This window comes from Lactuca virosa, chromosome 2, assembly GCF_052849685.1.
Source record: "Lactuca virosa cultivar CGN04683 chromosome 2, Lactuca_virosa_CGN04683_v6, whole genome shotgun sequence".
Classification (NCBI taxonomy): domain Eukaryota; kingdom Viridiplantae; phylum Streptophyta; class Magnoliopsida; order Asterales; family Asteraceae; genus Lactuca; species Lactuca virosa.
The window spans coordinates 46700183-46772271 of record NC_136427.1 but is presented as its reverse complement, the minus strand read 5'-3'; the positions used below and the strand labels follow the sequence as shown (position 1 = coordinate 46772271).

At 37.2% G+C, this 72089-nt stretch overlaps 3 protein-coding genes across 3 annotated transcripts; all 3 read right to left on the bottom strand.

Moving 5' to 3' along the window:
* Positions 1-33172: 33172 nt before the first annotated feature.
* Positions 33173-35403, bottom strand: LOC145159094 (putative pentatricopeptide repeat-containing protein At3g15130). The gene has a single exon (XM_079077991.1). It carries the CDS (start codon positions 35316-35318, stop codon positions 33489-33491), a length of 1830 nt encoding a protein of 609 aa, XP_078934117.1. The 5' UTR covers positions 35319-35403; the 3' UTR covers positions 33173-33488.
* Positions 35404-38797: 3394 nt separating this feature from the next.
* LOC145159093 (tRNA dimethylallyltransferase) lies at positions 38798-40433 on the bottom strand. The gene is made up of 7 exons (XM_079077990.1): positions 40250-40433; positions 40034-40154; positions 39884-39927; positions 39705-39815; positions 39486-39578; positions 39202-39308; positions 38798-39108 (listed from the first exon to the last, which is right to left on the bottom strand). Exons 1-7 carry the CDS (start codon positions 40327-40329, stop codon positions 38978-38980), a joined length of 687 nt encoding a protein of 228 aa, XP_078934116.1. The 5' UTR covers positions 40330-40433; the 3' UTR covers positions 38798-38977.
* Positions 40434-55143: 14710 nt separating this feature from the next.
* Positions 55144-59466, bottom strand: LOC145159092 (ubiquitin thioesterase otubain-like protein). Its single transcript, XM_079077989.1, has 10 exons — positions 59253-59466; positions 58119-58332; positions 57650-57715; positions 57484-57567; positions 57059-57181; positions 56752-56804; positions 56603-56652; positions 55960-56060; positions 55546-55871; positions 55144-55342 (listed from the first exon to the last, which is right to left on the bottom strand). Exons 2-9 carry the CDS (start codon positions 58284-58286, stop codon positions 55563-55565), a joined length of 954 nt encoding a protein of 317 aa, XP_078934115.1. The 5' UTR covers positions 58287-58332; positions 59253-59466; the 3' UTR covers positions 55144-55342; positions 55546-55562.
* Between the last annotated feature and the right edge of the window lie 12623 nt (positions 59467-72089).

The following is a 72089-nucleotide window of genomic DNA, read 5'->3' as shown; positions in this document are numbered from 1 at the left end:
AATCGAGAACTGGACAACTCCAAGGACTCCAACGGAAATCCGACAATTCTTGGGCCTCGTCGGGTATTACCGAAGGTTCATACAAAACTTCTCAAAGATTGCTAAAACACTTACCACCCTGACTTAGAAGGGTGTAACCTTCAGCTGGGGAGAGAAACAAGACGTTGCATTCCAAACATTAAAGCGAGCCCTATGTAGTGCACCTATATTATCTTTGCCAGAAGGAACAGAAGACTTCGTGGTCTACTGTGATGCGTCAAACCAGGGACTTGGATGTGTCCTGATGCAATGAGGGAAGGTCATCGCATACGCCTCGAGACAACTCAAGATGCACGAAGTCAATTATACCACGCACGATCTCGAACTAGGAGCAGTCATCTTCGCCCTAAAGATTTGGAGGCACTACCTCTACGGCACGAAATGTACAATCTTCACCGATCATAAAAGCCTTCAACACATCCTCAGTCAAAAGGAACTCAACATGAAACAAAGACGGTGGGTAGAACTATTAAACGATTACGAATGCGAAATTCGTTATCATCCCGGGAAAGCTAATGTAGTAGCCGATGCACTCAGCCGAAAGGAATACTCGGGCCGCCGAGTGAAATCCTTAACAATGACCATCCACTCACACCTGTCCGCAAAAATCAAAGAAGCACACGAAGAAGCCTTGAGGCCAAAGAACGTAACAGGAGAAGCATTGAGAGGAATGGAAAAAAAACCTTGAAGTCAGGGATGACGGAGTTCGTTGTCTCATGAACCGGATCTGGACACCAAAATTCGGTGGATTCAGGGATGTTGTCATGAACGAAGCTCATAAAACTCGCTACTCCGTACATCCCGGCTCAGACAAGATGTACTTAGACCTCAAGAAACTGTACGGGTGGCCGAACATGAAAGCCGAAATTGCTACCTACGTAGGCAAATGTTTGACTTGTGCCAAAGTCAAGGTGGAATACCAAAAGCCCTCGGGATTGTTGCAACAACCGGAAATACCCGAATGGAAGTGGGAGCGGATAACCATAGACTTCATAACCAAGTTACCCAAGACGGCAAGCGGACTCGACACCATCTGGGTGATCGTCGACAGGTTAACCAAATCCGCGCACTTCCTACCAATCAAGGAAACGGATAAACTGGAGAAACTAACTAGAACATACATCAGGGAGATTGTACGACTGCATGGTGTTCCAATATCCATTATCTCGGACCGAGATAGTAGATTCACCTCGAGGTTCTGGCAGTCACTACAGAAATCTTTAGGAACGAGGCTAGACATGAGTACCGCCTACCACCCACAGACTGACGGCCAGAGTGAGAGAACCATTCAAACCTTGGAAGATATGCTAAGAGCTTGTGTGATCGATTTTGGTAAGGCATGGGACACCCATTTACCATTGGTCGAGTTCTCGTACAACAATAGTTATCACACTAGCATCCAAGTTGCCCCATTCGAAGCCCTCTACGGCCGTAAGTGCAGATCACCTCTGTGCTGGGCTGAAGTGGGTGACACCCAACTAGCAAGAGGACAAGCTACTGACAGCACTCTCACTGGACCAGAAATCATAAGGGAAACTACGTAAAAGATTGTTCAAATCCGGGAGCGACTGAAGGCTTCCAGAGACAGACAAAAGAGTTATGCGGACAAAAGAAGGAAACCTTTAGAATTTCAGGTTGGAGACCGAGTTCTATTGAAGGTCTCGCCCTGGAAGGCGTTAATACGTTTCGGAAAACGTGGGAAACTAAACCCAAGATATATCGGACCATTCGAGATCCTTGCCAGGATCGGACCAGTGGTGTACAAACTTCGATTACCGCAGGAACTAAATAACGTGCACCCTACCTTTCACATATCGAACCTAAAGAAGTGCTTATCCGATGAGACCCTCGTTATCCCTCTAGACGAAATTGAAATCAACGAAAGTCTCCAATTCGTGGAAGAGCCAGTAGAGATCATGGATCGGGAAATTAAAAGAACTAAACAAAGCCGCATACCCATTGTGAAGGTCCGTTGGAACGCCAAGCGAGGACCTGAATACACCTGGGAACGCGAGGATCAGATGAAACAAAAGTACCCACATCTTTTTCCTAATCCATAAAATCTGTCTTAGATTAAATTTCGGGACGAAATTCCCTCTAACAGGGGGATGATGTAACAACCCGATATTTTTAAATTAATGTAACATTCAAAAAGTCAAATGTAATGAACTATTTGGAATCAACGAAATTAGCGTCAAAAATGAAGTGTTCTAAAACCTAAATTGGGATGCATAAAGCATTAGATATCGTGCCAAGGTTTCCAAAAACATAAAGAACACCCAAATCCGAGTTATAACGAAGGAGTTATGACCAATCGAAAATCCAAGACACACCCGGTAAAACACTACTAAACGTAAAAAGTGAAACTTCAATAAAATGATTTTTAACCTTAGGTATCTAAACGAAAGTCATAGATTACGTTAAACCATGAACATACATAAAAAGAACGCCCAAATCTGACTTCGTATGAGGAAGTTATGATTTTTCTAAATTTCGGAACAGCGGTAGACAGCTAAAAACTCGAAATAAAGATGGAGCGATTTTTAGCCAACGCAACCTAAACAAGAGTTCAAGGTCTCTACAATAGTAGTACAATGGTAAAAAGACAGACAAAAACGGACGTCGGATAAAGAAGTTGTGGATTTTTAACGGAATTATCGTGTCCCGGCCTATTAAATAAAATATAATTAAAAATAAAGTCAAAATTAGCCAACGAAGTCTAAATGAAAGTTGTAGAGTATTTTCTCACCTTCGTGTGCATATAAAGAACGTAAAAATCGGAGTTCATATGCGAAAGTTACGGATTTTACAAGTTCGAAGTGCACAAACCGAGGCGATTTACGCCCAGCGTACTCGGATGCTAGGCTCCGGATCGTCCACGTCGCCCTTCTACGCCTCTATGCCCGTCCCGACCGAAGTACGGCAGTCGATTATGCGGTAAGCAATGACGCACGAGTACGCCCCGCGTAACCTCGTACGCCCAGCGTACCGAGGGTCTTCAGCCCCTATAAAAGGGATGCGAGGGTTCCGGGCATTTGTGCTCATTTTCTCCCCTTTTCTTGCGTTTTTACTCCGTCTTGCGTGCAAGAAATATCCCGAAGCCCCGGTCTTCACACCCAAGTTCCGAAGGAAGGATTTACACCCCCGAGATTCCCGATAACCCCGAGAAATCCGCTTTCTCCTGTCAAAGTTCTGCTCGGTTTTCGTCTCACTTTCTTCAATCTATCAAGCGAGTTCATACCCCTACTTTTTACATCTTTTCATATTTTAGGGGGGGGGGAATACAAGTGCAATACGGGAAAAACTTATCATTTTATACGGATTCAAATACACCATCTACATTTTATAAATGTTAGAATAACTTTTATATCAACGTTATACTTTACATGCAAAGTTAATATTACATCGAGTTTTTATCACCAAACGGAACACACTTTCGGAAAAACTATAATGGGTATAGTTTTCGGGTTATTCATTACATCTTTACGTAAACATTCTGAAAATGAAATACTTTCATCTACATGAGTTATAGACTTTCTTTTCGTAAATCTATTAATACTAAGTGTTGTGAGACATTCAACTTCAACGTACTCACAAGTACGCATTTCAAGTCCTGTATTATAAACCATAATCTCTTGGAGGGAGAGCGTGATACTTGTGTATAGATCTATACGGGATTGACAATCCCACACCTAAATTGTTAGCTACAGTTAGACCGGCAGGTCTGGGGTGACAAACGTCATAACACTACAACGCCTGAAGAATGTTGTTACAGGCAGTCAGGGTCAATAGCATGGTTATAAAACTCACACGGAAGTATTAAAATAAGTTTGATTTACGTGACTTTCGATGCATACTTTAAATACATTATTTGGGTATAAACGCACATTCACCATTTGAGCACAAAAGATACTATTGCAAAACCAGTCGTTGGATCTTTTCAGACTATATATAGAAAATATTGGATTTTCTGGAAAACACGTTCAGTTATTTTTACCAAAAGGGCATACAATTTTTCAGTACAGAACTCTTGTGAACTCACCAACTTAATTGTTGACACTAACTACTTGTATTTCTCAGGGAATCAGTAATACAGGTAACCATCAGCTTTTGGAGAAGGAACGCTAAGGCGTCTATTAGCGAAACATTTTAAATCATCATATTTGTAATATTCTTTTGAAACATGTAATACAAGCAACAATGTAAGTTTTTATTATATTTATGATGGTTGTGTTTACTTTCTTTACAATATTCAACTGTTATGATACTATGTAAAGTCACCCACCCTCGAATGTTTCCGCCATCCTGCTTTGGGGGTGTGACAAAACCCGGGTTGGGGAGCAGGTTTCAGTTTCAGAGGTCCCAGTTTTCAGGGAGTTTGTTGATGTATTTCTGTAGGAGTTACCCGGCATGCCTCCCGAGAGACAGGTTGAGTTTAGGATTTACCTTGTGCTAGGTGCGGCCCCGATTTCCAAGGCGCCGTACTGCTTGGCACCGCCTGAGATGCAGGAGTTGTCATCTTAGTTGCAAGAGCTGCTAGGCAAGCAGTTCATCAGACTGAGCAGTTCTCCGTGGGGAGCGCCGATACTATTCTTCATGAAGAATGATGGTTCTCATCGGATGTGCTTTCATTACCGGGATTTGAACAAGTTAACGGTGAAGAACCGTTATCCCCTTCCGTGGATTGATGACCTTTTTGATCAGTTGCAGGGTACATCTTGGATCTCCAAGATAGATCTGAGGTATGGGTATCATCAGGTGAGAGTGAGATAGGAGGACGTGGAGAAGACCGCGTTCCAAACTCGTTATGGGAATTACGAGTTCGTGGTGATGCCATTTGGGCTCACCAATGCGCCTGTTGTGTTTATGGATTTGATGAATCAGGTATGCAGGCCGATGCTCGATTGTTCCATCATTGTGTTTATTGATGATATCTTGGTGTATTCCAAGACCAAAGAGCAGCATGAGGAGCACCTTCGAGAGCTTTTGGTGGTTTTGAGGCGAGAACGACTTCATGCCAAGTTCTCGAAGTGCGAGTTTTGGTTACGAGCGGTCTAGTTCCTAGAGCACCTCGTTAACTAGCATGGAATTTTGGTCGATCCGGCCAAGATCGATGATGTAATGCAGTGGGAGGTTTCAAAATCTCCTTAAGAGATCAGGAGTTTCTTGGGTTTGGAAGGGTGCTATCGGAGATTTATTCACCAATTCTCCATGATTGTGGTACCCTCACTCGTTTGACGAGGAAGGGGGTGGATTTCCGATGGGTCCCTGAGCTGCAGTTGGCAATCCAGACTCTTCGACAGAGGTTATGTGAGGCCCTGGTACGGACCCTCCCGGAGGGAGTTGAGGATTTGTGGTATCTTGTGATGCATCGATCACCGGTTTAGGGGCGGTCCTCATTCAGAGAGGACGAGTGATTGCTTATGCTTCGCGACAGCTGAAGACGCATGAGTCGCGATATCCCACTCATGACCTAGAGTTGGGGGCAATGGTTTTTTCCCTCAATATTTGGAGACATTATCTATATGGGGTCTGTTGTATGGTTTACACGGATCACAAGAGTCTAAGGCATCTTAAGGATCAGCCGAACCTGAACATGAGGCAGCGCAGGTGGCTGGCCGTGGTCAAGGATTATAACTGTGAGATCCTTTGCCATCCGAGTAAAGTGAATATGGTAGCGGATGCTTTGAGTCGCAAGTCGGTTGGGTCATCGATTAAGGAGATGTGTATGAGGTTATCCGTGGATTCTCCACTTTTTGGATTGATCAGAGAGGCCCGGGCCGAGGGAGTTCGGAAAGAGAACTGGATTCTCCTCTTTTGGGGTTGATCAGAGAGGCCTAACGCTTTACTTCCCTTTAGGTATCTGAAGATTTGCCTGACTGCGTTCAAGTGTGATACTTTGGGATCCTCTTGGTACCTAGCACATAAGCCTGTTTCAAAGACAATATCTGGTCTACTTGCGGTGAGGTACATCAATGATCCAATCATTCCACGATAGATTTTGTGATCAACAGATTCTCCGGTAGGATCAGCTGAAATCTTGTATCCGAAGGCCATTGGGACCTTGGCTGAGGAACAATTGTCCATTGAGAATTTCTTTAGCAGCTCAGAGATATAATTCTCTTGATGAATGAATATCCCTTTAGGGACTTGTTTCACTCGAAGTCCGAGAAAGAAATTGATCTCTCTATTCATGCTCATTTAGAATTTACTTTTCATGAGCTTAGCAAAATCATTCACCATATTCTGATCTGTCGAACCAAAAATGATATCATCCACATATATTTGGACGAGCATCAAGTGATTACCATTTGCCATTCTAAACAACGTGGGATCAATCATACCACTTTTGTATCCAGACGTGACAAGAAACTCAGAAAGAGCTTCATACCATTCCCTTGGAGCTTGTTTAAGACAGTATGCTGCTTTTTCTAGCTTGTAGCAATGATTTGGTAATTCTTGACTCTCAAAGCCTGGGGGTTGTTGAAAGAACCCCTTTCTATACTTTCATATTTCTGAAAGACCCAAACTTTCATACTTGACAATATAGTTAATCCAAAACATGCTACATGCATATTCATAAAACAATATTTTTACATTGATAAAGTCATTACAAAAGATTGGATATAAACCGACTATGTTTTAAGATTTTACATTACTACCCAGGATTTTGTAATTTTATACATACATGAACTGAAGTACAAAAGTATTATTACAAACTATTCTAAGTCTTCCAACTATGCTGGGTGCTTATTGCCTGCATTATGTTAAAACATTTGGAGGGGTAAGCGATAACGCTTAGTGAGTTCAATAATAGATACAATATAACGTTATGCCATACATATATACCAATATGGCAGAAGCAATTAGAAGCAAGGAACAACAAAGACATAATGTGATAATCTTTCCCTAACAATTATTGATTTGATTCAAATATATACCATCATTTAGACATAACAATTTCCATACTTGATAAACATCAATAACGCTTCGGCCCAAATGGCACTGAAGACAAACAATTTCTGATTAACATTAATGTAGATTTCAGGTTTTCACGCCCTGTCTAACCATATGTCAATGCCATAGAATAGAGTCATTCACTTACTGGGGGACATGCTCTACCTGGCCAGAGGCTACATACCAGTGCCACTGTGAATCTGAGTTCGTAAACTGATCACATGGTCAAAGGTATAGCTTTGCTATCATAAATAGCAGAAATAAAAATAACACGGGAAAATACTCAGGAATAACATTCTACCGAAGCCAAAGTGATGCCTATGTCATACACTTCATGGTCAACGGTTCATACCAATACCCAAGTGATGTCTATGTCATACACTTCAAGTCAGAGGTACAGTCTTGCTATAAAAATAGCGGATACAACAACTCGAGATGATAACATGGAAAAGCACATAGCACATATAACACATAACATACAATTTTTTCCACATATTAAACTCACCTTGAATTAACCGGGGGTCAAAATAATAATTTGGGCAGCATTTCGGCTCTAAATATGCCTTTCGTCGTTGAAAACCAGGAGTTTTCTTGAAAACCGGGCCCTGCGAAGGTAGAGCTTCGAAACCGAAAAGATAAATTTTTCGTGCTTCTCGGGAATCTCGGGGTGCGTTTCGGGCTTTGGAATAAGTATCGGGGCTTCGGGGGAAGTCGGAATGCAAGAAAATGTTGGAAAGGGGTGAAAAAGACCAAAATTCAAACATGTAACCGGGAGGTCTCGCACCCTTTATATAGGTGCGAGCCTCGGATCCGAAGCAAGGAGAGGAGGGCATGTGTGCGAGGCTCGGAACACACGGCAGCAGGGCGAAGCTTCGGCCGGAGAGCTGGCTGCTTCGGATTGGGTCGGCTGCTTCGGTCCAATGGGAGGAGGACACGAGGGTCGGATCACGTGTTGCATGCGAGGATCACGTGTGGCATGCGAGGATCACGTGCTTCTTCGGACACCTGTGCGACACGCGTCGCTTCTCAGACATGCCATGCAGCAGCTTCGGACACGTGGCCAACTCCGAGCGAGGGTGACGTGGCAATCACTATTCATGCGAAATTTTTCGAAAAATGTGTCCAATCTTGTAAAATCCATAACTTTCTCATACGGACTCCGTTTTTGACGTTCTTTATATGCACGCGTAGAGAAAATTATGTTCTACAACTTTTGTTTAGACTTCGTCGGAAAATTTTGACTTTATTTTTATATTATTATTTTTAACAAACCGGGACTGGTAAATCCGTTAAAAATTCATAACTTCTTCATCCGACGTCCGTTTTCGTAAGAATTTTTACCGTTGTACTACTAATGACGAGACCTTCGATTCTCGTTTAGGTTGTGTCGGCTAAAAATCACTCGATCGAAAATTCGAGTTTTTAGCTGTCTACTGCTAAGCTGAAACTTGTAAAAATCATAACTTCCTCATACGAAGTCAGATTTTGGCGTTCTTTTTATCGAACTTCTCGGTTTAACGAATACTACGACTTTCATTTAGATAACTAAGGCTAAAAAGTAGCTTATCAAAAACTCACTTTTTACGTCATTCAGCACCGTGCCAGTTTTATCGCGGATCTTTGATTGGTCATAACTTCTTCGTTATAACTCGGATTTCGACGAGGTTTACGCCTGCGTGTTTCTAACGAGATTATCTACAACTTTCAACAATAAAATTTTACTTATTTCAATTTTTATATTTTCGCTAAATTTCACTATTTAGCTTTTAATTGGAATCTCATAAGACTTCCAATAATTTATGAGTGATTCTAAACATAGTTTTACTTTATTTCTAGTAAAAACTATCTGATAGAACTCAGTAATCAATATTACATAATATTTCATAATATTATTTATATAAAACACGATCTCAAAACGTGTATGTTACAAATACCTCCTCCTTTTGAGAATTTCATCCCCGAAATTACATCGATTAAAATAAATGGGGATATTTTGCTCTTATCTCATTCTTATTCTCCCAAGTATAGTTCGGGCCTCGATGGTGTTTCCACTTGACAAGCACCAACTTTACTTCTTTATTACGTAGCTTAGTCGTTCTTTCGTTTACGATCTCTTCAGGCTCTTCTACATAAGTTAACTTATTATCCAGTTTCACCTCGGATAATGGAACTGCTTCATCATAGATGCTCAAGCATTTACGCAGATAACTCACATGGAAGACATCATGAATACCTGCCAAATCTTCAGGCAATTCCAAGCGGTATGCTTGTTTACCAATCCTCTGGAGGATTTTGAAAGGACCAACAAATCTAGGACTTAGTTTTCCTTTCTTTCCAAATCGCATAAGACCTTTCCATGGGGATACCTTCAACATTACGAAATCCCCCACCTGGAATTCTATTGGTCGCCTCCTCTTTTCCGTATAGGACTTTTGTCGATCCTGGGCGGCTTTCATTCTTTCTCGTACAATTTGAATCTTGTCGGTGGTGTCTTGAATCATTTCAGGGCCTCCAAGGATTTTCTGTCCTATGTCACGCCAACATAATGGAGTACGACACTTGCGACCATATAATGCCTCATATGGTGGCATTTTAATTGAAGCGTGGTAATTGTTATTATACGAGAATTCGACAAGAGGTAAGTATTTATCCCAGTTACCACTGAACTCCAAGACACATGCACGAAGCATATCTTCTACAGTTTGGATTGTTCTCTCCGTCTGACCATCTGTCTAGGGATGATAGGCTGTGCTGAGAGCAACTCAAGATCCCAATTCACGTTGCATACTCACCCAAAAGTGAGAAGTGAAGCGAGTATCACGATCGGAAACGATCTTTAGTGGCACACCATGTCTCGCCATAATTTCGTCTAAGTAAACTTGTGCATATTTCTTCATTAGAACCGTTATACGTATGGCGAGAAAATATGCACTCTTAATCAGCTGGTCGATAATTATCCAAAGGCTATCATTCACAGTTTTCTTCTCCTCTTTCAAGGTATTAACTGTATAAGCCAGATAAGTAAAATATCCCTTCGATATAAATTTACGAGTTTTTAAGAAAGAAATTTATTATTTTCACCGTAGACATAAATAGAATCTTCCCTTTCGATAGGGATGCATATCATCTCTTCGTAGCACAAGAGATCTGTGTAGTTCTTTAACAACCAATCCATGTCGAGAATAATATCAAAGTTGGGAAGAAGATAGGAATTAGGTTAGCAGGAAGATTATAACTTTCAATTCCTATGGCACTATCTCTATAGACTTTATTAGTAAGTAATGATATATTTCCTATGTTATCTATATGAAATGATTGGACAATTGCGTAACAAAGAATGTTCGAATTTGTAAGGTACGAAAGAATCTGAGGCATCACAATCAAATAAGATGTGAGTAGATCTAAAGTTTACGAGAAAATTACTAGTCACAACATTCGAGTCCTAACTTACTTCCTCTGTGGTAATCTATGATGTACGATATTTAACTTTTGGTTAGCCAAACGATTTTCAAACTCTTCAAACTTCTTTATTACTAGCGGTGCTCAAACCTACACCGCTCATCATTCTCTATTGGGCTTTTGATCCTAATCTTTGAGTTGAAACTCAATTCTCATTGCAGACTCCTGCTCCTTCTTGGTTTATAGACTAAACCCAAGATAAGGTCTTTACTTTTGCTATAACAGCAACTCGAATGGTCTTATTCTAATGACCTTTGATTTTATAACGCACAAGACACGTAACGAACCAAACTCTTGTATTAGAATCAGATCGAATAAATCAAGCTGATGCAATAAAGAAAACAAAAAGAGTTTGAACAACACGTGGATGCTTCGGAATAGAAAGAATAGCACCACGTATCTCTAATTCGTGCTTTCGGACATATACATCTTTTAGCTTTTGGCACCTCCTCCTTTTTAGTTGGAGTACTCTTTGATTGTTGAACGAAAACTTGACTCCCTGCCATTTGACTAGTAAGAGTAGGGCGGAAACATTTCTTGTGGCCAGTAACACCACATAACCAGTCACATCTCTGGCTAATGATTGCTCAATCCTTTAATAAAGATCGTTATATTTCTATCGACTACCTCGACCATTTACTTCTTCAGTATTCCTACTGAAGTTTCGTCACTATACAAGACATGGTTCTCTGAACCAATCGACTCCTTTCACGGATTTATACTAATCGGACTCGATTCTTTATGACATTAAGATTTGAACGATAATTATCTTCTTAGTCATTACCGAATCGAAGGTAACGACAGACATGAATAAAACGGAATCATTTACTAGCTTCTTGGTAACCTTGTGACCATTCCTGATCCAAGCGTGAGTCATGTGCTTCCAGTAGTATAGGCCTCTACTACTATTCACACCTACTCATACTCGTCCCAAGTATTGTCTCGCAGTTCCCAAGTCACCATTCAAAAGTTTTCACAAAGCAAATTTTCACACCTAAGTGCGTTCAAACAAGTACATACAACAATTTCTCCTAGACTCAACTACGGTTTTCGCGTTTCTATCAAACATATATTGGATTACCTATACTCGCCTTCTAGGATTCTTCTCATGCATATACTCGATCTAGAATATTCTAATATTTTTCCATAGGTCGATAGAAATTTTACTTCCATTTCTTTATATAAATTTTTTCTCGGGTAGTGTCTACTCTGCAAGACATACTACACCCAAAATTTCCTCTAGCAGTGTAATGACAAATAGTTTCCAACTACTTACATCATCTTCTAACTCATGCAAATCATCATACATATTTGTTGGTTTTATTATCCTTTCATGACATCGTCATTCCTGTATCTGAGTAAGTTTTCTTCTCATGGTTGTATCTTTTAAGTCTACTTCATAGGAGTCTATCCTAAGAAGTCTGCATTATAGCTGCATCTCAGCAAGCTCTACTAGCTTCAACTTGGTTCTCTGTCATTCTTAACTACAACATTTCTTCTCATACAATAATATGAGTGTATAACTTCTTCAACTAAGTACTCTACCTTACTCTAACAAGTAAGCCACTCAGCCTTTTCACAACCGAATAACCTATTTCACTATCCCAATCTTGTATGTTAAAGTCGGCTTAACAAACAATGGAACTTCCATAAGGATGTGATAGAAGTCAATCATCACTCAGTATTATTAAATACTAAGTCTGAGCATCCTGTATAGGGTTACTACTCGAACTACATACTTCATCACAAATTCTTGGCCTAATAAGTCTAAAAACTTCATTAGCCTTTTCCTTGATCTTCATTTAATTCTTCTAAATCTTCTACTACATTAATTTCAATACTGTTGAAGTATTTATCACCACCCTCGGTTCTTCCGACTCTATAAACTATCACTGCTTTAATCTGGACAGTGGTTGAACAACTTCATCAGTTATGCCAAAACATTTATCTCATCCAAATGTATTTCAAACGCACATCTTTCTTCCAAAGATGTTATTATATTATCTTACATATTTTAAATGTATAATACCACTTTATAGGTATTAATACACTATTTACGATAACATTCCATATTTATTATTTCACGATATCCTTCGATCGTTTATCAATAAACTTGTCAATATCAATTATCATAAGTATCTTTATTACTTCGAAAAATTTCATGTAAATTCTATTACGAAAATTCTTAGAATTCTAAACATAAAATTTTCTAAACCAAGGTCGGCAACAGACCTTAAACTTTCTCAAATAATAGCAATATAGGTATGAAACCTAAAGCATGCTATATTTACTTATCCTTTAGCACATATTAGAATATAAGGCATATCTCCTCTTAATATTCTAGTGCTTACCCCATTATGTATTTAACCTAAAATATATCAGATACATATTGTATCATCTTCACTTAACAATTCATGTTTAAATCTTGAAATTCTCAAAATTCCTAGTTCATATATACTAATTCTCTAAAATTTTTGAAGTAAGTTAATGTCTTAGAATACTAGGGTTTATCACTACCCAATACCCCACTTAACTGTTTCCTATGGTTTGTATCCATATATTTACAATGATTCCAGTTCATATATTGAACTTCCAATAGTTTAAGTCTAAATACCAATCCATGGGATTTAGTTCACTTAAACCACTGCTCTGATACCATGATTGAAAGAACCCCTTTCTATACTTTCATATTTCTGAAAGACCCAAACTTTCATACTTGACAATATACTTACTCCAAAACATGCTACATGCATATTCATAAAACAATATTTTTACATTGATAAAGTCATTACAAAAGATTGGATACAAACCGACTATGTTTTAAGATTTTACATTACTACCCAGGATTTTGTAATTTTATACATACATGAACTGAAGTACAAAAGTATTATTACAAACTATTCTAAGTCTTCCAACTATACTGGGTGCTTATTGCCTGCATTATGTTAAAACATTGGGAGGGGTAAGCGATAACGCTTAGTGAGTTCAATAATAGATACAATATAACGTTATGCCATACATATATACCAATATGGCAGAAGCAATTAGAAGCAAGGAACAACAAAGACATAATGTGATAATCTTTCCCTAACAATTATTGATTTGATTCAAATATATACCATCATTTAGACATAACAATTTCCATACTTGATAAACATCAATAACGCTTCGGCCCAAATGGCACTGAAGCAAACAATTTCTGATTAACATTAATGTAGATTTCAGGTTTTCACGCCCTGTCTAACCATATGCCAATGCCATAGAATAGAGTCATTCACTTACTGGGGGACATGCTCTACTTGGCCAGAGGCTACATACCAGTGCCACTGTGAATCTGAGTTCGTAAACTGATCACATGGTCAAAGGTATAGCTTTGCTATCATAAATAGCAGAAATAAAAATAACACGGGAAAATACTCAGGAATAACATTCTACCGAAGCCAAAGTGATGCCTATGTCATACACTTCATGGTCAACGGTTCATACCAATACCCAAGTGATGCCTATGTCACACACTTCAAGTCAGAGGTACAGCCTTGCTATAAAAATAGCGGATACAACAACTCGAGATGATAACATGGAAAAGCACATAGCACATATAACACATAACATACAATTGTTTCTACATATTAAACTCACCTTGAATTAATCGGGGGTCAAAATAATAATTTGGGCAGCATTTCGGCTCTAAATATGGCTTTCGTCGTTGAAAACCGGGAGTTTTCTTGAAAACCGGGCCCTACGAAGGTAGAGCTTCGAAACCGAAAAGATAAATTTTTCGTGCTTCTCGGGAATCTCGGGGCGCGTTTCGGGCTTTGGAATAAGTACCGGGGCTTCGGGGGAAGTCGGAATGCAAGAAAATGTTGGAAAGGGGTGAAAAAGACCAAAATTCAAACATGTAACCGGGAGGTCTCACACCCTTTATATAGGTGCGAGCCTCGGATCCGAATAGAGGAGAGGAGGGCATGCGTGCGAGGCTCGGAACACGCTGCAGCAGGGCGAAGCTTCGGCCGGAGAGCTGGCTGCTTCGGATTGGGTCGGCTGCTTCGGTCCAATGGGAGGAGGACACGAGGGTCGGATCAAGTGTTGCATGCGAGGATCACGTGTGGCATGCGAGGATCACGTGCTTCTTCGGACACCTGTACGACACGCGTCGCTTCTCAGACATGCCACGCAGCAGCTTCGGACACGTGGCCAACTCCGAGCGAGGGTGACGTGGCAATCACTATTCATGCGAAATTTTTCGAAAAATGTGCCCAATCTTGTAAAATCCATAACTTTCTCATACGGACTCCGTTTTTGACGTTCTTTATATGCACGCGTAGAGAAAATTATGCTCTACAACTTTCGTTTAGACTTCGTCGGAAAATTTTGACTTTATTTTTATATTATTATTTTTAACAGACCGGGACTGGTAAATCCGTTAAAAATTCATAACTTCTTCATCCGACATCCGTTTTCGTCAGACTTTTTACCGTTGTACTACTAATGACGAGACCTTCGATTCTCGTTTAGGTTGTGTCGGCTAAAAATCACTCGATCGAAAATTCGAGTTTTTAGCTGTCTACTGCTAAGCTGAAACTTGTAAAAATCATAACTTCCTCATACGAAGTCAGATTTTGGCGTTCTTTTTATCGAACTTCTCGGTTTAACGAATACTACGACTTTCATTTAGATAGCTAAGGCTAAAAAGTAGCTTATCAAAAACTCACTTTTTACGTCATTCGGCACCGTGCCGGTTTTATCGCGGATCTTTGATTGGTCATAACTTCTTCGTTATAACTCGGATTTCGACGAGGTTTTCGCCTGAGTGTTTCTAACGAGATTATCTACAACTTTCAACAATAAAATTTTACTTATTTCAATTTTTATATTTTCGCTAAATTTCACTATTTAGCTTTTAATTGGAATCTCATAAGACTTCCAATAATTTATGAGTGATTCTAAACATAGTTTTACTTTATTTCTAGTAAAAACTATCTGTTAGAACTCAGTACTCAATATCACATAATATTTCATAATATTATTTATATAAAACACGATCTCAAAACGTGTATGTTACAGTTGTTGCAAGTAAACCCCTTCCTTCAGTTCTCCATTTAGAAAGGCACTTTTGACATCCATTTGATGTACTTTGATATTCTTGTGTGCCGCATACGCTAAGAAGATACGTATTGCTTCCATTACGGCTAAGGAGGCATAGGTTTCATCATAGTCAATGCCTTCAAGTTGACTGTACCCCTTAGCCACTAGTCTTGCTTTGTTTCTTACTACCGCACCGGACTCATCAAGTTTGTTTTTGTATACCCATCTAGTGCCAACAATTGTATGACCTTTTGGCTTCAGTACTAGTTTCCACACTTTGTTTCTTTCAAACTCAGCTAACTCCTCTAGCATTGTGGTGATCCAGTCGGGCTCCATGAGTGCTTCTTTTATGGTTCGAGGCTCGACTGAGGACATGAAAGCTGCATAGTGGCAGTGGTCCGTTAAATCACTAGAGCATCGAGTTTGTATACCTACGGATAGGTTTCCTATGATTTGACCCGGTGGGTGATCCTTCGTCCAGATGTGAAGACGAGTTTGTTGGTGATCAGCAGTTGTGGTAGAGGGAATATCTTCAACGCCATATGACTCTGCGGTAGGATAAGGTAGTTCCCCCTCGACTTAGGAGCAGCCTGAAGAAGTATCTTGGACTGTAGGAATTTGAACAGCAGAGAGAGTATCGTAATACTTCAGGGAGCCGTAGCATTCACTAGTCAATAAGAGAGAGTATCGTAATACTTTGGGGAGCCATAGCATTCACAAGACAGTGAGAGAGAGTATCGTAATACTACGGGGAGCCGTAGCATTCACGAGTCAGTAAGAGATAGTATTGTAATACTGCGGGGAGTCGTAGCATTCACGAGTCAGTAAGAGAGAGTATCGTAATACTGTGGGGAGCCGTAGCATTCACGAGTCAGTGAGAGAGAGAGAGAGAGAGAGAGAGTATCGTAATACTGTGGGGAGCCGTAGCATTCACGAGTCAGTAAGATAGAGTATTGTAATACTACGGGGAGCTGTAGCATCCATGAGTCGGTGAGAGAGAGTATCGTAAGACTGCGAGGAGCCGTAGCATTCATGAGTCGGTAAGAGAGAGTATCGTAAGACTACGGGGAGCTGTAGCCCACAATAGTCAGTGAGAGAATATTATAAGACTGCGGGGAGCCGTAGCATCCATGAGTCAGTGAGAGAGTGTTGTAAGACTGCGGGGAGTCGTAGCATTCACTAGTCAGAGTGTGACGCAGAAGGGTTTTTTTAGGCCTGGGTAGCCTTGCCAATTGAGTCTGTGGGAACCTGGTGGCCGAACCAGGGGCGAAACTAGGGTCTCAGCGATGGTCAGGAACCGTTATGTTTTGAGTTAGAGAGGGGTTGTCGCAAATCGGAAGGATCGAGGTGTAATGCATGCGTAGATTCGTGGAACATGTGTCATGAGTTGAGTATCAGATTTGGACGAGTGGTTCCAATTCCGTTTCGGACCAGACTCTTATGTTTGAGTTTGGCTCTATCTATGTGGAGGATGAGCAGGTTGGGATTTCGGATTTTTCAGATGGATTTCATTCTGAGTGGGACGTGTTTCCCATCTGTTGTTTTAGACCTGGGTGAATCGGTTCATTGGTTTGAGGAGGACCACGACACGCATGAATTAGCAAGTAGTAGACAACAGAGGTCGGAGGTGAGGTGCGACTTCAAATCGGTTGTAGAAATCGCTTGGGGTAAAGCGAACTTTATGATTGTGAGTCCAGTGTGATTGGTTGAGATAGCTCGGTTGGATAAAACGACTGTGAAGTCGTATTTCCGGGTGTGCTAGGGTAGCCTTGGAGGTTCAACTTTTGGGTCGGTAGTTGACCTGGTACTCAGTGTTGGAAGGAACATTTGAAAGGAAGTTGGGGCTTATAGTGACGGAAATCAGAGGATATTTCCGACCGGGCATGGTCATTATTCTAGTGTCTGAGAGCTGAGTATTGAGATTCGTTCTTTAGATTGGTTCTGATAGCAGTACCAGTGGTTGGTCCTTGGTGAGATGTGACCCCTCCGTTCCTCTTGAGTTACGATCTGGGTCGACTAGTGTGTCTGACATGAGTGATCAGCAGCCAATTATGGTCGACGACTTGTTCCCACCAGTCACAACAAGATAATCAAAGTTGGAAGTGTTTTATCGGTTAGTTATTCGATGAGCGATTAACATGGTGATATTCTGCATGGGCGGTCTTTCGGTGAGATAGACCACTACAGTTTACGAGTTTTGGAGAGTCAGAGCTGATACTGCGATGGAAAAAGGGGTATGTCCTTTTCGGGTTGGGAGTTCTGTTTTAGTTTCAGATGTCTTGGAAAGGAGACCGTTGTATGTTATGAGATCTTCCGGTGGTGCTTCTCGGAGTGTTGTTTCAATCTATGTGTCGATAAAGAGAGATTTCGAGGGCGAAATCTAATTCAAGTGGGGGAGAATTGTAACACCCCAATTTCCTGGATGTGGAACTTGAGAATTTTATCCACATGAGAGGACCTACTCGACGAGTTGGTTGGTCCCAACTCGTTGTGTAGGAGCTGATCAGGACGTGCGGAGTACGAAGTCTACTCGTCGAGTCGGAGGACTGGACTCGACGAGTTGAGTCTGTTTGATGAAACCCTAATTATTCGGGCTTACACCCTATTTAAAGAACCTTAAGCCCTTCATTCCACCTCCCTGGTTACTTTAGTACCCTGAGAGAAACCCTAAATGAGCCGGTATCATTTGTGAGAGAGAGAGAGAGAGAGTCTAAAAGGGTGTGATGTGGTGCATTCTTTGAAGGAGTTGGAGGATCAAAAGGCTTGGAACGAGAAGGAGCCCTTGGATCCAGTATTCCTTCAGTGTTAGCTGCTATTTGGAGGTAAAAAGCTATCACCTATATCATTGTTTGGTTAGATCTCTTCATTAGGGAATTTGTGGCCATTTCCATCTCCTCTTTGAGTCCTTAAGTTGTTTGAGCATGCCATGAAGTTGAGACTTCAGATATGGTCAGTATGAGGTCCCTTGGGACTAAAGATTCAAGCTTTATCAAGCTTTGACCCGTCTTCATGTCCCAAACCCCTTCTTGAGCTTAGTTTTGGGTGTTTTAGCCTTGTGAGGCCTTGCATGATTGTAAAGTTAGCAACTTTACGTGGTAACTTCATCCTAGGAGGTTGGATCTAGAGTTTGGAGCATTGGAATCGACTGAAATGAGTTTAATGAGAAAGGACTGAAGAACTCGACAAGTTGGGCATCCAACTCGACGACTTGAGTTGGGTTTTCCCGTTTTTGGATTCAGAGTGAACTCGTCGAGTTGGGTTTTTCCCCGATCTTCTGGACTCTGCATGGACTCGACGAGTTGGCTAGCAACTCGGCGAGTTGACTCGGGTTTTCGTGATTACTGAGTAATGAGGAACTCGACGAGTTCATGAGTTGTACTCGACGAGTTGGTTTAGCTTTGACTGTTGACTTCCGATGACTTTAGGGTTTTGGTCAAGCTGTGGATTTTGGAGGCTATGGAGGGGCGGAGTCTAGACCAACAGTTCGATTGTGTGATATACTGCTTTACTATGCGAGGTGAGTCTTCTCACTATACATACCTGAGTGGTAATATTGTGTGACTGGAGGGTCTTATTTGAGTTATTAACCGGAGGGTCTTATATGAGTTACTGACCAGAGGGTCTTATGTGCTTATACTGAGTTACTTGATATCATGCATTTTTTTCTTTGTGATTTATGCTATATATTATTATGTGCCTTATTGAGTTAGGACCGGAGGGTCCAAACCGAGTTGTGAGACCGGAGGGTCTTCACTAAGATACCAGACTGGAGGGTCCGACCCGAGCTGTGACACTGGAGGGTCTTCACTGAGATACCGGACTGGAGGGTCCGACCCGAGCTGTGAGACCGGAGGGTCTTCACTGAGACACATGACCGGAGGGCCCTTATTGAGATATAGACATGAGAGGCTAATTATTTGTGTGAGGTATTTTGGGGAACTCACTAAGCTTCGTGCTTACAGTGTTTGTGTAAATGTGTTTTAGGTACTTATCAGGATCGCAGGAAGGCGTCGGCATGATTGTACACACCAGCTTGAGATTATGTTTTGGGGATTCTAGGATATTGTCAAACAATTTGTTGTCTTGTGTTTTGAACAACTTACACATTTAGGTTTTGAGAAATATGAGATTGTGTTTTATGAGGTTTTAAAAATGAAAATTTTGTTTGAAAAATTTAGAGTGTTACAAAAACCATATGTGCTCACCAGGCTCCCAAGCCTGACCCACTCAGTTTCTTATATCACAGGTAGTGGCACGAGAGCACAGGTGTGATGATTGATGAGAGATTTATGGATTTTAGGTCAGTAGAATAAAATATGTGTGTAAGGCCTGTATTATTTCCGTTTATGATTATGTATTGTATTGACGATGACATCCCAAAGTTTTTAATAAATAAAATACATTTCTTTGGAAATTTTTTGATAATATCATTGTCATGTTTTTGGTAACAAATTCTGCAATATTATTCCTAAAAAAGGATACTCTGGTTTTTTAATAAGCATAAATAAATTACTCTTTTCTGGCCATGAAATTGGGGATATCACACACTCGAGGATCTCCTTGCTTGAGTGTTGAACCGAACTGAAATTCACCATGCGTTGTATCTCTTGAACACAAGCATCACCGGGTTTTGCATTTCCAGTTGCATCTTCATTAAACAACCCTTTCTTGCTTATATGTTCCAACTTATGATGCCACAAATTTCTTTCACCATCATCCTGATCCAAGGATTGGGATACAGTCACTATCCCCAAACCGTAGAGCCTTCCAAGATATAAATCCCATGAGGATTCATCTTTCCCTTCATAACTACAACATCACCCTCAAAGACTCTTACCCAGTCACCCTCTCCAGAATACTTCAGTCCATCCTTTGCTAAAGTGCCAAGATAAATTAGATTCTTCTGAAGCTCCGCGATGAACGAACAATCTAGTTTCCTAACCATACCATCATGCATATTGATGTGTATTGTGCCACTGCCCTTGATATTGCCCACCCAATCATCACCCATATTGACTGTGTCATTCCACTCTTTGAAGGATTTAGACCAGTCACGATTGCATGTAATATGATAGGATGCTCCAGAGTCCAAGACCCAAGCATTAGTAGAACTAAACGTACATACAATCAAAACCTCTTCATCATCCCGTTCATCAGAATTTCCTTGAACCATAGTAGCATTGTTGTGGCTTTATTCAACACCACTATTCCCTTTCTTCAGAAATGGATAATCTCTTCTGAAGTTCCCATTTTCCTTGCACTTATAACATTTGATGTTGGCTTTAGATTCGGAACTTGACTTCCCTTTGTTACATCCACCTATATTTGATGTTCTTCCTCTGCCAGCGAACAAACTAGAACTGGAAACTTCTTCACCAACTGAAACTTTTCTTTTTAGTTCCTTGGACATCAAAGAATCTTTCACGTCATTCACAGTGATCGTTGTCCTACCATACAACATGGTATCAATGAAATTCTCATAAGAATTCGACAGTGAACGTAAGAGGATAAAAACTTGATATTCATCTTCAATCTTTACATTCACACCATGTAAATCCAAGATGATCCTATTGAAGTTATCTAGATGATCCTTCATTTGGGTGATTTCCGACATCCTAAGAGTATACAAACGTTGATTCTGATACAACCTGTTTGTCAGAGAATTTTTCTGATACTTGTCACATAATTTCTCCCAAAGCCCAAATGCACTCATTTGACCCACGACATCACTCAGCACTTCGTTTTCCAAACTCAACAGAATAGCGTTATGCGCTCTTGCCAGAATATCCACCTTCTTTTCAGTTTCCATGTCCTTTAGCAATTTTGTTTCTCCTTCCAGTTCCACTGTACATCCTTGTTGAACTAGAAGAGACTTCATCTTCACCTTCCATAAAGTGATATCATTTGAACCATTGAACTTATCCAAATAAAATGTGTGAGATTCCATCTTTAATCAACATAACACCAACCGCAACTCTGATACCACTTGTTAGGGAAAATATATGATACTTTTCAAGAATCAGAAGAAATTTGATGCCTCTTGCCAAGCTATGATACCACTTGTTAGGAAATCAGACGATACATGTCAAGAATCAGAATAGATATGATGTCACTTGCCAAGCTCTGATACCACTTGTTAGGAAATTAGACGATACTTGTCAAGAATCAGAACATATATGATGCCAATTGCCAAGCTCTGAGACCACTTGTTAGGAAGTAAAGCGGAAAACAAGCAAAACTAAAAGCATACAAGACACAATATTTACCTTGTTCATTCAAGGTGACCTACGTCCACAAGCAGGAGGGGATTATTATTTATTTATGAGCTCTCAAACAGAGGTTACAAGTACAATTCAACAGAGGTCCCCCTATCATTCTATAATACAATACACTTTCAAATGACTAGTAGGCATCCCTATTTATAGTGAAAGGATCATATCTAAAACCCTAATGGGCCAAGCACATTGGCCTATAGGCCCATGAATGGTGTCAACCAATCACAATCCACCATGCAACAGCTTCTAGAACATTCATCCTTGAGATGTATTATATGAGCATCAACAATACATATGATGGAGCATCACGATCCATAGTGGCTCATCATGATGCAAGACTGCCACATCAAGATCACAATGGTTCATCAACCATCATGGTGGCGCATCAAGCAATAATCCCTGAACATCTTCAACTCCTGAGCAACCTTGAACAATCTTGAGCACCATAGGGAACTTCACATCATAAGTAGCTCGTCATTGATACCATGGCTCTCTACGAAACACATGCGGCGCATCCTCCTCCATGGCTCTCCAAGTAATGTATATGGCTCTCCAAGGATCACATGGCTCTCCAAGAATGTTGTTTATGTTGGGTTTTGTGCACTATAACACTCCTATGGTGCACATGCAATCCTAAATGCTTTGGATCTATGTTTTTTCTAATTATACATGCATTTTCTTTTTCCAAAGCATTCTCCTTAACTAGCATACAATTGAAGCTATATAATATAAAACATAGTTTGGATGCTTACCTCTTGAGTAGGGTAGAGTTCTTGACCTTTGAAAGCTTGAGCACCTAAAGTGTGATGCCTCTATTGGTTCACAAACACCAAAATGCAAGAGGAGGTTTTAGGAGAATAAGATGCTTGACTCCAAAGAGGGTGTAGCCGATTTTGGCTTATGGGGTCACTATTTATAATGTGGAAAACACTAGGGTTACACTTGGTAAACCCTAATGCTCCATGACTTTTCACATTCTTATGCTCCATGGGTTAACCTCCATGGATTATCTTATTGGTTTAACCCAACCATATAGTCATGGATCATTAGCCCACATTACAAGAATCATTAATTTACATAATCAATCCCCATATATTTAATTAGTCTTTTTTTATCACAAAATTAATTCCAAATTAATTCTTGATCAATACTAATTAAATAATATTAATATATTATACTTGTAATATATTAATAACCTTATTCTCAAAAATCCTTCCTATCAAATTGCACTGGTGAAGGCAACCCAAAAAGGGACCATGCTACAATCAGGTCAAGTACATACCAGTAATAGTTATGGGCTTAGACACCAAATCCAACAGTTTCCTCCTTCATGGCTCTCCAAGGAACACATTTGGTTCTCTAAGAATCAAATGGACCTCCAAGGATGGTTCATCCTCCTTCATGGCTCTCCAAGGAACACATGTGGCTTTCCAAGGAATGACACATCTTGATTATAGATGGAGTATATTTGACCAGGATGCTCCATTCCACTTCCAGGTGCTCCATACCCCCCTTTTATAAGTTTTGTTCCCTTTTCACTTGATCTATTCCTTTGTCATGAGATCATTTCCCTTCTCATATGATTCATTCCTTTGTCACATGCTCTATGAATCCCAAGTGCTCCATTAAGTTCTAAGTGCTCCATTAAGCTCAAATGCTCCATGAGAATGCTCCAAATGCTTAAGTCATATTTAAGAATAAAACAATTAAAGAAGATATTATGTTGAATCCTAACTAAGCTTGCTAGCAAGCTTTAAGTTAGAAAGTGATGAACAACAAGGGTATGAATGGATGAAAGAGACTTGTATTTCAGATAATACTTTGATTACAATACATCAGTAATTTTTTGACACACCTTTGAACATAAAACACTACCCTTTATTTATAGATAACCTAATACACTCTATTGACCAGTCACAACTAAGGTATGCGGTACAGACGGCCACGCCTCCCACGTCAGGTCTGACAAAATCTTCCAAAAGATATTTGTTGATAAAGTAGTGTACTTTCTTCTCCGATTCTAATCAAGACAAAAAGGGGCTTCATTCTTCGCATAGTCTCTTCATCCAAATCTCCGTGTAACATCTGGTTCCTGGTATGTATCTAATTAATAATTATTCACTTTTATATAGAAACTCGACGAGTTGGAGGCCCCAAACTCGTCGAGTAGAGATGAATTGGACTACGGGTTTTGAAAACCTACTCGACGAGTTGGGGAGCCTCAACTCGACGAGTAGGATGGCAAAAATGAAACCCTAATTCTTGGGTTTTGCACCCTATTTAAACACCTTAACTCCAAGGTGTTGGCCTCATCTCCAGTCTCCACTGTCCAAAACCCTAATCTTGAAATCGTAAGCCATTTTTGGTGATTGTGAGCTAATCTTGTGCATTCTTGGTGAGTTGAAGAGGATGAAGCTTGAAGGAGGAGCAAGAACGTGTGGAAGGAGAGTAGATCCTGAAGTTGGGCTTCATTTCTGATTCATCTGAGGTATAAAGCTTCAACCTTGTCCACATGCTTAGATCTAGTCTTAGGATGTTTTACTTCATGTTTTGGTCCAAGTATGTTGATGGTTGGGATTTGGACGTCCCATTTGGGCAAACCCTTCAAATCTAGGGTCTGAAGGGGACTTCATGGCATAAAGGTGCCAACTTTATGGCCATGGAAGTCACATGCAACTTTTAGACCATCCTTTTGGTCTTCTAAGCCCTATTAGGTCATGCATGCAAGAAAAGATAGGAGCTTTACGTGACCAAATTGTCCCTTGAGTCTAGATCTATGACATCATGGTCTATCTTGAAGTTTCAATGGATTTTTGAGTTGGATCTAAGCCATTTTGGGTTAGGGTTTAAGTTTTATGCGTTGAGGGAAGTACTAAATGGGTAAAGTTAGAAATTTTACCCTTCTAAATGTATTTCCAGCTTGGATCCAGAAGATAGGGCCTTGATTTGAAGAATAGGGACTTAATGCATTAAGAAGTGTTAACAGACTAAAGAACTCGACGAGTTTAGGGAAGGACTCGACGAGTTGTATTGAGGAATCCTGATTCTGTTGAAAAGGAAGAACTTAACGAGTTCATGGAAGAACTCAACGAGTTGGATCGCGACTTCATGATTTTGTGATTTTTGGGAACTCGACAAATTGAAGGGCAAACTCGACGAGTTGAGTCAACTCGGAGCGTTGAATTTGACCTTGACCAAAGTTGACCCTTAAGAGGTTATGAGTATGAAAGGGTAATTAAGGAAATCTTTTATGTTTAGGGGTTTGAGTTGGGTTGATATCCGGAGCTGGGGATTGTTCAGCTACTTCCAATTTTCGAGGTGAGTTACCTTCCCAGTAGCAGTGGGTCTAAGGCACCAAGGTCGGCCCACTAGTAATTGTTTATAGTAGAGATGATTTTCTTTGTGATAATTGTCTGGTATGCCACTATCTGTAGAGATTTATGTGCTTGTATGTTATGTATTATGTGGTAGTGGTAGGAGGGGTGGAATAGACCTCGTAGTCGGTTGAGATAAACCAGAGGGTAGGTCGGGTACCCAGATATGCCTGACAGTATGTTTATGATATGATATTATGTGATAGTGGTAGGGGTGAGATAGACCCCGTAAACCGGTTGAAATAAACTGGAGGGTAGGTTGGGCACCCAGATATGCCTGACAGGGTAGGTCGAGCAACCAGATATGCTTGACATGGGTAGGTTAAGCACCCAGGTATGCTCAGCAGGGTAGGTCGGGCACCCAGATATGCCTGACAGGGTAGGCAGGGCACCCAGATATGCCTGGCAGTATGTGATTATGTGGTATGATGGGGGAACTCGCTAAGCTTCGTGCTTATGGTTTACAGTTTTGTTTTCAAGTACTTCTTCTTCGAAAGGAAAGGAGCCGGCATGATCGCAGTGCATCAAACCATGTTTTCCGTACATGAGATCTTTGGGAGTTGTACTCTGATGATGTTTTCTTATGACATGTTTTGGTATTGGTTTTGATTATGATATGAGATGATACTATGGATGTTTTGATGGGTTTTGAGCATTACATCAATCCTATGGTGCACATGCAACCCTAATGCTTTGGATCTAGGTTTTTCTCAAGTTATCATGCAATATTAAATCATCCAAAGCATGAATCCTAACTAGCATACAATTTCGATATTTACAACATAAAAACAAGTTAGAAGAATACCTCTTTGTTGAAGCTTGTAGATCTTTACCTTCAAGAGCTTAGTACCTCAAGTGTGGTACCTCTAATAAGTCACAAACACCAAAAGCGATGGAGTATTATGAGAGAGAGGTTAGGAGGCACCAAAATCAGCTAGGGTATTCTCTTAGAAGCATGGGGCTGATTTTGGGAGTGCTAGGGGGTCCTTATATAGCTGAACTGCTAGGGTTTCAATCAAAACCCTAATCTGATTACGTAAGCCTTAAGCAGTCCAGTGGATCCTTCCAGAAGGCCCCTATGGACGAATTCTTTTATGGGCTTCCATAGAATTCGTCCATCCCTTTTATTAGGAGTCCATATCCCATCTTGAAATTAACAATTAATTACAATATCAGTCCCCGTAATTTAATCAGTCTCTTTTGATCACTAAATTAATTCCAAATTAATTCTTGATCGATACTAATTAAATAATACGATTTCTCAATTAATATATTATTCTTACAATATATTAATAAATCACAAATAACCTCTTTTGGTGGGATGTCAAGTCCACCAAGCAAATTACACCCTTTGTTTGCAAATAAAACGTAATATAATGATAAAAAAGGGGTATCGATCCTCGGGGAAATGGTTGTATTCAATCACCAATGCAATCCAATAGAACTAGTGAAAATAAACTAACTAACTGCAATTAAACTAAAAGGGGGGTGGTGTTATGATTACTTGAAAACTAAAAGACTTGAATAACTAAATACTTGCAATTAAGCAAGAGAGTGAGATGCTCAAATATTAGAAAGAATTGGTAAACCAAGGCAATTCAACATAATGAACATTTGTGTGTTTATCATTAGGATTTAACATGAAGCTTATCATTCATCCCAAATTGGTTATAGCAATCATGAAGCATGATATGCCAAGATTTCTCATAGGTAGTATGGAGGTTGGGGAAGCCCACAACACACCTTCTTAATCAAGATCAAGGGTCAATTGAAGCAATTAAACCCAAGAAGTTGATTAGCCTTAAGAATGAAAAAATCCCCAATTCCTAGAGGATGTCAATGCTTACACATCCATAAAGGAGTTATGATTCATAAGCTAGAGATGATTTCTACCATCATAAAGCATTTGTTCTAAGTAAATTCAATGATTCAATGCTAAACCAAAGAAATAAACCAACAATTGCTTATTAAAGTACCAAGCTCATGATCAAAGCACTAAACAAGCATAGGAAATATGAACTAGAATCATAGACATAAGATAAATGATAAATAAGCATAAATCCTTCAAAACCCCACAAACATTCAGAGGCTTTAGTCAAGGTCTACCAAAATAGAGAGTTTAGCCACTCATGGCAATAGAACAACATTTACAAAAGTCTAATTGCATAAAGAAACTACCAAAAATCTTGGAAAGATGAAGAGAAATGAGTCTTGAGCTTCAAAAATCGCCTCCTACAGGTCTCCAATGGTGTCAAATCGAAGTTATGGCTGATAGATCTGATCCCCCAGGGTTATGGCAAGCCAAATGACCAAAATGCCCAAACTGGGCAGTTGCGCGGGTACCCGCGCGACGAAAATTCTACCCGCGCAAATGTTGTTGTAATGCTATTGGTCCTTCATTCCACCACTCCACCCTTCCACTACCAAAGATTCCTTTGGTCCCCTCCATATCCATGTGATTCAAATCAACCAATCATCTTTTAGCTTCAAATGTGGATGCTCCAAACCCAAATTAATTATCCATGATCCATCTTCACAAGCCCACTTCATCCAAGCCTTTATCTTTTTAAGCCCAAATCTCCTTTGGTGGATCCGCCAAGCCCAATAGCGCCTCGAGAGCCCACAAGTCCGTCTTCGCTTTAATCCATAATCGCGATAAGCTCCAAAACCCTGTAAAATACCTCATGCAACATAAAAAGCACCCAGTACGATCCATACTAAAGAAAATAAATAAAATACAATGCAATAATGATAAAAAGATCTAAAAATCTAAAATAAACTAATAAAAATAAGGAAATAAAATAAGCTATCATCTTTTCTCCATTATTCATCCTATCAAACTGCTATGGTGAAGGTGTCACACCCCCAAACCAGAACGGCGGAAACGTCTGAGGGCGGATGGAGTGACTTCATGTACAGTATCATAACAATTGAATAGTAATGAAACATAGCAACACAAACATTCATACATTTAGATTTCGAGTATTACATTGATTACAAACGCGATTGTTCAAAAGTGGATTACAAATAACTGAAAGGTAAGAAAAAACATAAAATGATGATCCCGGCCCCCAAGAAGGGTTGAGTACCTGCCTGCTAGATCCCTGAGAATACAAGTCGTTTTGAAAAGCGTCAACTAAAAAGTTGGTGAGTTCATAAGCATTTTTGTACGAAATAGTTTTACACTTGTTTAAAATAGTTCTCATAGTACTTTCAGAAAATCCGATATTTGCTATAAAAAAAAAAGGTTTGCAGTCTCGTTCTAAAACCGTGAATAAATGCATGCATATCCTTTGTTTCTTTTGTTATACTTGTAAAGAGTGTGTTCCCAGAAAATCCAATATTTTCATAAATATGAGCTGAAAGTGAAAGTAGTTTCTTGGTATCCTTTCCTTGTAAGGTAATAACATATAGTTCCAGAAAAATGCAGTATTTTCCTTAAAGATAAACTGTGGTCTTAAACCCTAAGACCACGATGGAGGTGAATGTCATAGAAAAATCGCTTATAGTTTCATTTCTTTCAATAAAACTAATGAAGTAAGCTTCTCGTAAACCCCAAAAAAATCTTTTTGTTTATCCCTATGTGAGTCGTTACAACCATACTAATGACCTAAACGCCTGGATTGACGTTTTTCAGGCGTCGGTTTCTATAAGATATTTGTCACCCTAGATTGGCCTAGTCTACTATAGCGAACAGCTCAGGTGTGGGGGTGTCAACCTCGCATAGATCTATACACAATTACCTCGCTCTCCCTCCAGGAGACTCTGGTTATAACTAACAGGACTTACCGTGTACGTTAGGTAGGTACGACTAAAGGTGTCTCACAAGAGTATTAACAGATTTACGTGAACTATGACTCCTTTTCTTGTAAAAGCAGGATAGTTATACCTTTAAATGATTAAACATGTCTTTTGAAAAGTGTGGGTCGTGACTTCCAAACTATACCGATTATAGTTTATCTTGTTGGTTTGAAATTATTTATGTACTCTTTTATATAAATATAAAGGTGTGTTCCAACATGAAAAATATGAATTCAAAACATAGTATTTAGGTATTAAAACCCACTAGATTAGTAAATGACTATACCGTACCAAAGTTTACTAGTAAAGCTATCTTTTAATAAAGGTTCCCAAAAAGTCATGTAGTTTATAGATCTTAACTTTTCTTACGATTTTATAACATTGATCATGTTAGTTTTGCTGATATATATATATATATATACATATCACAATATTTATACCAAAACTAGAGTATACCATAACTTGTACAAATAATAATTTATCCTTAACATAAAGATGAAAAACTTGTAGTTATTTGTGGAATAATCAAAGTTTGACTTGTATTTCCCCCCCTAAAACATAGAAAAAGCTTGAAAATATGGGGGTATGAAGCTCACCTTGGTTTAGTTTAGTGGATGGTTGGAAATGATGTTGAGAAATTTTCAAGCCTAAGAACTTGAAGAGTTTGATAAACTCTTTGAAACTTAGTATATCCTAAGAATATTAACACATAATATTATATGTAAATAAGATGAAATAAACAAAATCTTGTGTGAAACCACTAGCTAAACTCGAAATACTTACAAGGATCTAGGGATGATACTTGGAAGAATGTGGAGCTTGAAAGATCCTAAGCTTGTTCTTGAGGAAGTATGAATTGTTTGCTAAGTGAAGGGAGGGAGTATGAAATAATCAGAGAGCAAAATGAGGGAATTGTGAGGTTTAACAAGGAGGTTCTCGTTTAAATAAGAGAAGTGAGGTTGATGTGAAGTTTGCTTTGAGGACTGTTGGTTATATTATGGATACATGGTGGTTCCTACATGGTTTACTGGGATTTCGTTGGAAACAAGAGAGATATCAAGTCCTAGAGTCAACCATTTTTGTCTTATCCTCATTCCAATTCGTAAACCCCTTAAGATATGAAGTTGTTTTCGTTTAGGTGTGGTCCACTAAGGAGTTTTCGCCCAAACTTTGATTCCCTAAGGTGTTTACGCCCAAGGATTCCCTAGAGTGTTTACACCCTAGCATGGGTTCCCTAAGGTGTTTTCGCCCTAGCATGGATTCCCTAAGGTGTTTACGCCCAAAGATTGATTCCTAAAGTAGTTTACGCCCTAACATACCCCATTTAAGGTGTTCACGGCCAAATAAGGTCCACTAAGGGGTGTTTACGGCCAAGAGAGGGCCCATTAGGGGTGTTTACGGATCTTGGGTTTCCAAGGCTTCTAAGAATCTAAATCCTTAAGTCATATACACCAACTAACTTTTAAACTTATTACTTGGACTTGTGTTGATTTCCTTTTGACTCCTTAAGGCTTGTTGACTTCATTTGCCTTTCAAAAGTTCATTATAACTTGGCTTTCAAAGTGTATATACATATAAACTTGTATAAGTATGCTCTCTCTTGGCTTTCAATGTTCCATTGCATCAAGTGCGTTGTGAATCTACTGATATCTGAGTGAAGTTTTGACTTAGTTTGCTCTAGGATTTTTCAGGTTGTCACAGAAGGCAACCCAAAAGGATCATGCTACTATCGGGTCAAGTACATCCCAATTATAGTTATGGGTTTAGACACCTAATCCAACAGTTTTCAGACTAATGGTTTTATAATTATGTAATTAAAAATGAAATTTTTTGTCATGAAGTTTGGAATGCTACACTTCGCATAACATGTCTTCACTCTTCGTTTCTCAAATAAAAGCTCACTTCACATCTCCCATCCACAACTTCACACATAACCAAAACTCCTTAGTTGCCAAGGGATACTTCATGTATTACCAGTTTGGAAATTTGTGTAGATATCGGATCCATAAAGAGGGTATGAACTCTCGATATGGATGTGCTAGGGGTATGAACTCTTCATGGTTGGTGCTTAAGGGTATAAACTCCCCATATAGTGTGTTATATAAACTCCCCAGTTGTTTGATATAACTTAAATCCAGTTGTTTGATATAACTTAAATCCTTATATGTTTGGTATGATTGATTGAATTGTTGGGAATTTATAAATATTTTGATATATTTTACATATTTTATTCTATGTACTCATGAGATACTATTGTCTCATAAATTTTTGTTAACATGTGTTCCACTTGTGAAATTTAAATAAGTAGATAACTTTTAGAAGGGAGGTGCACATCTTTTATTAGAAGAACATAAATAGCGTTAGCAAACAATTATAAATTTGTTTTTGTTAGTAATATTTTTGATACTTAGAATGTTCACTTGTTGTAATACCAAACCTTACTCTAATTGTGTATATGTTTTGTGACAACGAAGGAACCTATGACTAATTTTATTTGACATTGGTGCAATCAATTTCCTTCTTTATGCTAAATCTTAGTGTATAAATTTGAGTGTTACAGATGTCTATTTGTAGAGGACAAGAAATTAATTTTTTGATATATGGACTGACATAATAAAATCCATCTATGGTGATAACAGCACGCAACTATGTTTTCCTAGGGAAGTTGTGGTGGAGGTTTCGAACATGTGGGTCTCAAATATGGATCAGCATCATAAAAGCGATCTATGGTGATAATGTCGATTTTACACATCCATAAGTGGCGAAGAGAAAATGGTGTTGTTGTAAACTTGTATCAATACATAACAAAAAAAAAACATCAAATTTCGAAGTTTTTTTTCATCGTCATTATCTCCGAATGGATAAACTTGTTGGAATTGGGACTAGAACCATGTGACGAATTCATGGTGTCTTCTTTCAAACATTATATGGAATCTAAACAACTATCATCCTCAAATGGGGAATGGATCTAGGATAATTAGTTCCCGACAAATTAAACCTATTAGCATGGAGAATCTGTCATCGTAAACTCCACATATTGGAAAACCTTGCAAGGTTTGGTATATCTTCTTTATCTCTTTGCAAAATCTACAATGTATGCCTAGAAAATGAGGAACGTGTATTTCTTAACTGCCCCAAATAAAGGATGTGTGGAATGCGTTAAGAATCTAGTGGAAAAGGTTGCCCTCAACATGTCCATCTATAGATGTATTATTGGAGAATGCAAAAATAAAGTCTACCGGTCTTGACGCACTATACGAGTCGATCATATTAGTCTTTATCTGGTTGTATGGAGATTCCGTAGATCATAAATCTCACACGGTCCTGGAAACGAGGTGCATATACTATCTCACATTTGGATAAACTACAGGAAAAAAAAAATGAAGTCTCAACTGAACAAGCTGTTGTTGCAATCTGTAAAGATAAATGCATAATCTTACAATCTGTAAAGATAAATGCATAATCTCTTAACGGTTGTTTTTCTGTTGTTTCTTATTTTTGTTGTTTTGCACCTTGTACCTTTAATCCCTTTGCTAGTTTTTTTTTTCTTTTAAATACATATATATACCAACCGTTAAAAAAATAAAAATAACTTAAGATATTTTCTTGATTTTGATTTGTTAATTCTTTTGGTGGTAGGTTAAGGTTTGTTTTTTTATTGGAAGTAATTTCTTTGGTTTTGTCTTTAAAATAAAGTGCTCATTTCCTCGTATTGAATTTAATGTGTATATTAAATATCGTTTAATGATGGTTTTTTTCCTGAAAAATAATGGTTATATTTATTTATCTACAGTAGAAAATAATGATCACGTCGCCTTTAAGGCTATTGCCTATTAGTAAGTCGATCACTATAATCCTGAGATTAAGGTACAAATCTGATAATTAGAATTTGTAATGATAAGATAGTTGTTGACTCTCTCTCCATCTCGCTAAAGTGCATTTGGTGATAAATATATCTAACTGAAATATATCAAACCATTATTTTTAGAGTTTACATCTTTCAATTATACAACCTTGTAAAACCATGATCATTAGGAATATTTAGAATGAATTTGCTAAACATTAGAACTAAAATGTTGAAAATCCAATATTTATTATTTTAAAGAAACTTTATACTTGCAACACCTATCTTTTTTTTTTTTTTTGTAACAATGAACTTAGAAATTTTATCAAACTTAATAGTGTACAATATTAGGGACTTTCTATCTTTACAAAAAAATAATCTATGGTTTCAAGTCTTTCTAATTCCAATTTGGATTGGGCTTCTTGTGGGCTCTACACTCTTAAGTCACCACCTATAGCATTCTTTATATCTCACATGATTTTCTTGGAATTGTATAACGTTTTACATAAACAAATTTCAGGGTTTTAAGTACATTGTGGATTGAGCCCCTGTAAGCATTGGCCTACATGGGCTCTTATATCAGTTACCTGGTAGACCACTGTATACCTGATTTACATCTTACAAAATGTTTTTGGGACAGTGTGAGCTCAATTTTCATTGGATCCAAGATTGGCCAGGTTTCTTTTTTATTCCCTTTTCTTGCATCAAACCCTTTATCCTAGCAACTTCCTCCCACCTACAATCATTCACACACTTGTTCGACATTAAAACATAACCTCCACTCTCTAATGGCTCAACTTCACATAACTTTTCACAAACCCATTTCGCCATCTCTAAATCTTTATATAAATTACAATAAAATAAAAACACTTTCCAAACAACACTCAAATGCGAAATTTTATTCTCAAAAATAAAACCCTTTACCTCATTCAACCTACCACCTCTTCCCAAAAGATCCACCATACAAGTATAATGCTCGACTTCAGGCTTAATGCCATGAAAATCTTTCATTAACATGAAATAATCACACCCTTCTTTAACTAACCCTTGATAACTACAAGCAGTTAAAATCCCTAAAAAAGTTATCTCATTTGGTTCAACCCCTTCGTTTCTCATCATCTCAAAAAGCCGAATAGTCTCCTTTCCTTCACCATGTGATGCAAAACTAGATATTATGGAAGTCCATAACACAACATTTCTAATCTTGGATTCTTTAAAAACTAACAAAGAACATTGTAACTTTCCACATTTGGCATACATGTCTATCATTGATGAACTTAAAAACACATCTTCATGTCCCGTTTTCAATACATATGTATGTATAAGTTGACCAAGATCCAAAAGCCCGGAATCAGAACAACCAGAAAGAATACTCGCAAGGGTAAATTTGTCAATTTCGCCATGTTCATGAACCATAAAGGTGAAAACTTTTAAACCATCTTCTATCTTACCATTTTGAATGTAACCACTAACTATTGAACTTAAAGACACAAAGTCAACTTCTGAAGTTTTGAAAATGATCATTGCTTTTTCCATTTCGCCACATTTGGAGTACATGTCAAGAAGTGAATTCTTGATGAAGGAATCATGGATTCCAACTCTTAGAAGTTTACCATGAATTTGTTTTCCTAAATTGATATGATTTAAAGAAGATGCTAATATTAAAGCTATTGAGAAAGTAAAATGTGTAAAAGATGTACCATTTGTCACCATTTGGTAAAGAAGTTGGAGTGCCCTTTGTTCATACCCATTTTGCAAATTTCCATCTATGATAGTATTCCAACTTGCTGGATCTTTATTGGGTAATTGCAAGAATAAATCCTCAGCTTTTTTTATATCTTTGTTCTTCAAAAGTGCACTGATCATTATATTCCATGAGACTGTATCTTTATCAGTCATCAATTCAAAAAACTTTGTGGCATAATCATAAGCCTGACATTTCACATAGAAATCAAGAATGGAATTCTGTAATGTCGTGTCTAAAAAAACCCCTTTTCTCAATATCCATCCAAGAATCGTTTTACCCATGTTAAGCTCCTTTGCACTTCCACAACACTTCAAAACACTCGAAAATGTGAACTGATTTGGGGTAATACGTTCCTTTTGCATCTGGGTAAATAAACCTAAGGCCAGGTTGTGTGATCCAATTCGTGAAAACCCGGAAATAAGGATAGTCCATGATCGCACATCTCTCTGAGGAATTTCATCGAACAGTTGGTGGGCGAGTGTTAAATTTCGGAACTTTACATATAAGCTCAATAGATAGTTGCTCACATCCAAGTGAGTGATAGCAGCATTCTTGATTACAGTAGCATGAGCGATCCCTAGGGAGGATTCGTTGGTTGGTGTAGGTGAAATTAGTTCCGAGATATGTAAGGTGTGCAATTGAAGCAGAGTCGACGTTGGGATGATATTTTGGGGGACTAGTGGAGATGGTGATCGAAACCAAGACAAGGCCACGAGTGCATGGTGGATTCGACGCATCCCTACTGAATTATTTCGGACTTACCTAAGAAATCATCATGTGCGTTGTGCAATGCTATCTGCTGAAGTGAAGTGATTTGTAAAAATTAACGAATTGGTTTCGAATATTATAAAATATATATATATATATATATATATATATATATATATATATATATATATATATATATATATATATATATATATATATATATATATATATATATATGAACTAAATTAAGGAGAATGAATTGGTTTTGAATATTATACAAAATAATATGAACTAGATTAGGGATTAGAGAGTATTTCGTCTGTATTTTTATAAATTTTTGTAAAACTTTAAATTGCATATATTATTTTATAAAACCTAAGAACTTATGTGTATAACCAAATATTTAATTTATCATAATTAATATCTTTAAAAATTAAAAATATTATCTTTAAATTGATTTTTATTATTGAAAAAAAAATTATCATAATTAATATCTTAAAAAATTGAAAATATTATCTTTAAATTGATTTTTATTATGAAAAAAAACAATTAACTTGTAATATTACAATATTACTATTATCTCATCTACCCACAATGCACACCTTTATGTTAATCATTCATCTCCCATCCACCCACGAACCTATTATCAAAAACAAACAAAATTATCATAGATGAAGGTTTGTTGTTAATTACACTTAAACTTGGAAACACCTCTCTTAGAAGGTTACAAATGAAAACTAGAACCCATTAGATTGAAGTTGTCAATCTCCGATGCAACGTAAAATGACCCATACTGTGTTCTTGACTTCTCTTTAGTTCATATGGAAAGCTAGGAATAACAATGTTTTCAACAACATTTTCTTGTCCCCCTCTCGCGTGGTAGAAGAGATTAAGGCGAATTTTTTCTTATGGATTAAGAATAGATGGAAAGAGAATTCTTTGGATTAGCATGTTTGGTATAACCTTCCTTTTGCAGTTAACTCTGTCTTATTTGTTATGTTTTTGTCTCTAGCTCCTTGCTATGGGTTTTGAATAAAAAAATTTCCGTTCAAAAAGAATTAAATTGAAGATGAAAAGTCTGATGACTACTGACTACTGACTATCACATATCTACAAGACTACAAACACGAACAAAGCTAGTAGACATTTTTTTTTGTTTTGGGAGACATGAATAGATTTTTAAGACGAGGAATATGAACAAAAATTCCAAAACTTAGAAGCTCTAAATAGTTATTTAAAAACTCATATGCAGAACCAAAAGCATAATAAAAACTAGAATTCATGAAATCAAAGCTGGAAAAAAAATATGATGGTTGTTTATTTCTATTTGGTGGAGCTCATTCAAAATTTCTTCTCTCTTTATATCCGAACTTAAATCAAGGTTAATTTTACACCATAAGATTGTTGTTTACCTCTCACAGAGAATATTTTATCAATCGAAGATCCCCTAGATTTCTGTTGTCGGTTCCTTACCTTTACTAAAAATCAGCCGGTCCTGCGAATGGCCTCGACTTCTACAAATGTGACGGTAGATGTAACTTGGGATTTTTGGAAGAAAGGGAATACTGTAATAGAACAAGTTAATTGTTTTTTAATAATAAAAAATCAATTTAAAAATATTGTTTTTAATTTTTAAATATATTAATTATGTCATAATTAATATATTTAAAAATTAAAAACATTATTTTTAAATTGATTTTTTTTTATTATTAAAAAATAATTAACTTCTAAGAATATACTTCGATGTTCTACAAGAATATGGATATAATTATAAAAGTTCACACGAATATAGATAAAAATCTTTCAATAATATTACAAACATTATATTGCAATTTCTTTATGGAAATTTATGGATAGTTAAAAATCAATTTATCTAAAAGAATATTTATAAAATGATGATGTGATTACTTATAGAGTATTGATATATTGCCATTTACGCTTCACCACCGAAACCATATTTTGTAAAAATTGTCGTTAGTTAGAAATTTTTATTTTTGTAAAAGTATTTGACAAAACGTAGTTGTAATTAGGGATGGAATTTGGCCCGAAAACCTGATCCGAACCGAAACCCGAACCGAACTAGGCCCGAATAAGCAATTCGATTCGGGTTTCGGGTATCTATATTATGCTTATTCGGTTCACGGGTTATTCGGTTCAGGTTACCCAAATAAGAGCTTATTCGATTCTAAATACCCGACCCGAATAAGCATTCCTCCTCCCCGTTTCAAAATCGACCAATCTTCTCATCTATTTCCAAACTTGAAATCACTATTATCGATCATTCCTCTTGTTTCCAACTTTCAAAAATCGACCCTTCCTATTGTCTCTAAGGATTCACGAATTCATACTTTGTCTAGTCATGGAAAATTAGACTCCAACTCAAGAAACTTAAGTAAGAAATTAATTCTCATTATATTAATCTACTATGTAGATGTTATTTTTTCAATGTGTTATTGTGTTATGTTAGTCTTTAAATGTTTTATGTTGATGTATAAAAGTACATTGTTATTCTATTATTTAGGTTATTCGGGTTATAAAATTCTAATACGGTTTATTCGGTTTTTTTCCAGTTATATTAGGTTATTAATCATCTTGTGCATGTTATTCGGGTAATAACCGAACCGAACCGATTAATACCCGAACCGAACCGAACCCGTATTGGTTAATCGGTTCGGTTTTCGGTTCATGCAATTACCCTTATTCGGTTTTCGGGTTATTCGGGTTCGGTTCGGTTCTGACCTGAATAACATCCCTAGTTGTAACTTTGTTAAATATGTAAATTCATATTTTAAAAAAAATAAAAGATTTTAAAAACTACTTGAAATAATTTTTTTATTCTAAACTTTTTATTCTAAAGTAAAAGTTATAAACTCGTGGCATCGAACATTTTTTTAATTTGAGCCTTTTAAAAGCTAAATGTTCTTTGTCCAAGATACCCAAATCTCAATTTTTTTTCTATCAATCTTATTACAAACTTGCTCCAATCCACATCATCTGATGTTATATTATGCGTTAATTTTTTAGTTTTTTTTTTTTTTTTTTTGCAATTTATTTCTCAAACTATGAGTTTATGTATTTTGGTTTGCTATTTTATAATGATTTCAATATGTAACAGTTGTTAATTATGATGTTATATTATAAAATTTTATAGTAATATATTGTGTATGTTAAATTTAACTCTTATGTTACAAACTTATTTCAAAAACTTAGTTATGTTAAATAAATATTTGTTACTTGTAGCGAAGCAACCAATGTGAATCTTTGAATATGGAGTGTAAAGTGTAAAGTTCATAGAATGTTTTTGATACGAATGAAATATATATGAAATATATAAAAGGAATTGGAATATGTGGTATGAAACTTATTTCAATTTAACTTTTGTATTGTTTTCTGTTATGTTTGTAAATTTGTCGAAAGAATTTCTTTTATCCTATTACAATTTCTTTTTTCATTATATAAAAATGACAGTTATCTTTACTAGAAAATATCTATCTATGGGGTCAAAATGTCCAAAAGGTCTTTGCTTTTCTACATATTTACAAAACAAACATCAAGTCAAAAAAAATGGATGGGGGAGAAATTGACCATACTACCCCTACTTACAAACAAAATTAGATCTAGTCCTAAACGAACACAAATACAAATCCATGAACCGATTAACAAAAACTTTATCTATAAAGATTCAAATCTAGAGATGGTATTTTTGTTCTTCAGTTTCATAGATTTCTTCCAAAACTAAATACTGAAGTGCAATGGAATACTTAGCACTCTTTGTTAAGCTGCTATTGTTCTTCAGAATAAATGATCCAATTCCATCACCTACCAACCACACACAAATCAAAAAATAACAATGAACTTTACGTTAACTCTTATTAATAAAAATTAAAAAATATACATTTATGGTAACCAAACCTTTGATGGTGAAAATAGAGTTGAGCCATCCCTTGTAAATGTGGAGCAATCTTGGGGTGTCACCATGGTGAGTATCGGATACCAAAAGCATACACGGTCCTTTTTCACTGTGTTCAAAATCAGGTGAAAACCTCTACAATCTGTAGTAGAGGTGAAAACAGACCAGGCTTAAAAAGTCTGGTCTGGTAACCAAACCGGCTTAAAAAGCCTAGTTTGGTAACCATAGGCCCGGTCTGGTTGTTCATCTCTACTCTGTAGTAACAGAGAATTTTTTTTTTGCTTACTTGGCATGATTAATTGCGTTGCAACACAAAGCTAAAGTTCGGGCTATTGCTAATTCTCTTCCACGTGGACTATTGTATCTTTGTTGGCAATTTCTTCATTACATAATATAAAAATGTCAATAAGAAGTGGTTTGTAATGGATTAAACTGTAAGATTTTAGGGAAAAAAATTGCATTCAATAATACAAAGATCGTCTTTGAGGATGTATATCAAGATTACTTTTCATCAAAAAATTCCCCAAGATCATCAATTATAACCAAAACAGGAAACGTATCATGCATGTGAAATGCAGCGAAGAATTTGTTGATCCCTTCTTCATCCTCTACATACCTAGAAATCAGATCAAAATGTAAATTTAGATGAAAAAAGAAGCGGAATATTAGGGTTTCGAAGTTTACTTCATTTGGATGCGATCAAATACATCAGAAGAGGGATCAATTCCCTGTAGAAGGAACATTAACATCCATAACCATAACATTTGATGAGATTTGAAGACTAAGAGGTATTAACATATGAGTAATTGTAAACACGATGAAAGGAAAAATCACTTGAGAGAGAAAAGGGGGCTTTGTGCTTAATTTGCGTCTACTACAAATGAAAACGACTGATTTATCATCGGTGTTAACGATGGAATTGAATGCAAATTGAAAAAGCAGCGATGTCTTCCCTCTGTAACAGCATCAATGGCAATGTTTTAGTCGATTTCATCAATCGGTGCGAGAGAAAGTATGTTGTGTATAGGGGAGTAACAGTGAGGAACTTACGAAGAGGGAGGGCCAGTGAGCAGCATCATTGCATTGTCGGGTGAATCGGGGACGTTGATGGAAAAGAATCTCTCCACCATTGTTGCCACCGGACTTTGGCTTGTGTTAGCAGTGGTGAGTCGGAAAAACGAGTTCGGTCCTGGGAACACCCTGATTAGTGTTTTTGATTTTTGAAAGGGATAATACTTAAAAAGTTAATCTATTATTTGTTTTTTTTAGATATTTTGTCACTAACTTTTTTTTGTTTATATTTTCTCATTGAACTTGTTGAATCGTTTAAAAAACATCCTTATAACCTGCAATAGTAGATTTACCCGGTTTCCGGCATATCTGACTGCTCCGGCAAAGCTCCGATCATATTCTCCGGTGAACATGATTTTTCCGGCGAACTCAAGAACTCGGGTTTGTTCTCTCCTTATGTCTCTTTGTTAGATCTAAACAAATTTTGAACATAAACTCATGTGGGTGTTCGATTTTCAAACTCAATAACTCAAACCCGGAAATCAATTCTTCATCGTCATCTTCTTCTATTCAAACTCAAGAACACACATCACAATTTCTCACTCTAAAAATGATTTTTGAAGTGTGTGTATGTTAGATCAGAACATGAACCAAGATCTTCAAAAATCGAACATGAAATTGTTTATGGGGTATTAACACAAATAATATATATTCCAGATTCAAGTTCATCTTCAAGCTCAATTTTTGGGTTTGAAAACCCTAACTCGAGTTCATCTTCAAACTCGTCAGACCTTCAAGAACTCGTCAAATCTTCAAGCTCGATTTTGAGAAAACTTTCACATGTGAGTGTGTTCATCCTCAAGGAACCTAAAACATACAAACTCGATTTCTGGGTTTGAAAACCCTAACTCAACTAAGGGTTGTTCTTGAGTTTGATTTTTCGTCTTTATGTGTTTCTGGAATACCATACCAATCCTCGAGTTTGTAAGCTTCAAACAAATCGAAGGTGTGTATGCGTGTTCATCATGTGTGTATGTATTCATCTTCATCTGTGTTCGATTTCTGAAAAAAATAACTTACCCCCAAGTCTGAGTTTGTGAGCATAATGTGGAAAGAATTCAAATTGCAAATGGATTTTTCTAAAATAAACTCGAAATCTGGAGTTTTTCGGATGGATTTGTTCATTATGTGTTTCAGATCTTTATCTAGTTCATTAGGGTTGTTCATCGTGTTTTTGAGAGCTTATTCATATTTGAGTGTGTGTGTGTGTGTTTGTTCAGAACACGAACCCAGATCTGGATGTGTGTGTGATTTCGTTTTTTTGATAGATTTTCCATAAATGATTTATTCATATTTGAGTGTGTGTATATGTGGGTTAGATCAGAACACGATCCTAGGCTCAAGAAATTGATTCAGGTTTGCTTAAGAACACTATGGCCGGAGGTTGAAGATGATGAATAGTGATCTGATGGAAAATCATGAATGTCGGAGTTTTTGAGTTCGCCGGAAAAATCAGGAACACCGGATAAAATGACCAGAGCTGTCAAATACGCCGGAAACCGGCTAAACCTCCAATAGCAGGTCATAAAGATGTTTTTTGAACAGTTCAACAAGTTCAATGGGAAAATGTGAACAAAAAAAATCTCAGTGACTTAATGTGTACAAATCAAAGGATATGTTACCCTTTTAAGTCGTTATCCCTTTTTGAAATCTTTTCGAAAGCTATTCCATATTTATTATTAGAACAAATTATTGAAATCGTGGTCATCAAAATTTTGTGTATGGTCTTTATATATATATATATATATATATATATATATATATATATATATATATATATATATATATATTCATTCGGACCGTTCCTATGGTTTCATTTTGTTGTGAATTTCATCCCTGATAGAGAGGAAAAGACTATATCGCTCTTAATGATATTTTCTAACATTTTTAAATATTTTTAAAACTCTTAATCTATTTTAATTTGTAAAATAAGAATGTACTCCCACTTCATATACACCAATTTATTCATCCTCCACACCTCATCCTCACATTAAGATACCATCGGGAAATACATTCAACACCGCCACCCACTTTCCGATCATTGCTTTCTGGTGAGATACATGCAAATTTGAAGCAAACTTAGAGCAAACACCCACTCCCAAGCCCCCATCGCTAACACCAGTCATCGGATACCACCACCCCACCGGTCACCGAAAACCTTCCAGCAAAAATCCTTAGGGACATCTTAATCAAATTCACCGGTTGAGTACGTATCTTGTGATGATCAAATTCACTGTAATCAATCGTCACCACCTCTACGATCGAAGATGCTTAAACCTTCATAAATATATATATATATATATATATATATATATATATATATATATATATAGAGAGAGAGAGAGAGAACAACCAGATCTGCTTGAAGGAGACAAACATATTAGGTCTTTAAGCTCCGTTTTTTTAATAAGAAGATCTGGAAAGGCTAAAAAGGATGAATGAGAGGTTTGTCATATGTCTGCTTTGGATAGAAGCTTAAATCTGGGTCTTTGAGCCCCTAATCTACATTTTTTTAAAGACAATAACATCTTTGTCGGACTAGAAGTAGAGGGCTACCACAACCACCAAGCAGTTCTTCCTCCTCCCCCACCTCTCATCATCGAAAACTAACATCACTCACCCGTTTCTTTCCATGTATATGCATCTCATCTTCCTACATTCTACTTCTGTTGAACTCGTCCTCATAGGTTTCAGAAAAAAATGATTAAAGATGCATCTAAATGGTCTTGCAATTTAGGGTTCCGATTGAAGATCCAGCCACCTCAGTACGGTACACCTTGATCTTCATGAGGTCGTCGGACATGGATTAGTTGGAAATCAGAAGAAGATTTTTGCATAAAAACTTTGTTGATTTTAGCCTCTCAGTGGTGGTTTCCATTGGCTAGAGTAGGTGGTGCTAATGTTTGATTTGATTTTAGATTTCTCAGGTGGGATAGAGATAGTATAGGGGAAGAGATAATAGAGTAAAGGACCCATATTTTTTTATTTTTAATTAGAACAAACTAATAAAAAACTGAAAAATAAATATTAAGAGCATTACAGCCATTTCATATTAGGCACAGACTTACAACATAACAAAACCAAAACTTAGGGATTGTCCGAGTGCAAAACAAAAGATAGGGACCAGATTCAAATTTTTTGCAAACCACATGGACAATATCAGTAATTTGTTCTTATTATTATTACTATTTTTTTTGGATTGTGTTTAAAAACAGTTTTGTTAAAAATACTTATTAGCTTATATAAGAATAAAATGTGATGTTTAAAATATATTTAAATTCATTTATATGATGACAAAAAGCTATAAGTTATAAGATTTTTTTAGCATTTATCAAAGAGAAATTAAATATCCTCTTACTTTTCTTCCTACTTATCTTCCTACCTATGTGAAATGATGACAATTAACTTAAAATATTATTAATTTTATCAAAATGTAACACTTGTCATCATTTCATATGTATAGGAAGATAAATAGGAAGAAAAAGAAGGATGTTTAATTTCTCTTTATCAAAATACTAGTCCATCATACAGTAAGACAAATGACATACATTGTACTCAATTGTTTCCAAGTAACAGTCTCATTTTTAATGGATAAATTGTGACATCCCAAAAATAATGATAGAATTTTCATTTTAAAAATCATCAAACCCATATATTATATGTCTTAAAACTATCATAATACAAATGTATCAAAGTCATCAGAGTAAAATGATCATCGATGCATAAATCATGAGGGCATGTTGTGCAGTCAAGTTGGGTCCTTCCCCTTGGAACTGGAAGTACCTGAAAATGTTTAAACCACGAAAAATAAGCACAAAGCTTTGTGAGTTCCCCAAAAATGCCACATACCATACATATAATTCCACGGGCTACCCCCATGGTCTTTCATATAAGTGCCATGGGCTACTCCCATGGTCTTTCATACCATTGCCATAGGCTGCCCCCATGGTCTTCCCTTGCAGTGCCTTAGCTACCCCGAGGTATTATACACAAGTTTCATGGGCTACCCCCATGGTCTTTCATACAAATGTCACAGGCTACCCTCGTGATCTTCCATGTAAGTACCATAAAGACAACTAGCATTCTACATAGTATAGTGAAAAGACTCACCTTGCAAATATAGTCAAAAGTCAATGGTTCGGACAATCAGGAAATAGGTGCTACACGCCACCTAGATAACCACACAAGATGAATCATTAGTCTACCTATCAAAACTAACAATTTGACCAAAAGTCAATTAGGTCAAAGGTCAACCCTCAAAGTCCACGACCAAAGTCAAAGTCAAAATTGCCAACAGCAAGCATCTATGTCGTGGCCTTCCATTGGCCACGCCGTGGGCACAAAATGACAAAACAATCGTTTAACCCCCATCCACCACGTTGTGGCAACCCAAGGCCATGTCGTGGGAACAGGTCTGAACAACTTGATCAGGTTAAGCCGCATTCTGCTAATTCCACGGGCTCCAAAGCCCAAATTTGCTCCTTCCCAAGTTTGTGATGGATAAAGTTTCCAACTTTATCCATTAAGACATCTCATTAAGACAAGATCTCTAAACCTAGATCCTTAAACACTTAAAGAAGTAAAGACCTAGCCATTAATCCCTTAATCACTAAATACTCTCCCTCAAACTTTCCAAAAGGTTTTCCTTCACCTAATGGATCATAAAGATTAGTGCTTTATGGACATGCATGTCCAATGCATGTCTCTTCCATTTTAGGTCAAAAATGTGGATGAAAAGGGCTCAAACTCATGCATGATTTCCAAACCACAACAAACTTCTAGATCTATGAGATATAATGATCTTGGAACTCAGAGAAATTATAAAGTTGCAAACTATATCTCTTAGCTTCACTCAAAAACCACAAAATGTTGGGTTTTATTTAAAAACTAGTTTCAAAAACTACAAATAATGGCAAATGGAAGACTTGAGTTTTATAAATAACATAAACATTTTATCACCCACCAAGGATCATCTTGCAAGTAGTAGAAAGATTTAAAGCACAACCATAGAAGGAAGAAGAAGTAGCAACCTTTGATGAACTTTAGGTCCTCTAGGGGAGGCTTGGATGTTGAAGAAGATGGATGAACCCAAAAAGACACCAACAATGTGCCACTTGCTGTAATGCTAGTTACAACTCTTAAGCTTTAAGTCAAAACAAGATTATGACTTAAAGAGAGGATGCAAGCAACTATTATCTTCAAAGTGCAAGACTTAAGAGAATATAGAGAGGGAAGGAAGAGCTCTTGGCTTTTACTTGGAAGAGTGACACACAAATGAATCCACTCTCCATTATTTAAAGTAGAATGTTAACCCAAGAGTCCTTAACCATTAAGCACTTTAGACAACCTTGTCCCCATGCATGCACCATGCTTTGACTTCTTTTGATTAAACAAATAAGAAAACCATGCTTCTCTTTTCCCGTTAGTATGGTCGGCCATATGTGGAAAAAAAAGAGTTTATATTTTATAAACTCAAAGTTTATAAGATATAAACCTTGTCTTTTCCTAAAAGAAAAAAGGTTGTCCAAGTCCAAAATATTGTACATGACTTATTAATTCATACCTTATGAAATAATGTGTTGCTTGTATTGTAAAATAATTATTTCCATGAAATAAATATTTTTCTCATTTTATTATAAGAGTTTATGAATATTTATTAAAATCAATTTCTAATAAATAATCAATTGTATCAAGTTGTTGTTAGTGTGACCCTTAGGATCATATGTTATTTAGCAATATCATTTTAATATGACTCTTGAGCATACTTGATCTTTCACAAAAGGGTGCTAACATGCAAGATAACCTTAGATCCACTAAGAAGAAACTAAAAGATTAGATCAAGAGTCCTTACAAATGGTCCAACAAGGTGTTTCCGAAGATTGGGGAGTATTGCTAGCTTACTTCTTGCTCTAAGCCTTCCTCTACGTCCTTTAAAATGCACTAGAACACTAAAGAGAGCTCAAGAATCACCAAAAAGGTCACCAAAAGGAATTAGGGTTATGGTTATGAGGTTTGAGAGTGATGGAGGCTGAAGGTAAAAAAAATCTAGCCCATATTTTCCTTTAAATACCCAAAAATTAGGGTTTTCTCATTAGATGGTCGCCACATCATGGCCAACATGCGGCCACGCCGTGGGAACCAACTTAAGAATCCATGAACATTCCAAATATGCCACGTCGTGGTGGTTCCTCCACCACCCCGTAACAATCAGACTCAACCTTTTTATATTACATAATTAAAATAAAAATACCTCAAGGAACATTCCATATATTCCTACCTACCCCTAGCTGAGTTTTCCTACAACAACAACTACCATTCTAGTATCGGTGCACCGCCTTTTGAGCTTCTCTATGTGAGGAAGTGCCGCACACCGATTTTCTGGGGAGAGGTCGGCCACAAAGTTATGGGTAGGACCAAGGTAGTTCTGCAGACTACATATCTTATCCAACAGATCAGACAGAGATTGCAGACAACCCAGATCCGATGAAGGAGTTATGATAGCCGGCGACGATCGGACCTCCAGTTCCAGGTGGGGGATTTAGTGCTTCTATAGGTGTCACCTTGGAAGGGTGTCATCCGGTTTCGGAAGCGGGGCAAGCTAGGCCCCCGTTTCATCGGCTCTTTTAGGGTTATCGCCCGAGTGGGCAAGGTTGCATACCAACTGGATTTACCTGAGGAGCTCAGACAAATCTACAACACTTTCCATGTATCTTATTTATGGAAGCGTGTAGCCAATGATTATGCAGTAATTCTTTGGATGACATTCAGGTCGATGAGCGTCTGAACTACGTGGAGAGACTAATTGCGATCCTTGACAGAAAAACAAAGACTTTGTGCAATAAAGTGGTGAACCTGGTGAAGGTGCAGTGGCAACACTGGAATGGTTCTAAGTGGACGTGGGAGCTAGAGGACAAGATGATAGAGCATTACCCCGGGTTATTGGCGGTGGCGAACTTCGAGGACAAAGTCTGATTCAAGTGGGGGAAAGTTGTAACACACGGATCCCGAGGTACTTTGCATTTTTGTTTTTTTGGCATTTTAGGGTTTGCCATGACGTGGTGGAGGCACCACGACGTGGAAAATCAAGATAAGATCGCGGGTTCATTTAAGCCACGACAGTGTGGTAGTATATGGCCACGGCATGGCCGCTGGTAATTGGCAAACCCTATTTTCCGAGTTTTGCTCCCTATTTAAAGGAATGAGGAGGCTAGGGTTTGCTCAGCCTCCGCCTCCTTGAGAATTGAGAAACCCTAATCCCCTTCTTCATTTATTTAAGCTCTTTTTGGTGTCCTTTGAAGCCATTAAAGGAATAAAGAAGAAGGAGTGAGCTAATATCCAGCAAGCAAGTCCTCATCCTTTGTTGTAGCACTCTTCTGGACCTTTGTAATTGTTCAAGACTCGATTTTTATCATGATAAGTTTCTAGATCTAGAGTTTTGTCCCTAAAATATTCATGTTCTTGTTGGTTGGGGTGGTGAGATCTCATAAAGTTTTCAACTTTATGAATCTCGAGGCCATTGAGGGTATTTGGTGCTTTGGATCTGGATTAGTATTGAGTTTTGGTGTCATGCATGGATTTTGGTCATAAACCCTCTTTTTGACCTATTGGGAGTTCAAGACATGCATTGGACATGCATGTCTAGAAAGCATGGATTTTTATGTTATTTATGATGTTAGAAACATTTCTGGAAGTGTTGGACTAGATGTCTTCTAGATTAAGTGCTTATTGTTTTAAGCCAAGTTATGTTTTTCCCCTTTTGGACCTAGGAGTGAGATCTCTATCTATTAGAGAGTCTAAAGGGTTAGAATGCAGATATTTAAGACAAGTTGTGCTTTCCCCGTTTTTGGATTAAGCCAAGTTGTGAAACTTTATCCACTTGGACCATAGAATGGACCAGATCTGAGCTTTGGAACCCTTAGAATCGAAGAAAATGGCTTAACTGATTAAGCTGTTAGGAGCCTAGTGCCCACGACGTGGCCTTAGGTCGCTACGGCAATGCGACTCGGGTAAGATCGTATGTTTTGTCGATTAGCGGCCACGACGTGGCCAAGGATGGCGACAACGTGGCGACCAGCTGAAGGTTGAATTTTGACTAGGTTTGACTTAATGGGATTTTGGGTAATTTGTATAGTAGTTTGAGTTTGGGTCTCTGCTAATTGTATAGGTGATCTATAGAGGCAACATTTAGAGCAGTGATCTGTTCAGCTATTTTTTAGTAAGTGAGGTGAGTGTTCCTCACTGTAATTGTGGGTCAAAGGCACCAATGTCGATCCATTAGGTTATGTATCCTGATATATAGGATGTTTGCTATATTGTAGTGATCTGTTAGATCTGCATGATTATCTGTTGTTGTTTATATATTTATATGTTGCATATGTCAACATAGTGTGGTTGAGTTGAGGCATTACTGCTCTATACGGAAGCCAACAAACCTGGGAGAAATCCAGACATGATCTGTGGGCCGGAAAGGTAAGCCAGACTTATGATGTAGGCTCGGGCGCAATCCAGACATGAGTTGTAGGCTAGGTGGGAAAACCAAAGTCATACTATGGGGTCAGGGGTAATTCAGTCTGATGACTGTGGACCCAATATGCATGTTGTTATATGTTGTGTGGTTGTATTTTGGGGAAACTCACTAAGCTGTGGCTTACCGTTTGATTTTATGGTTTCAGGTATTTCAGATGACAGGGGAAAGGCAAAAGCTTGACTGTGCACATCATCATGGATTTTATGTGTTTTTATGATTTTGGGATATTCTGATTCATGATAATGACTTTTAGGAACTTGATTGTAAAACTTATGGATTTTTGGATGGTTTTAAAAATGAAAAATTTTCCTTCATTTTGGGATGTTACAAAATGCATGTACAATGCATGTCTATTCCATTTTAGGTCAAAAATATGGATGAAAAGGGCTCACACTCATCCATGATTTCCAAACCACAACAAACTTTAGATCAATGAGATATAATGATCTTGGGACTCAGAGAAATAATAAAGTTGCAAACTTTATCTCTTAGTTTCACTCAAAAACCACCAAAGGGTGCTAACATGCAAGATAACCTTAGATCCACTAAGAAGAAACTAAAAGATTAGATTAAGAATCCTTACAAATCGTCCAACAAGGTGTTTCCATAGATTGAGGAGTGTTGCTAGCTTGCTTCTTCCTCTAAGCCTTCCTTTACTTCCTTCAAAATGCACTAAAACGCTAGAGATAGCTCAAGAATCACCAAAAGGAATTTAGGTTAAGGTTCTGAGATTTAAGAGTGATGGAGGCTAAGGGTAAACAAACCTTAGCCCATACTTTCCTTTAAATACCCGAAAATTAGGGCTTTCTCATCAGATGGTCACCACGTCGTGGCCAACATGTGGCCACGCCGTGGGAACCAACTTAAGAATCCGCAAACATTCCAGATATGCCACATCGTGATGGTGCCTTCATCATGTCGTGTCAATCAGACTCAACGTTTTTAAATTACATAATTAAAATAGAAATACCTCAAGGAATTCGGATGTTACATAAATGAACCAAAGTCCTACATAAAATCAATCAAATACATTTAAAAAAACATAAATTTAATAATTATACATGTATTACCGTCTACCGAATGGAACACGAAAAAATGAAAAGAAGAAGACAAGGAACATAAGGATGGTTGGTGGTGATGATGAATCCCTGGGTTAGCATAAATCATGATTTTTTTCTAATTTTTGAATCCAAAACCCCATAATAGATTGCGGCAAAAACAAGTTACCCTCTGTCTATGTGTTATAGTTGTAAAATGAACACTACTTATAGTTGTAAAATGAACAATGAGTATGAAATAAGAGATGAAAAAGAGATGAAAAAGAGAAGAGAGTATCAAACCCATTAAAGATAATATATTATTTTTTATTTCGAAAAGTCATAAAAGTTTTGGAAGTTAAAAGAAAATAACCAAACCCGTCCATTAGTTATGTGGAGAAAACAGAAAACCCGTCCATTAGTTATGTGGAGAAGTCATTTTAGTAAGTCATTTTTATTTGTAAAATATTCTTTTTAACTTATTGGTATTTTAAATAATCAATAATTCAATAAAAAAAATTTGAAATACACCCCAAACATCTAAAGCTAAGTTTTTTTATGGAGGTTGTTAATTAACATTTCTTGATACGAGCTATTTTAAAAGCTTAAGGGCTGTTTGGTAGCTTTTTAATTGAAAAATTAAGAGACATACTTTTAATTTTTCAGATTAAGATTATGTTTTGCGTACTAGTTGAAAAGCTAACTGTTAGCTAAAAAGCTAGTTGATAGCTGAAAAGTTAGTTGTTAAATAAAAAGCTAGTTGGTAGCTGAAAAGTTAGCTGATAAAAAGTATTGTTTGATAAAACTAGCTGAAAGATATAAAATGACATAAAATGATATGTAAAAGAATGTGATTTTATAATTAATTAAGGGGTGTATTTGGAAAATTTTACAAAAACTCCTAAAAAGCTAGTCTAAGTAACTTTTTAAAAAGTTGGCTTATAAGCTAGCTTTTAAGATACTTTTTTGTTTGCCAAACATAACAACTTAAAAAGCTCGAAAAAATAAATTAGCTTATCAGCTAGTTGTGACGCGTCAAACACATCCTAAGAGTGTTTGGTAACATTTGAATTTATACCTCTTAATTTATGATATGCCTCTTAATTTTTCAAATATGTAGCCAAGTATGAATAAAGAAAAAAGACATTTTTTCCCTTAATATTTCATTCACGCTTTCCCTCTTCTCTTTCCCTACACATGACGCTCCATCCCCCACTATATCTCCCATCTACAACCGACCACTACCTCCGCCAGCGATGTCGCCTCTGACAGCGCCGTCATCGCCGCCGGTAGCGAAGCCTTCCATATTTGCTTGAAATCGCATCTGATATGCAATCATATGCTTTACCCTAAGTTTTTTCTTTTGTTTTGCTTGAAAGGTGCAAGTTAGTTTGATTAATGATCCACACCTTTGGTGCCACCGTCGCACAACAGAGGTCGCCTTCATGTATGTACCATTCTTCAATTTTTTTCCTTTTTTCTCTCCCCAAATATTATGAAATTTTGCAATTTCTGGCTAAAATCAGTGCTTTCTTACTAAAATCGGTAATGAAATCAATGCTCTCCTATATTGGTTTCAGATGAGACTAACACCATCGTGGTGATAGTGTATGGTGTTCAACAATGATGGTGTGTATGGAGGGAACAAAAACATTGTAATCTTGTTGCTTTTGAATTTTGGAAGAGAGTGGATTGTGCAACCATCTATATGTGTGTATTGGTAGAAACAAATAAGTAAGTAGAGTGCCATTTTACAAGTTTTGGATCGGAAGTTGTCAATATTTGTAAAAGAATGTAAGTTGGTTGCTATTATTATATTACCTATACATTGGTTTTAACTGAAAAAATGCATGTTCAGGACCATTTGTGAATTTTAAACAGGTACCATTTGTTTGTGATAAGTCATTTTTGTATGTAAAGAAACAAAACCTGTAACATCCCAAAATACGAGCCAAAAAAAATTCATTTTTGAAACATATACTTAGCAAAACATTAGAAATAAAACATTCACTGATCATATCATTTCATAAAAAATGTCGCGTGTCCGGAAACCATTTTATAGAAACATAATAATGTCAGAGTACAAATCCCAGAATAACTCATGATGCGGAAATCAATGTGTGTGTATGATGTGCCGCTACCGCGCGAGCTCCTTCCCCTTCGACGAAGAGGTACCTGAAAACAAAACTATAAACTGTAAGCACCAAGCTTAGTGAGTTCCCCCATCATACCACCTACCATACAGTTACATAACATACATATATTGTCCGGCATATCTGGGTGCCCGACCTACCCCTTCGGTCCTCCCGACCGGATACTGTCTAGCATATCTGGGAGCTGGCCTCCCCTTCGGTCCTCTCGACCGGGTACTGACTAGCATATCTGGGTGCTGGTCTCCCCTTCGGTCCTCTCGACCGGGTACTGGGGACTATTTCACCCCCTTACTACTACCACATAACACATTTATCACATAATCTATCTAGCATGGCTGGGCACGACCGCCCCTTCGACCCTATCGGCCGGTAATCTGGGGACTATCTCCCCCTACTGTCACTAGTACATAGCATCATGTCATTTTAGCACATAAACATATCACAGGTAGTAACAACCCTAGATGAATATCACAGAGACAATCATCTATCATGCAACTCCTACTGGTGGGCCGACATTGTGGCCGTAGACCCACCGCTCCCAGCTATATCAATGCACTTTTAAAGTACACTGCTATAATTGGAAGTTTGTGAATGTGTTTGTATGCAATGTACCAAAACTAAATTATTTGAAAGTTATGAACATGTGTAGTGGATTAAATATTGGTAAAATGTTTATATGTAAATCTAATTGCCTTAAAAAAATTATGGTTTTATTAATATGTATTATTAGTTTTAAACAAAAGGATAAAATGATCATTTTTATTTTTCAACACAACAATTCAGAGATTTCAACCAAACAGCATGATAAAATTTAGATCTTCAAAATTCAGACTCATAAAAATTCAAATCTCTTAAAAATTAAGATTATGTCAAACAATCCCTTAGCTAGGTTAATTACCATCTCTTGCTTTTTGAGTTTTTTCAATAATTTGGTGCTTAAGATAATTTTTTAAGCAATCATATATAAGACATTTTATATAAAGGTCATGAAAAACAAATTAAAAAGGTTTTTTGTTTTTACATTTTAAATTTCTTTAATTAAGAAACTCCAGCAAAAGGATTCAAGGTAGCTGACTGGCTGGCATTTGCTGTTTTTTTAAAAAGAAAATACAAAACGATAAACAGAAAAACAATGGTAATTACGTATTTATGTTTTGGGTTATCCCCTAACCTCTGCCAATGCTTGGTGAAGATGTGAAATGAATTTTTTTTGAAAAATTATTTTCATCATTAATTTTTTAAAGTGTATATTATTCCGAGAAGTCTTGATTATGTTTTATACTGCAAATTGTTTTATTTTATAAAAAAATTCGTATTTTGAAAATGTATCAATATTATATGAATATGTTACACGGGCGAGGCTAGTTAATGCTAAGATGGGTCACGTGACCCACCTAAATTTTAAAATGTTACAATAAGTTATATTTAAAAAATATTTAGGAAATATCTTTTAAATATTTTGAATGATCTACCTTAATATGTTTGACAAAAAAACGGATGGAAAAGAGTGATATAAACTATAGACAATCCGAAGCATATTACTATATTTTTTTGGCATGAAAGAATCACTCATCGACTCCAGGAAGAAAGTTGTGAGACAAATTTCCATTATAAATAGTTGTTTCCTCTTTCACGCTTCCAACTTACTATACGTATAAGTTGGTTTTAGGGCATGTTCGGCAAAATTAGCTGGTAGCGGTTAGCTTTTATATTTAATATTAGACACATTTTACTTGTAATTTGAAGACGTACAAGAAACTGTTATAATATTGAAGACGTACAAGAAACTGTTTTTACATGTCGACCTTGTTGGCAAATAAGAAAAATATATATTATTTTAGATTATAGAGAGTAGAGGTGTGCATAACATGTTGCAACATTTTTTTTACATGTCACCTAAGCATGATATTAGTGAATGGTGGTGTGATTATCATGACATATGATTTTTTATATATAATTATTAATTCTGCTTATCTTTTTAACAACTATATTAACTAAAAACACAATTTAATAAATGACTTAAAATATAACTTAATAAATGACATAAAACATAAAAACATGATTTAATACTAAACTTTAAAATATGACTTAATAAACTAATTCGTCAAATTAAAAATTTTGGGTAGATCCGTCTTTACCTTTGCAATCCGAGTCTCCTCGGACAAATTCGATTCGTCTTTCATCAAGAGTTTTAGTGCTCGTATTTTTTGTTTGATTTCATCTGCCTCCAAGATTTTGTCGATTTTAGTGTCCCAATCTTGAAACTCCTTCATGGCCTCAATGTTACTAGATGAACCAATACTTTTGAGCTTCTTTTTTGCGTTATCTATTCTCATAAGACGAGATGACACTTCATATGGGTCTGCGGTGTTGAGGTCAACCCCAACATGGTCATGTTAGTGTATCTCATGTCAGTACGACACGGTCTTATAAGTGACTATATATGTTAGAGTCCACATTTTCTCCACAAGGGCTCTTTTGGAGAGAAATCTTCGGCTCCACATATATTTACATGCTGACGTCTCGCACCCCGTGGCTCAACACGGGTGTTAGTATATCTCACATCGGTGCAACACGGTCATATAAGTTGTTATATGTAGTGGAGTCTCTCTCTCTCTCTCTCTCTCTCTCCACAAGAACTCTTTTGGAGAGGAATCTATGGTTGCATATATATTTACAGGCCATCAGACTATGGGTTGTTTCAGACGATTTGCTTTTTCTAGGCGTGGACTCCTCGTCGGTTCGGCTTGTGGCATGGGCTCTTTGTCGGAAAAATCGGTATTTTCGTTATACAGGTGTCATGGTTCGGTTTGGAAATTTGGTTGTGAAACAAATTGGGTTTCAAGAACCGTCTCAAAAGGTTAAATGTGGGATCGTATTCGAGTTGGATTTGGAAACTAGTTTGGGTTTGGGTTTGGAAAATGTTACGGTGTGGGAAATTTTGTTGTTGAAATTGCATTAATTATTAGGGATATTGATACAAAAATTTGGAGCCATGGCCGGAAAATGATAATTTACGAGTGAATAGAGATGTTGATCATAAAAGGGTTTGGCTTGAAGAGCCCCCTTGGCGAGTGGGTTTGGCAGACCCACTCCGCCTAGTCTAATGAACAATAGAAAAATAATTACTTGTTACGATGTAGGTGAAAGTGAAAGTAAAAGCAAAAGCAAAAGCCTGGTGTTAATATGAATATAAGACCAAATGTCATCAACACGTTCGTTTATCTCATCAAGAAAACATTAACACCTTGTATTCACTTACAAAATGGAAAAAGAAACGTTTTCAAACCCCAACTCCCAACTCCCCTTCAGCTCTTCATCCGCCCCCCACAACACCACCCCCTATTATTATTACCTACAATAACTTCATCATTAGTTCCAAACTCCACCCTAAAACCAATTTTATCTCACCTTTTTAGATGGGATAAAAAGTTGCAACTTTTGTCTCTTTCCCACCTTTTAGGATAGGATAAAAAGTTTCAATTTTTGTCTGTTAGTCGAATGCAATCCAAACACAGTACAACCTAAAACCTGTATATATCAAGAAGAGGAATTTACCAGAATACACGAGACTTTCACTTTCTGTACAGTATGTCATAATGACCCGGTCGGTACAACAAGACAATGAACGGGATTGGGTTTGGGTTTGGGTTTGAGTTTGTGTCGGAGCCCCCTGCAGCACTAGTGGTTGAAGCACTTGAGGATGTGTCATTGTCATCAGAGGCTGGAACAAAATCATGGTGATTTACGCTTATGCCCCCGGTGTCACAAGAGCTACGATCAAGATACACAACACGAATCGGTACCCCCAACGCGTTAGACAAGGCTGTAATGTGGACATGGTCGCTTTCTTCACCCATTGGTTCCACTGATGTCTTGCAAAACTATACAACATTTAAAAAGTGATTATTAGATTTTATTTATTTATTTATTTATTTATTTATTTATTTATTTATTTTTAAAATCACAAACCTGTTCCACGGTTAAGTTTGCTAAACCGAATATGAATGGTTCGAAAAATTCCGAACGTTTCCTTATTTCGCCGGAGGTCACGAATCTGAAAAACATCACAACTGGACAACAACAGCTTTTGTCAGAAGACAGTCACAGAACAGGTTGTACTGTGTTTAGTGTATACTGGATTGGGACTGGGATTGATGTGAATGAGACAAAAAAAAAAAAAAAAGCAATTTCTTTTGTCCTACTCAAAAACATGGGACATAGACTCAATCTCGTCTGTACAAAAAGACAAAAATGCCCTTGTCGTCCTCAAAGTTGAATATGGCTCTAGAAAGCTTGTGTGACAAAAGCACAAAATAAAAATAGAATTGCTATACTTTTTTGAGTAAGTTGCATTTTTAGTCCACACAAATAGCGAATTTTTTCAATTTTGATCCTTATTTGAGGTTTTTGTAATGTTTTTGGTCCTTGTTCCAAATAAAATGACTGCATTTCTTAGACCAAAATTGCAAAAATAGTCACTTTACTTGTAACAAGAACCAAAAAAGTTACTAGAACCTCAAATAAGGAACAAAATTATAAGAGAACTTTTTGGGACCAAAATTGCAAAAATCAGCTATACTCAGGGACGAAAAATGAAAATTACTCTATTTACCATAATCGGATACCGACTGATCGCGACTTCTAACTATGAGCTCATCATGACTGAAAACAAAATATTTATTAAATTCATGATTTCAAATAGGCATTTTGGTTTAATTTTTTAATCAAAATTAAAATCTGTAAATAATTTAGTATCCGAACCTTATAGGAGCTTCATTCCCAGTAACAACACTTTCAAGCTGCTCAATGAACAACTGCTCGACACAAATATAAAATATTACAAAATTGAATACAAAAAAACAAAGATCAAATATGTTTTAATTATTAGTCTGATATATCTGATACTTATCAATAACAACAAAATAATGTAAAATCTTGTGAATACAGTTCAAGAGTATAATGTTCATTTGCTCATTCAGTGTGTACAAGGGTATAATTGTCTTTTTATTAAATATATTAATTTATTAATCATCAGAGAAGAAGGAATTAATATGAAAGAACCACTTACTGCGAAAAAATCTTCAAATGTAAAATCAGCATAGCCTAAGCCCTGAAGAGTCTTTTTGCATTTTTCTACATTTGTTTTAATGCGTTCAACCTCAGCTATGTCTTGTGATTCCAGAATATGTTCCTTTAATGTAAAAAAGCAAAAGAACAAACATTCAAATCAGCTATAAATACCCCACCAAAATATTCAAAAAAGGGTTTTGAAAATATTTTCATTGATATGGTTATTAACTTATTATAGCATCATACTTCCATTTCTTACTTTAAAAAAATCTTCCCATTTATAGCAATGTCATCCAAAATGGATTACAATTGGGAAGATTTTTTATAATACAATGCTTTAATAGAAATAAATGAAAGTAGGATGCTGTAATACACACACACACACACCAAAAAAAAAATTAAATAAATAAAAATGCAACATACAAGGTAAGAGAACATAAAGCTTCGAAAGAAACAGTTCCCATCTCCACGTGTTCGTCTGATTGCAGCATATTGTTCACTCAGCACCTAAGTTGAATATAAATAATTCAAAAAAGAAAAGGTCAACATGGAATGCAAAAAAGCTAAAGTAAAAAAATAAAAAGAAAACCTTAATTTTCTCCAGTAAAATGGGGCTTCCAGACTTATACTCAGCTTCCAATGAAGAGAGAGGTTCCTACAGTAACATCAAATGAAGTATTTCACTATAGCATTAGCATCCTACTTTCATTTCTTAAAAAAAGACTAAATACAATAGATAGCAACATACTTTCATATAATTGTGTACTATAGTATCCTACTTTCACTTCTTTCTACTACTTTACTTCTGAGATTTTTCTCATTAAAGATGTAGTTTTAAAAGATCTATCCTTTTTGAAAGCATTGCACTTCCATTTTTTTTTTCTTATTAAGAGATTATACTAAAAAAAATATACCCAATTATAGTAGTGAAACTTGCTTTGTATTTGAATGACACTGCTATAAATGGATAGATTTTCCAAAGTACAATCAAACGAAATGCAATGAAAGTATGTTGCTATTTCTTAAACTCAATCTTTGAAACATTGATTTCCTATTACCTTATCACCAACAAACGGAGACTTGGCTGCATCCTCTTCAAATATTGCAGATTGTTGTAGCATAACATCACTGTCCTTATAATTGGACCAATCATCAGCTTCATAAGCAGAGATGAATGTTGAGGATTCCGTTTCTGGTTCCACTGGGATTTCATCCTGGTTCTCCATCTATTTCAGGTGAAGAATTAGATGAGATCTCACTTTCCCAAAGAGCCTGTTGAGATTTAGAATAGGTAAGAAGATGGAAAATGGTTAGGTTAATTCTGCCCTTATGTGAATCAAGAAGGATGATTATATTTAGCTAAGAAGGCAGTTAAACACATATGTTAGGTTAACAAGATGAATAATCATAAATGCAAGAGGTAGACGACTTGGGAACATGGTAAATCAATTACACTTGACCACTATTTGGTTCATCATTCAAATCAAGTTGTAATCAACTTACAACATAACACATAAGACAAAACTAAGCATACTACTTTCAAATAAGTCATTCTGATTATTGAACAAGAAGACAAGTAGAACACTGAAACATGAAGCCTCTATGAATGATGCATCCCAAAGAAGCAACTAAAAGAAGACGAAAATATGAATATATCACAGCCAAACGGCCTGAACCACCATTGGCGATTGACTTCACTCTTGTTCTTGTGGAATGTGTTCTTAAATTGTTTGAGAACTGTTGCTTCATCTTAGGTCTTACTTTCTTCAGTTAGTAATCGAATAGGTGGTTCTTGTCCTGTTTCAATTATGAATCTCTACAGTTTCAGGAAACTTTTGAGTCGCACAAACAGTAAATATTAGATTGGCATCACATTCATAAGCAATTGATTCCACATTTCATCATGTTACAATGCATCATCGAATAATTGAACCCAAAATACTAGGAGCGTCTACATTTTCTTCATAAGTTTTGAAAGAAGTAAATAGAACTGGTAAACGAACGAAGCAAAGCGTAAATTGCATACGTAGAGGACAAATTCTCGCTGTCATTACTGATGCATTGAAATGATTCAATTAAAATTCCGAGCTTCCGTAACTTCGATTAAAAACTGAAGTCTCCACAATTGCACATAGAACAATCAAATACGAAGTAGAAACCCTAATTTCAGTTGGATTTAAGGAAGAACAAACCTGGAATGTGATTAGCTGTAGATTAGTAACGAGAGAGAACGAGAGAAGGGAAGAAGATCGAGGGAAGATGAAGGTGTGAGTTAGCGTAGATGATGGTGCAAAGGGGAAAGCTGTGAGTTGAGCAGTTGAGCGAAGAAGATGAATGGATGAACGGACGTTAGGGCGGCTTTCTAAACACGTTGAACAGAAAGCGTGTTTGTTACACTGTTTGGAAAGACATATTACACTATAATAAAAATAAATTTATCTTTTTACAGATATATGACAAAATTGTAAAAAAAGACCCTTGGTTTGTTGAAAATTGTTATTTTGGTTCAAAAAATTTGGACTAGCACCATAGGTCCAAACTTTTTATTTTGTTGCAAGTTTGGTCCAACCTCTAATGCTTTAACCTTTTTTGCTCTCCCTCGTTAACATAAATTTGACTTGTCAAAGTGAGGGTATTTTGGTCATTTCCCTTTATTTAATTAATAAATTAGACTATGTATTCCCTTACCGCCATACAAATATTATCGTGTCTCATTCACATTTATAGTCCCTAATTTTCAGTTAGTTGATTCACTTTCTTTCGTCACTGAGTCAGGATCAAGAACCCTAATCCGATTTCTAGGTTGTGAGCTTCGATTAGGTGAGTTTCTTAGTGAATGCATATACTAATATGGAACGTAAGGTTGTCAAACAAATCATTCAACACAAGGGTGGCATGTGGTACGTATTTAGATTTTAGCTCACTAAGTTGCACTTTTTATGTGAAATCGTCACATATGAAATTTGTTTTTTGTTCTTGTTTTGAAGATGGAATTGTGAGTTCACAAAGTTTCTAGATATCAATCACATTGATGGAATTATGACTATGTTGATATGGTGGATATAGAAGAGTTTTATATTCATTAAATGGATGTCATCATGAAAGGGTTAAGATACTCAGTTCCTCCAGTTATTTACTATCATTTTCGTCTAGCCAGGGGAAACATGCATTTTGGACTACGTGCCTGATAGTTTCATTTTATTTACTTATTTTTTTTAGTTTATTTTAGCATATTTCATTCACATTTTAGTTAATTTCCATGCATATTTTCATTTTTGTTATTTTATGACCACCTTCGGGTACTTTCTAGTTTCGTGAGTATAATTGCAGATTTTAAGGAGACTAGCGGAGCGGGATCTTTGGGGAAGCAATTGGACTTGGATGACGACGAGGATTTTGGGCTTGATGACTATGGAGATGATGCATGGAGTGGGCTTGTCAATTACTTGAAGGCTTGGAAGAATTAAACTTTAAATTTTCAAGATGCGGGAGAATTTTCGAGTGTGCGGGAATTAATGATAGGGAGGTTACAAGAGCTTTGGAGGATTTGGAAAGGTCAAATTGGGCTCAAATTGAAGAGAACTTGAAGAAAAATGGGCTAGAAGCTGATCGGACTCAAACTGTGCTAGTAGACTAAGCAGTGCATGCCCATTCTCAATCAGTTCACGCAGCTCGAGTAAGATTTCCACGCGGCCGCGTGCCCGCGTGAGTTCCTGCAGGGGCAAATTCGTGATTTTACTTTTGGATTCTATTTGAGGAAGTTTAGTGGGTTTCTTTTGGAACTCTTGGACATCTAAAATTTGAACAATTCTCTGGAGATTTTGAAGCACTTTGAAGGCCAGAACCCTCAAGAACTTCATCATTTTTGCTCTTAATCTTGTTCAATGTTTGGTACAATCTCTTCTAACTTTTTTTTCTTGTGTTTAGCCATGTTAGGCTAAACCAAAATCGGTTGACTTTGGTGAAATCTTTTGACTAGTTGTTGAATGTTGAAGATTCCATAAACTTGTTCTTGAATCTGTATGGAACGTTATGTGTTTTAACATATTATCACTACTTATATGTTTTTATTCATGAGTTTATATGTGTTTGTGGTGATTAGTTGGCTAATTTCTTGATTAAGTAAAAGATCCTCAAATTAGCAAGCAACATATGATTTTTGTGTTAGTTTTGCTTCACACAATCATAAAAACATTTCCTCCAATATGGTAGTGAAAGCATTTGACTCCTTTTAGATTTGGTGACTTTTTAGTTCTTAATGCTAGTTGACTTTCACTAATTACATGCTTAATGGAAATTATGACTTTCATTAAGAAAATTGTTATGAGCTTCTCTAACCATTTCAAAAATTAAGAAAAGTCTAGGTAATCTCAAGCTTCTTGGATTGCTATAGCCAAATTAAGGATTTAAAACAAGTATTGATGTAACATCCATAAAATTCAAGCCAAATTAAAACTTTTTGAAACATTTCAAAACCAATAAGTATTACACTGGTATTTCCAAAATGGTTTATTATCAGAGTTTCCCAGAGACCATAAGTCCAAAACACGAGGATGTGTACGATCACGCCTTCGCCTTGCCGAGACATCTGAAACACCTGAAACAATAAACTAAAACCGTAAGCACAAAGCTTAGTGAGTTCCCCCAAAATACCAACACCTTACAAATATAACCATATCATATAACAAATACAGAACAGCATGCATAATGAGCCGTCAGCCTGACTGGACCGCCTCGCAGGCCTTCAGTCTATCTGGACCGCCTCGTAGGCCTTTATTCTATCTGGACCGCTCTCCGAGCCTTCGGTCTGACTGAATCCCTTTGCAGGGCCTTCAGTTTATCCGGACCACCCTGGGTATGTTGGCCTACAGCACAAGGCAGGACCGCCTCAACCCAACCCCCAACCAAACAAACATGTGCATATAAATATCATACGCTAGCTCATTTCATATAACAGTCAAACCGATCTAACAAATCACCAATCATAGCAACATCCCAATAACCGGGATACAGACCTAACCGGTCACTAACATAGCATCATCCTATAACCAGGACAATCATGTACACATAGATATCATATAACACTAGCATGTATATATATAACAGTCAAACCGATCTAACAGATCACAAAGCATAACAATAATCCTATGACCAGGATATCGACCTAACAGGTCACTAACATAGCATTTCACCATCCTAACTACCAGGATGTAAATCAGTAAGCATAACATGCAATAATCCGAATACAATCCATAAAGGGTCGGCCTTGGTGCCTTAGACCCTGTTGATATAGTGAGGATAACTCACCTGACACTGCTGAAGTCCCGTAGACACAATCCTACACTGCTGAAGTTCCGCAGACTCAACCCCAACTATTGGATAACAGATTCCCGAACTGTCAACACCAAAATAACACCCAATTAATAATTGGGTTCCAAGCTCAAAGTCCAACTCATACTCCAAAAGCCTAAAAGTCAAGTAATGGGCCAAGGCCCGACATATGGCCCAATCTTCCAAATTGGGCCCAAGTCCTCACATGGGCCTTATCCTAAAGCCCATCTAATTACTTTGGTCCATTAACTTGTTCTTAGATGGTCCATCAATAGTCTAACCACCAAAACCCTATAGGAAGGCCCAACTCAAGGCCCAAGTGAAATTAGGGTTTCACATAAAATGACAACTAGGGTTAAGTGTTTCTCACTTAACCCATTAAGGACTTAATCCATTAAGTCTCTCACTTTACTAAATAAGTCATATGGTGTGATTGGGCTTAATACACAATTCCATTCCAATGGCCCAAATGTGGGTCCCGATAAGTCCAAGCCCATAATCCCAAAATTAGGGTTTTCACATGAAATGATGATTAGGGTTAAGTGTTTCTTACTTAACCCATTAAGGACTTAATCCAATAAGTCTAATATTGACTTAGGTTAATTTGCCAATGATTATTATTTAATATTTCAAGTCATTAAATAATTCCCGTGTGTGTCCCGATCAATTCCCAAAATTAGGGTTTCATGGCATTAGGGTTTTCCAAACCCTAATTAGGGTTTCCAACCCAATACTAGCCCATTAATCAAATGGTTGGGCTTTTAGGTCACTTTGGGCCTCATTGGGCCCATTAGGGTTTTATTAGGTCAATTAGGGTTTCCTTGGGCCCATTAGGGCTCCATTGGTCCCACTAGGGTTTCATGCATCCCAAACGAATCAACACAACAAGGCAAAGCACACCGCCACCCGACACGGCAGCCGGTGGCGGCAGGAGGCGCTCTACGGTGGTGGTTAGGTTCTTCTTTTCATTATTTCACTTTGGTTACAAATTACAATATTACCCTCTTAACACACACAACCACTAAAACACATAGTAATTACACACACACACAGCCACACCGTGGCGGCCGGTGGTGGTAGAGGGTGGCAGCCCTAGCTTTTCAGCCTCACAAAACACACACAGACACACACGAAAATAACACCACATAATAGCATACACACCCTCCATGGCGGTCCTTGAGGCGGCAGCCACCATGGCCGGCGGCCATGGTGGTTTTTCCTTGGCTTTTCTCCGGCAGCAGCAACCCGAGGCACTCACAAGCTTGCGAGGCACGGATGAAAACACACAAAACACTTATGCTTGTGAAGTAGACCCAGCCACCCACCTAGTGGCGCACGGCGGCGGCGGCAATGGCTGAGCTAGGCGGCAGCAGCATTGGTTGACGACACAACTTCATTATTGGTGGCAGCCACCATGGCCGGCTGCCATGGTGGTTCACCACGCCTTTCGTTTGACAGAATCCTCTCCCACATGCCATTGCATAACAAACCACGAACCCCAACCACTATCCCCTGGCGGCGTGCGGCGGACAGAAGTACCACAGATGGTGGTCACTCAATGCTCACGGCGGCGGCGGGCACAACCAAGCGTAGCACGGTCGGAACGAAGAGGAGGTATGACTGGGAGTGACGGCACCAAACTCATGACGAATGCACTGTCCATCCGCTTCCACCATCCGCGACGTTATTCACCGGGAAACTTCACGTCGATCTCCGATACCGCCGACAATAAAGATATGCGAGGTTGGCTTCGTCGGCGGTTGGCGATGGCGCTCCAGCGAACTTCAACGGCAACAAGCATGGCGGCTGGGGAGAAGTAGAGTGAGGGTGGCGGCCGAATGAAGCATTTAGGGTTAGGGTATGAGCAATGGAATAGTTATACCCGTTCCATACAAACAAGGAGCCATTTTGACGGAAATAGTCCCTCCTCCTCCCTTTTCTTACAAAACAAATCCTTAATTTACCCTTTAAACCCTTGCTCCCTTAATTCTTTTCAATACCAATCCAGCAGTTACAAAACAACCCCTCTTCTACAAATTATTCTCAATTAAGATCCATAAATTACCATTTAACCCCTCCTTCTGAAAATCCTTACAAATCAAGACCCGAAATTACCAATCAACCCCCTAGGCCTTCAAATCCTTTCAATTTAAATCCAACTGTTACTAAATGGCCCTTCCATGACAAATTCTTTTCAACTCAAGTCCAGGATTTACACTTTTAACCCTCGGAAATCAAAAGTATATCATTTGGCACCCCGAAACCAACACCCCACTAACCATTTAATTATTCTATTTAAAACCGGGTGTTACAATTGCACCATTGGATTCTAATGATATGTTCATCAAAAAGTTAAAGTGAGGAAACCTTAAGTCAACCATCTTTCTCTTATTGATTATACATCAAATTCTTATTTTGTTGAATTGTTCATCTTAATCTTAGTTTAAATCTAGTTTTATTACAAGTATTTCAAAAGACCCTCCCCCCCCCCCCCCATTTTTATTTTTATTGTTATTTACAAGTATTTTTACAAAGAGATTTTTCAGAGAGTTATAAAATTGAACCAATCTCCATGGATTCGACCCCTTTACCACTATACACTATTTTAGTGTAAAAGATTTAGGGTTATTAATTTTGTTGGCCTCGACAACCACCAGTGCCCTAGGAAGTGATGATGATATTTGTACTCTTGCTCAATATGTGAATGAGCATAAACTTATAAGGGTATACACTAAATATGGTATGACAAAATTTCTTACTTACTTTCCGGCTCCTAAACTTGTGAAAAATGTTATTATTGAGCAATTAAATGAAATTGAGGAACATGAAACCCCCACAACCGATACACAAGCAATTGATAGGTCACATAGATGCACATCCCATATTTTACATGATGGTATGCCAACTCCACCAAAACAAGTTGGAATTATAGGCAATGCAGTTGGTTTAGCGTGTCATTACCCCCTGAGTATAATAGGAAACGCGATTGGATGTAGGACAAACCCGTGTCATCATGTAGTAAGAAATTTTCCATGGACGATGTTGGTGAAGTTATGCTTGGTGGGGATAAGTATCATGCAACTAATGATTTTGATCAGAGATGTTCTCACTTTGATCAGGGATTTAATAAATTTGATGAGGCAGCTAATGACTTTGATATTAGGTTGGACCAATAGATTTTACAGTCTAATTTTGAATATAAGAGAGTGAATAAATAGAATGAAGTTAATAAAGGGAAGAATTCAATGAAATGAATGAATTCAATGAAGTGAGTGACAATGTAAGCAAAACTACGAGTTTAGCAACGTAAGCAGTTTTATGTTTGAATAAACTAAAACAATTTTCACACCAAAGATCTTTTGCAAGACTTAGAAAGATTAAAACAATCATATAAAGTTAAGTGTAACAACCTTTGAAGACTTGGTTTCTAATGGTAGATTAGAAGTTGATGAAGTGTGACATGAAGCTCTAAAATAAGCTCTTTATAATGTATTCACCAAGAAATATTAGAACCACCAAAATATGCTAGTATAAACTTGTTAATAAGGCACTTTTAAGTTATTAAGACATATCCAAATAAGTCTTAATAAAAAGCAACTTATTAGTCTTCAACTTTAGCACCGTTTGCAAGGAAGGAAGAAAGGAGAGAGGAAATAGGACTTCTAAATTGGGCATCCCCAAAGAAAGCTTCTTGCTTCTCGGTTATGAAGCACAAAAGAAGAAGAAATGAAGTGCAAGAACACTCTTCCAACACTCCATACTCTAGTTTGTTTATTTAGACAAAAATGTAAGAAGATACCATAAAGAAAAAGTGAAAGCCTCTTTCTTACAAGCATGGATATTTGATTAAACAAATAAAAAGCAAATCCTAGACGATGCCTCATCAAATTCGACCATCATGGTCAAAGGGGACAAAATCTGAATGTCCTTTACTTAATTCAACTAACTAGTTACATATACTAACTATGTGGTTACTCAAAGTGCCCCACTTATTTATACATGATATAAATAATCATACCATATGATATATTACTAGTTTTGTTCTCTTTATTATTATTTCCTAGAAATTATAATCCCCAATATATATTGGTAAATATTATTTTCATGGAATAATGTTTTTCCAATTAAATACAAGTGTTGATATTTATTAATAATCAAAATTACTCTACTAAATAATCAATTAGTGGTAACTTGCTGTAAGGTGTGACCCTATGTGATTAGATGTCATTAGCAGTTCATTCTATAATGACTCTTGGTCATACAAGATCTTTCAGTTTCCTACTTGTACAAGACTCATCATAGATTGATATAGACAGTGGTGAACGTCTAGCAACATTTCACCGGCCCTAATAACATACGACAAAGAATGTCATTCATCAACATCTAATTCCCAAAAGCTCAAAGCTTCAATTGATGTATAAGGTAAGTTTATTAATTATCCCTTTGTTGCATACAACCGATTCAACATGAGACTTAGATCACAATCATTCTCATTTGGTGTTCAACTTTTAGTACCATGGTAGATGTCTAACTCTCAACACATAAGATGAACAAATCTGTCACATCCCCCATTTTTCAGAACAAATTAAAACATTTTTCTTTACGCTTTATAAATCGAGATGAAAGAATTCCCAGTTAAACAAAACATTTTAAGATAACGAAAGTTATTTTACGAAAATCTTGATGATGTCATTCGTTCATATCCAAACATACATTATAGCATAAAGTATAAAAGGTCATGAAACTGCATATTACAGGCATATATCTTTATTCCACTGAGCATCCTAACTAGACTATAGCAGCCTTGCTTCCACTACCTCTGATGTATAAAAATGAGTGGTTCAGGTTTGGGAAAACCTGGTGAGATGCATAGGGTTTTCAAGCACATAATAATTTAATTATAATAAGTAATATCATTCCTGCAAACAAAATTGTCAAATAATATATATAAATTCTGACCTAAGACCAACCACCCAACCAAACCGATCCTCACAAATCCTAAAGCACAAGTATGTGTAGGAATCACCCAACCTGATAAATCGCTAGAACAACTGTTTGACTACACAACTAGGGGTGTCCTTAGTCATTGTAAGTCATATAAGGCAACCAATGTTCAAATATTTGATAAATATGGTATCCCATGTTATCTGCGTCCATAGGTTATAAGTCCATGCTAGCAACATAATTCACTAGACTGCCTAGAATAGTCAAGTGTTGTCATCTACTGTAACACCCCAAATTTTTTCAAACTTTAATATGCTATGGTTTTAAAAAAACATTCGGGTGTTAACCCACATTTAACAAAAACCGGTCCCACAAAAACATTTACAAATTTAAATCATTGGGTGTTACCATTAAGCATCAATACTACCATAGCAAGCAAATAAGAATTACATCAATACAATTAATAAGGAACTTAACACGTTCCACTCCATTCTCTATCACTTGACTTCTAAGTTCCATCTATCATTCTCTCTCCTTAAGTGTAACATGAGATACATGGCAATAAAAAGAGATACGTAAGACAATAATGTCTCGTGAGCTACGTGGGTTTGAGACCCAAAACATTTATCACTTTTTCATCAAAAACGTTTCATCTTTGCAAAACATAGTTTTAGACCATAAAACATTTTCAAGCATTTTCAAGGAAAACTCATTTCATACATGTCATAAATATCATTTCATATCTTCTCATTTCATTTCATTTCAAAAAAACCATATTTCCATATTTCATTTTCTTTTATCATTAAGGGCTAATTCTGGTATTATACCGTTGCCATTTTTATACTTAGGGTCTACGTCCAATAAAGGAACCACTCCCAAGTCTAGACCAAGGTGGAAAGAACAAATCAATCCACCAAGGCATCATTTCCATTAGGACATCTATCTCGCGAAGGGGAGGCGCCTCCCCGATAGATTCCTCCAGTGCCTCTTACGAGGTATCATGGCCCGGGCAGTTTTCATTTCATTAATTTCCAATTCATTTAATTACTTTCCATTCCTTTTCATTACTTTATATTTCTTCTCATTACATTCCATGCTTTACACATTTCATATTAGTATCATAATACTCGTTTCAAAATATTTTAAACACATTATCAAAATATTTATTCTTCTAAAACGTTCTTTGCTTTCAAAAATATTATTGCCTTCAAGGTATTCTTTTTAAACATTCTTTCCAAAAGCATTTAACACTTTCACTTCAAAACGTTTCATATATCAAAACATTAGTATTTCATTATTATAAAAAATCATTTTGCCATGTACCCCAAAGTGGGTAAAATTCCAACACGTACTCACCTCAATCACAAGAATGCTAGCTAGTCCTCTTCTACTTCCTTTCCTTAGAGCAACACTTTCAAACACCACCTATATATCAAGTAGGTGAAAGTCAATAAAATGACCAAAATACCCCTAAAATGTTCAAATACTAAATCTAATTGCTTCATACTATTCCTTATTTAAAAATATGAATGTAGGCGAAAACCGCATGCAAATCCGAGTCCGTATGCAAAAGTTATGAGGAAAACAGTAAAGTTCAGATTTTTGGTCTAGCCGGGCAATCTGCTGTCTGTCCGCGGGCCGCGTGCCTGACCACGCGGGTCGCGTCCCATAGCAGCCCAAACAGCCTCAAAAACTCACTTTTTGAGTCTTAAACTTGCTTAGATAGTTTTGGTCTTTTAGGTAACAAATTCAAACCTAGATTTATCAAGTAAAGTTGAAAACCCTAAAAATCCCGGTTTAAGCTCATTATGGACTAGAATTTTCTTATTAGGCCTAATGGGCCAATAAGCTTCCAACTTGACTATTTTGGGCTTAGAACTCTTAAATGGGCTCTCATTGGACCCACTCTCATGAGACTTAACCTTTTTGGGCCTTATAAGCCTAAAATGGACTAGTTTATCTTTAATGGGCCTTATTGGGCCATAACAAATCTAATGAGCATAATAGGCCATAAATCAATTCTTTTATACAAAAATTGGGTCGTGAGCTACCCTAAGGGCCCAATGGGCCGTAAGTTTTCCTTATGGGCCTCATGAACTCGATCCAAGGCAAGAATGGGCCAAAGTGATTCCTTTCTCCTTCCTTAGCCCATTTCGGCCCAAGCATAAAACAAAAAAAAAACAATAAAAAAGAAGAGATTAAGGGGAGAGTTGACTTGGAGTGCCACCTCCACATTATCCCCCATGTAACCATGCAAATATCACATACATCCATGCACCTATCACCTCACACTCCCTCCTCTCTTCTTGTTTCGGCCGAAGACACACCACACACACACAATACACAAAAAAAATTCTCTCCATTTCTCTCTAAGGCTATCTCCTTCCTTCCTTCAAGGAATTCTCGAAAATTTGGCTTGGATTCAAGAGTCTTCATCAAGTGTTGTCAATCTTTGGTAAGTCTTTACACATCCAAGCTTCATAACTTCACTCTCTTGTTAGATCATTCCTTTAAACAAAGTTTTTGGTGTTTATACTCTTAGAAATCTTCTTGAGTTCGAGATCTACTCAAGGAAGTTTCTAGGGCTAAAAATCACTTCATCTTTCCATCTCTCTCTTCAAAACCGAACCCACAAACCCAAGGTGAGTTCATACCCCTCTATTTTTGGTTTTCATATTATTTATGGGGGAGAATACAAGTAAAATGTGAAGATCTATGTGTATTTGTATGTTATGTGTGATTTCTTGTGTTTATGTGGTAAATATGTGCTAAAAATGAAAGATATTTCGAGATCTATAGTTCAAGAAGGAAAAATATGTGATCTAGGATATATTTCACTTAACATGTCAAGATAAACTACCATACAAAGTTTATAATAAACATACTACAACATAAAATTTGTTATTGGACTATTTTTGATAAATAAACAAAAGATGGGGAAAAAGATGTCATTCACGGTTTCTACAAGGATCAAAAGGTCAAAACAGCTAAAATAAGAGTTTTTATAAATATTAAGCTTTTTAAAGGACTAAAAATGTAAATTTTAGCCTAATGGGCTAAAATTTGGGCTTTTCGGCTATTTAGGCCCAAAAATGCGAAAAATCAAATTTAAGGGGGCTGAATTGGAAAATTTTCTCAAAACAGGGGCTATAAACATAAATAAACCTATTTCAGGGGTTAAATGGCCTTATTTATCAAAAGGGACTAAGTGTGAGTTCTGGCTCCGTAGTGTGAACTTTTTGGGTCACGTTGTCAGTCAAGAAGGGATACATGTGGACCCTTCTAAGGTCAAAGCCATAGAAGGATGGGCGGTCCCAACGACACCCACAAAAATTCATTAATTTTTAAGTCTCGCAGGCTACTACAGGAGATTCATTTAGAACTTCTCCAAAACAGCCAAGCTACTTACCATGCTTACACAAAAGGGTGTGCCATTTGAATGGACAGAAAAGCAGGAGGTTGCTTTCCGAACTCTGAAGCGAGCTCTCTGTAGTGCACCAGTACTATCACTACCAGAGGGAACAGAGGACTTCGTAGTTTACTGCGATGCTTCGAATCAGGGTTTAGGCTGTGTACTCATGCAACGTGGAAAGGTGATAACTTATGCATCCCGACAACTAAAGACACATGAGGTGAATTATACCACCCATGATCTCGAATTGGGAGTTGTGGTCTTCGCCTTGAAAATTTGGAGGCACTACCTTTATGGTACCAAGTGCACCATTTTCACCGACCACAAGAGTCTCCAACACATTTTAAATCAAAAGGAGATAAACATGAGGCAGTGAAGATGGGTTGAGCTACTAAACGATTATGAGTGCGAAATCAAGTACCACCCAGGCAAGGCTAACGTGGTAGCTGATGCCTTGAGTCGAAAGGAGTACTCAAATCGTCGTGTGAAGACTCTTTCGATAACCGTTCAATCCCATCTGTCCTCGCAAATCAAAGCAGCCCAGTTCGATGCCATGAAGATAGAAAACAGAACAAGCGAAGCGTTACGTGGAATGGAAAAGAACTTTGAAGTCAAGAAGAACGGAGCATATTACTTCATGAACCGAATTTGGATCCCTAAACTTGGGGGATTAAGAGAAGTAGTCATGAATGAAGCCCATAAGACACGATACTCCATCCATCCGGGTTCAGATAAAATGTACTTGGATATCAAGCAGCAGTATTGGTGGCCTAACATGAAGGTAGAAATTGCCACTTACGTTAGCAAGTGCCTCACTTGTGCTAAAGTGAAGGTAGAATATCAGAAGCCCTCGGGACTATTACAACAACCGGTAATACCCGAGTGGAAATGGGAAAGGATTACTATGGACTTTGTGACCAAATTACCCAAGACAACAGATGGATTGGATACCATATGGGTAATAGTCAACAGGTTGACAAAATCCGCTCATTTCCTGCCAATAAAGGAGTCATACAAGATGGAGCGATTGACGAGAATATACATCAAGGAAATTGTGAAACTCCATGGAATACCAATATCTATCATCTTAGATCGAGATAGTAGATTTACTTCACGCTTTTGGCAATCGCTTCAGAAAGCTATGGGAACACAACTCGACATGAGCACTGCCTACCACCCACAAACCGATGGTCAAAGTGAGCGAACCATTCAAACGCTTGAAGATATGCTTCGCGCATGCGTGATAGACTTTGGAAGGTCGTGGGATACCCACTTGCCTTTAATTGAGTTTTCGTACAACAACAGCTATCACTCAAGCATCAAAGTTGCTCCTTTTGAAGCC

Excerpts from the sequence above, each read along its gene's own strand:
- LOC145159092 (XM_079077989.1), bottom strand. The coding sequence starts at position 58,286 with ATGGAGAACCAGGATGAAATCCCAGTGGAACCAGAAACGGAATCCTCA. Across the intron at positions 56,805-57,058 it reads CATTTGAAGATTTTTTCGCA|TTGTTCATTGAGCAGCTTGA; the intron begins GTAAGTGGTTCT and ends TGTGTCGAGCAG. Across the intron at positions 56,653-56,751 it reads GGGAATGAAGCTCCTATAAG|TCATGATGAGCTCATAGTTA; the intron begins GTTCGGATACTA and ends TTTTGTTTTCAG.
- LOC145159094 (XM_079077991.1), bottom strand. The coding sequence starts at position 35,318 with ATGCGTCGAATCCACCATGCACTCGTGGCCTTGTCTTGGTTTCGATCA.
- LOC145159093 (XM_079077990.1), bottom strand. The coding sequence starts at position 40,329 with ATGGTGGAGAGATTCTTTTCCATCAACGTCCCCGATTCACCCGACAAT. Across the intron at positions 39,928-40,033 it reads AGCCCCCTTTTCTCTCTCAA|GGAATTGATCCCTCTTCTGA; the intron begins GTGATTTTTCCT and ends TTCCTTCTACAG. Across the intron at positions 39,309-39,485 it reads AACGCAATTAATCATGCCAA|TGAAAAAGGACCGTGTATGC; the intron begins GTAAGCAAAAAA and ends TTTTGAACACAG.